General features: G+C 39.4%; 4 protein-coding genes and 1 non-coding gene across 5 annotated transcripts in view; all 5 read right to left on the reverse strand.

Annotated features, from left to right (window-relative positions):
- Positions 1–5999: 5999 nt before the first annotated feature.
- RBMXL2 (RBMX like 2) lies at positions 6000–7193 on the reverse strand. The gene has a single exon (XM_040988999.1). The coding sequence runs from the start codon at positions 7191–7193 to the stop codon at positions 6000–6002; it is 1194 nt and encodes a 397-aa protein (XP_040844933.1).
- An 11224-nt stretch (positions 7194–18417) lies between these two features.
- Positions 18418–48555, reverse strand: NLRP14 (NLR family pyrin domain containing 14). Its single transcript, XM_040989021.1, has 11 exons — positions 48279–48555; positions 47424–47499; positions 43859–45448; positions 43296–43460; positions 34695–34862; positions 29650–29820; positions 28777–28947; positions 27421–27591; positions 23305–23475; positions 19648–19818; positions 18418–18574 (listed from the first exon to the last, which is right to left on the reverse strand). The coding sequence occupies exons 1-11, from the start codon at positions 48553–48555 to the stop codon at positions 18418–18420; spliced, it is 3288 nt and encodes a 1095-aa protein (XP_040844955.1).
- Positions 48556–57606: 9051 nt separating this feature from the next.
- On the reverse strand, positions 57607–57742 carry LOC121162255. The gene has a single exon (XR_005884774.1). It is a non-coding gene; the product is annotated as a U11 spliceosomal RNA (small nuclear RNA).
- A 7391-nt stretch (positions 57743–65133) lies between these two features.
- On the reverse strand, positions 65134–66374 carry LOC121162183 (zinc finger protein 215-like). The gene is made up of 2 exons (XM_040989022.1): positions 65525–66374; positions 65134–65166 (listed from the first exon to the last, which is right to left on the reverse strand). The coding sequence occupies exons 1-2, from the start codon at positions 66372–66374 to the stop codon at positions 65138–65140; spliced, it is 879 nt and encodes a 292-aa protein (XP_040844956.1). The 3' UTR covers positions 65134–65137.
- Positions 66375–69385: 3011 nt separating this feature from the next.
- ZNF215 (zinc finger protein 215) overlaps positions 69386–72089 on the reverse strand; it is a 7395-nt gene continuing 4691 nt past the window's right edge. The window contains exons 4-5 of the mRNA XM_040989023.1: positions 72031–72089; positions 69386–70248 (exon numbers count right to left, since the gene is read on the reverse strand). The exon at positions 72031–72089 is cut by the window's right edge and continues 74 nt beyond it. Coding sequence (XP_040844957.1) covers positions 69386–70248; positions 72031–72089 — 922 coding nt within the window. The remainder of the gene's footprint in view (positions 70249–72030) is intronic.

Below are 72089 nucleotides of genomic sequence, written 5' to 3' on the forward strand. Positions count from 1 at the left end.
ATTCCAAGCCATGGACAGGAGGGTTGGATCTGAGGTTCTGCCATGACACACTGCTATTTTATTCTAACCAATCATTATTCTTGGTAAGGGCTAGACTCTACTGTATTATCACAATGAAAAGCCCCACAGCCCTGATGAAGAAATTCTTCTACTAGAGCTTAGCATTTCCTAAACCTATGCGAAGCTCCACAGAACACATCTGGTCAACTATCAGCTGCTACTCCTGTCTCTGCATCTTCTCTAATACTCATTACTCTAGCAGTCAAGTATATGTGCTGCTTTGCTGTTTGCCTTGCTTGCATTTAAGTAGTGTTTGACATTTGTTAAGTCCCACATAAATATTTGATCAACATTAGAATCCAATAGTTAAACAAATGGCCAATCTCATAAAGTCAGCATTTTGTCCCCATTTTACAGGTAAGAGAAACAAAGTGATTAAGCAATTGGACCAAAGTCAGTAGGTGAATGGAAGATACAGGATTTTAATTTAGGACTACTTATTCCAAGGTGCCACACTTCATTGTAAACAAGGGTTTTCTCTTGGTACACCAAGTTTGGGTCAATTCTAAGTAATAATAATAATAATAACCACATTTTCCAAAATCCAGACACTGTGCTAGGTACTTTATTGGGTGAATTATGTCAGATTTTGACGATTCTCAATAGAAACCAAGACTTTGGTAATAACATTTTGTCTCCTTCACTCCAGGCTGGTTAGGAATGGAGCACGGATCCTGCTACTGTAAGATTTTGGTCCCCCTAAACATCAAGAGATAAGAGAAGTCAGAGGCCGTAGAAATTAGGAACTATAAACAGTCAATAATGCCTCACAACTTGAATAAATACAAAAAAGCAAACATATTTTCAAAACCAAATTTGCAAGAAATTGAACTGATAAATTCCAAAGCTAAGTCTATGCTACTGCTTTGCACTAAATATTGTGGTACTATCATTTAAGGAACCCAACTGCATTCCAGCAACAATGCTGGGTGCCTTATATGTATCATCTTAAAAACCTTCAGAAATTATGGGGTGGGCTAAAAGTTGATGCCCACATCAGAGCACCTGTGTTCCATCTCCAGTTAGCAGACACGAGGCAGAAGTAATAATGATTCAAGTAGCTAGGTTCCTGCCACCCATGTGGGAGACCTGGACTGAGTTCCAGACTCCCAATTTCAGTCCTGTAAGTGCTAAAGAATTTGGGTAGGGAACCAGCAGATGGGAATTCTTCAAAATCCCCACCTCTCAAATAAATTAAAAAAAAATCCACAAGCACTTTCAAAAAATTTTGTAAAATATTGTCACTATTTGCAGATGATAAAAGTTGAAAGCCAAAACTTTTTAAAAAAAATTGCCCAGAACACACAAATAACCAAAAAGTTCCTTGCTATGTAAAGAGCCCTTAAATGTTACAGGGAAACCTTCCAATTTCCTAGTTTCCCTAAAAATTTCACAAAACATTTCTAGATTTTTCACTTTCCTTAAGCATTTTTATGAAAGGCAATAGTGGGATGCTCTCTGGTTGCTGGTTACTACTTTGCACTTGATAACCATGTTCAATGTCATCCACAAAATATTGACCCTGAATCATTTCTAAATGGATCTTGGAAGTGCTACACTGTAAAAGAAATCAGCTTCAGAATCACCTTAATCACAAATAGAAAGTGCATATTCTCTCAAAGAAATTCCCACTACTACTAAATTCTATATATGTTCAATAAAATTAACAGTGTGATTCTGCTTGGTGAGTTCTTAAAAAATGCCCCAAAAAGGGAAATATTCATAAGCATAGTAGCTATCTCCAAAATGAAATTTCTGTGGAGAAACAGGATAGTCACAGCACATTTATTTAAAGTAAGGTTAACAAGGAGGCATCATGGGAGCCACAAAGCCTAAAGGTCGAAAAATGGTCCACTTAGACTGGATACAGGAGGAAAAATCTTCCTCATCTCACCTGGCCTAAGGCAACAGAAAAAGGAGCAACAACCCCCCCAACCCATTTCAGGAAAAAAAAAAAAAAAAAAAAACTCTACCTCCAGTTCTCTTCAAGATATTCGCAGTAGGATCCAAGTTGTGATCAGAAACGAGATGGTCCGCTTTCACCTGGTAGGGAAATATTCAGTAATGCTGCCAGTTGCCCTATGAGGTTTGGAAGGTCCTGGAACCATTTGGACTGAAGAAAAGTGAAGGAGATGGGGTCTCAGGAGTAGGCTGAGAAAACTTCAAGATGGAAAACATGAAGGCTTTGGTTAAGATGCATATTGCTCAAATTTTACTCAGATAAGTCCTGAGAAATATGATAACGCCTTCTCTCTCATTATGAAAACAATTATAAACTGCTGTTAATTGACTAATTTCCTGCACATTTTCCTACAAAGATAGCTGTAATACATTAGTTCTCAGTACATAAATGTTGAGGCTACTGTATTACACAAACATGACAAATATACTTTGTATTCTATAAACTCTCAAAGTTACCTAAGCTGAAGATGTCTTTATTTCTAAATGTTTATAGATAATTGTTCTTGTAAAGTTACTAATAGAATCAAGATTCAGGAAGTTACTATTCAGAGACAGATTTTCTGCTACATTGGTGTTTATCATTATTAGGCTTCAAAATGAATGTAGCTGTGAGCACAGTATAAATTGGAAGGTTCTGGAAATCAAGTCCAACAGAATGAGGCATCATCCATATTGACAAGAGAACAAAGCAGGGAGGATGGCTGTTCAGAGTGTTGCAAATTTCAGATTACTGATAGCTAATATTTTCTCTGTAGTTAATACATGATGGAATCAATAATAAACTATACATTTTATATCAAAATCTATATTATGAAGTATTTGAAGTTATGGGATAGTTAAGAAATGCCAAAATCCAAATTGTAGAAACTTAAGAACTTGGCATTTTTTATTGAAGGTCTGTTGTTTTCTAAGAACTAGAACATTAAATTCACCTGAAGCCCATTCTTTATTCATTCATTTCCTTTGTAGGCCAAATGTTCTATTTCCTTTTTATGTATCCGATCAGGTTTTTTTTTAATTATACCTGTATGTACGTAATTTGCATTTTCCATCGAATAATCTGATATTTACCCATCTGATGTATATGGATCTGGTGGATTCACATTAGTCCCACATTGAATCCCATTATAAAGATAACACTCAGGTGCTCAATGGCAGTAGGCTGTTTCTATTATTTTGTTTTTACATTCAAAGCTCGTTGTTAAGGACCAATCTCATCCTTTGCTGTGCACATCCTTTGCTCTAGGTCCTTTCCTTGAAATACAGTTTCTGGGTCAGAAGATATGCACCCTTCAACTTTACTATGTATTGTCAAAATTACTTTCAAAGTGATTATGTCAATTTAAACATCTACCAGAAAGGTGTAAGTTTTCTGGCCCGTTTTTTCCTGGTTTTTTGTTGTTTTTTACTGATATTTCTTAGCACTCTTTTGGGTGTTACTTCAACATAAATAGATCATTCCAATATATTGCTTGATATTTCACTGTTAACGCCTTTTACCGCAAAAAAAATCTTAAATATGTGAAAAATGTTATCAATATTTTCCTTGTTTGTGTCTTTTATGCCTTGAAAAGAATTTTGTTCCCCATGTGGTAAATGCATTTCTTCAGTATTTTCATGTGTTTAAAAACTTTCCTCTTCACAATTGTCTTCAAACCATTTAAAACACACTTTTGTGTATCTGATTTTACCTTTTGCAGAGACAATCAATTTTAAAAACTCATCCTATCACCAATGACATTTAAAGCTATCTCCACCAAACATTTCACATATAAGTGGAACTACTTCTAGGCTTACACTTTTGGTCTAGAGGCCTATCACTTATCTGTTGGCACCAAATGGTTTAAGCCATTAGTGCTCTGTATCTAAGTCTCAGTATCAGGTAGGGTGAGTCCTACCTAATTTTTGTTTTTTTCTAATTGTTTTGGCTCTTCTTGCTCTTTTTTTCATGTGAACATTAACATTAGCTACATCTTCTATTATTATTTTAAAAAAATACCCCTTCCTTAATCTGTTGAGAGCCGAAGCCACTGAGATCTGTTTTGTGGTTGGTTTGACAAGTTTTTAATTCAGTTTTCCACTGTTGATCACAAAAATAGGTGGTTATTAGGAAAAGAGTGGAGAAGAGTTGTATGAAATTGCTGATTTGTAGTTATCTTGTTTTCCCAAAATTACTTGTTGAGGCTCAGAGTAGTTATGATATAGTCTTCCTAAACAAGGGCATTACGAATTTCCACTCAACCATTTTATGTTAATAAAGATGAATAAATTTTCCAGTAAAGGTCTTATACTTTTCTGCCAATTCATTTTCATTTTTAAAAACTATTCCTTGCATATATTCTTCTGAGCCACTGCTATGGCCTGTCCTTTCATTTTCCTAGGCTGGGCATGGTGTGGTAGCCTAGCGGCTTAAGTCCTCACCATACATGGGCTGGAATCCTATATATGTACTGGTTCTTATCCCTGGCAGCTCCGCTTCCCATTCAGCTCCCTGCATGTGACCTGGGAAAGCAGTCGAGGACAGCCCAAAGCCTTGGGACCCTGCACCCACGTGGGAGACCATGCTTCTGGCTTCTGATCAGCTCAGCTCCGGCCATTGTAGCCGCTTGGCAAGTGAACCACCAGATAAAAGATCTTCCTGTCTCTCCTTCTCCCTGTATATATATGCCTTTCCAATAAAAATAAAGAAATCTTTGTCTAGGTTAAAAAATGTTGTGTATGTGGGTGTGCTGCACTCAGGTTTCTTTTTTTTTTTGTTCTTCAGGTGATAATCTGTTTCCCTAAGTAATTACTACATTGAACGGGGGCTATGCCTTTTTTTGAGATAATCAGGACAAATGGAATGGAAATGGTTATTTTCTTGCTCTTTGTTCGGGTGAATGGGTGAACAGAGATTACTACGCTCTGCAGAAGCATCCTGGAGGCAGGCTCTGAGTCGGAACTTTGCCTGCTCAAGCCTTTCCCATGATTTCAGAGCACACAACAGAGACCATCCCCTGGCATTTGGTGGACAGTTAGACCCAACACTTTCACACCAGATTCATAGATGCTGAATGTTAATTCTTTGACCTCTGCTCAAGATTTGCTTCCTCCACCCCTAGGAGCCAGTAGAGAGATCTACATCCACAGGCAGGTAGCTTGGAGTTAAGCATGAGAGCCACTGTGATCCCCAAGTTCATCAAGAGCACACATTTTTCAACTTGCAGGTGGCAACAATGAACACTATCTACAGGCTTTGCTTCTGGAGCTTTGTGGTTGGTTGGCCAAATCCGTGTCATTCCATCATTGCTCAAAACATCTGAATCATATTTTTGAGAAGTCAGGGTACACAAGATTGTGCACAGTCCCAAACAAAAAGCCAGCATTATCCATTTGCTTTTTTAGGTTTATGGAATGAACTTTCTTTACATAAACACCAGGTCTATGTGTTTTTTGCTGTTGTTGGATTAATACTGGGACTGATGAATTTTTGAAAAGAAACCCTGTTACCTTAAAAATTGTATACAACAATCCCTGCCCATTCTCCCTCCAAAAATCTAGTTGCTTTGAAATTGGCAGCATGATCCATTTTTTTCCGTTTTAGTTGGGTAGAGAGATTTGTAAAACAGCTTAATACTGTCTGTCTTGTTTATCAGGCACACTGAGAAGAATGCTAGCCTTTAAAGACAACTTCTACTTTTAAATATAAAAAGACTAGTACGCAGGTTCAAGTTATACTTTAAACATGAGCTTGTTGAAAGAAACTTTAACAATTCCAAAACGCAAACGAATTTAACTTTTTTTTCCTCCCAAAAAGCATGAAAATTAATGGAGAGGCAGTCAACAGGACATTCTTAAAAGGCAAAAAATAATAATACTCTTAATAATAATCATCATAACTCTTCCTCGTACTAGTCCTTGGGTAGTCTATCACACAACAGGTGGTCCTCCTCTTTGGCTCCTTTGAGAACACAGTTTTGTCCCAAGTCCGTACGCACTCAGTACCTGCTGCGGCCTTCCCCTCTCTCGCTGCCTAGGCGGCCTCCGCCCCTGGGGGCCCTACGGCCAGAGCGGCTGTAGGAGTCGCGTGGAGGAGGGCACCCTCTCTCCATGGACGGCGGCAGCCCGCGATCCGGGCGGCCCACCCGCTCTCGGCCTCGCGAGTAGCGGTCGCTGCGGCTGCTGCCGTAGCTGTCGCGGCCTCCGCCATAGGCGTCGGGGGAGCAGCCCCGGTACTCGTCGTAGCGGCCTCCGCCGCCGTAAGAGGGCGGCGGGCCCCGGGCCGGGGCGGCCCCGCGCGGATCCCCGTAGCTGTCGAAGGGATCTCGGTAGGAGCCTCCGCTCGGATGATCGGCGTAGTCACGGTCGCGTCCCCCGTAGCCGTCTCGGTCGCCATACCCTCTCGATGGACAGTCGTCGCGGGCACTGGAGTGGCCGTAGTCGCGGTAAGTGTACTCTCTGGGCGAGGGAGCGAAATCTCGGGGGTCGCGGGCGCTCGGGTAGTCGCGGCCGGAGTAGCTGTCGCGCGGCGAGTAGCCCTCCTCCCGGGGTCCCAGGTAGGGGTCCCGGCGCGGGGCCGGCGGCTCCCGGCGCGGAGGGCCCCCATAGCCATCTCGCCCACGCGCGGCCGGGGCGCGCCCGCGCATTCCACCGCCACCGCTACGAGCCAGGCCCGACGGCGCGGCCCGCTTGGGCGGCGGCCCGGCCCTGCGCGGCGGCGGCGGCGGCCCGCGCTTCATCGGCATCGGGGCCCTGGAGGGTCGCAGGTCGAAATCCCCCGCGTAGCCGCCGCCGTCGTCGGCGGGCCCACCCCGGGAGGGAGGCCGCCGCGGGCCGCCGCCACCACCGCCGCCGCCCCGGGTCCCGCGCAGGCCCCTCGGGCGACCGCGGCTGCGGGGCAGCGGCGGGCCCCGCCGGCTGCTGTCATAAGCCGGCTTGGTGGCCTGGGCCACCTTGATGGCCTTACCATCCAGGGACTTGCCATTCATATCTCTGGCTGCGGCCTTGGCGTCCGCCGGGCTCTCGAAGGTGACGAACGCGAAGCCCCTGGATTTGTTGGTTTCTCGGTCTTTCATGAGGAGCACTTCGATGATGCGGCCATATTTGCCAAACGCGGCCTCGAGGGCTTTCTCATCGGTTTCGGGGTTGAGACCACCGATGAAAAGCTTCCCCGGGCGGTCGGCCTCGACCATGTTTGCGCGTCGACGGCTGGGCAGCGTCTGGGGGCGCGGAGGAGGCGCCCGTCGCGTCGTGCGAACCCGGCGCAGGCGGCTCCTACCGGTCGGGTGGCGGAACCGCGGCCGGACCCCCCGCGGCGCAGGCGGAACGCTCCGGTTTGAGCCCCTTGGATCTGGTTCCCGCTGCCCGCGTCCTGCTGGCTGTGATTGGTCGGTCGTCTCCGGAAGGCCTTCCCGCCGTCCGTCGGGGACGTGGGCAGTTTCCTGGTTCCTTGGCGGTCTTTCCCTTGGACCATTCCCATTAGCCTGACCCCTGGTTTAACGTGCTTGAATTCTGTCCCGACGCCTCTGCTGCTTAAACGAAAAAGCCGTTAAATGGAAAAAAATAATTTGTTCCATCTTTCATAGGAAGAGCATAAGGTGTTCCGACCTGAGTTACCTAAACCGCTTTCCAAAAATGGAAACTAACTTGAACGTTGAAAATGCAGTTTGTATGTGAAATTTAATAAAAACAAGAATTTTCCCTTTGGGCTGGCTTTGTTAGTGGGATGGTGGCCACGAATGGTGGACTAGGAAGGAGGGGAAGTCACTCTTCTGATACACCGGGTTTTTTTTTTCCCTCCCCTTCATCGTTTTCTTCAGGATTTTCAGCTTTCAAGATTAGCGCTAGGTTAATGTAAGAAACCGAAGCTTTCCTCTAGAAAGATACGACACACAACAGCAAAACAGCTTCATTTTCCGCCCATGGAAAAGAACTTATAATCCACTCCTAAGTTCCTTAATAGTATCGGCGGAAATAAGTGTGGAAAGTACAATCAGTATCTCTGCTTGAAATAGTAACTCAAATGGAATTTTTTTAGTATATTTTGGAGCCGTATAAGAAATGGTATACATTTCCCAAAAGCTGTTGTAAAATGCTAATTTCTTCCTAAGAAATCAGTAAGCATGTTTGTACATAGCTTCATGAGGCCTCCAAAAATTTCATGGAAAATGTGTATTATGAAAATCTTTGCATGGATTTCAAATGGTTTTTTAATCAAATTATTTTTACTCCATCTTCCCACAAGCTTGTTGAAGTAACTCATATGAATATGCATGTGTTTAATTTATTACATAGTTAAGGAAAGCAGGTGTTTTTATGTTTCGAACTTGAATGGGAACATTTATGGTTTTTAAGACATTTATGGGTAAAATTAAATATATCAGTTCCTATAATGAGATAAAGTAACATTTTTAATCAGTAACAATTTTAATATTTTAATATTAAAATATTACCATACTTTGAAGGTAAATCCACCTGCTAGGAAAATATTTCCTAAAAATCTTTAAATACTTCACTTGGAAATGTTGTATTTCTGAGCATAACATGTATTCTATTCATTTGTACATATTTTATCCCATCATGAGCCCTAAGAGACCAGCTAGGGTGGCGTTTTGAGTATATTTTAGCTAAACAGTCATTTTGAGTCCTTGATTTTAAGACATTTTTTGTAAGGTATACTTTGCTAAGAAGTTATCAGATTTTGCTTAATCTTCAAATTTATGTAGAGCTCCCCCCTCCTTTTTTTTAAGGTTTGTCTTAAAAAGAGAAGCGACAAAGTCTTTTCCAGGCCAGGTTACTTGAGGACTTGCTGCCTCCTAGGGAGGTACACTTGCAAGAAGCTGGAATCAGAACTGGAGCCAGGAGGCAAGGCCAGGCACCCTGTGAGAGATGTGAGCACCACAAGTGGTATCTTAACAGCTGTGCCACCTGGCTGCTCTTCTTGTGACCGTTTTGCTAATTTATTCCTTTTCTATTTTTTTTTAAAGATTCTTTTTGTTTTTATTGGAAAGGCGGATATATAAGAGAGGAGAGACAGAGAGGAAGATCTTCCGTCCATTGATTCACTCCCCAAGTGAGTGCAAAGGCCATGCTATACCAATCCAAATCCAGGAGCCTCTTCCGGGTCTCCCACATGGGTGCAGAGTCCCAAAGCTTTGGGCCGTCCTCAACTGCTTTCCCGGGCCACAGGCAGGGAGCTGGATGGGAAGTGGGGCTGCCGGGATTAGAACCTGTGCCCATATGGGATCCCGGGAGTGCAAGGCAAGGACCTTAACCATTGTGCCATTGCGCCAGGCCCTCCTTTTCTATTTCTATAAAAAAACAAAGAACAGCTTTTAGCCTCGCCTATTCTGACTTTTTTGACATTACTGTTTTGATTGTCAAATTAGATGTTGCTTTATTAGTATGGTAAGAATTTTAGGGAAATGATTATTCTAAATATTATGCCTAAGGTTGAAATTTATTCTCTGCCAAGCAATTGTGTCCTGAGCTGTAATACATACTATTTTCATTGTTGTTCAATTGCAAATAGTTTCTAATTTTCATGGTTCCTACTTGTCACATGAAGTTTTCAAACATTTGGGTATTTGGATTATTTAACATGTTAATGATATTCCTTTTTTGTTGTAATTTGCTTTGTGACCAATTATTATGCTGTATCTAATGTTCCTCATGTTGAGAAAAAGGTATTCCTTAAATGTTGGAGAATTCTGTATATTGTGATGTTCAGATTGTCCCTGCCCTTTTTGACAAATTGTCATTGAGAATTATTTAAAATTTCCCCATAACTATATTTGTCAATTTGTTTTTATGTCCATTTTGGCTTTAAGTAACTTATGGTTATATTGTGAGACATGTAAAAATTGGGAATTACTATGTATTTCTGGTGAATGTTTATTATGTAATGATTGTCTATCACCAGAAGTTTATTTTGTTTCTATGTAAGGCTGATGCTAGTATCTTTCAGATTTCTTTTTGCTAATTTATTGTATTTTCTGTTAATCATGCCTTCCCTCCCATTTGTTTTCATTCCTTTTCTTTCTGCTATTGCCTAAGAAAATAGTTGTGATTTCTATTGCTTTTATGTGAATATTTTTAGATTAGTGAGGGCTTACTAATTATAACTTATGTTTATGTGATTAATTTTACATAGATCTACACTACATCCCTGTAACCATGACCCAAATAAAATCTGTAACAATTCCACAGAGGGTTCCTTGGAGCTTCTTTGTAAACAATACCTTCCTACCACAGGCAGGCAACTTGGTCTCACCTACATCCAGTTCCAATCATCATCAGATAGTAATATGGTCAAGCAGAATGTTGACAGAGGTTTTGTAGCTTTCTGAAATACCCAGTCGTCACATCCAAGAGGCTAGTTGAGGTTCTAAGCTACATCTGACTCTCAGCACCATAAAACTGTCAAAGAAAAACAGCACCAGACAATTTTTGTTAAAATGTAAGATATTAAGCAAAACTTAAATACAGCAACTGTGTCAACTCCAGTCAGCAAGCCTCTTTGCTCCTCCTCCCCATTAAACTAACAGAAATTTGAACAGGAGAATTTCCATTTGAGATTATTAGCTCACTTTGGGACATGAACTGAAGTTGTACATGTCTAAAGGACATAAAATAGTTTTATCACTTCATACCAGTTAGGATGGTGTGTGTGTGTGTGTGTGTGTGTGTGTGTGTGTGTGTGTGTGTGTGTGTGTGTTGGCAATGATAGAGAAAATTGGAAAGGGGAGAGGATGTACAATAGTGCAGCTGTTGTGGAAAATAGTTTGGTAGTTCAGAAAATACAATTGCCATATGATCCAACAACTCCATTTTCAAACATAAGACCAAATGTATTGAAAGGAGAGTCTCAGACATTTGGGCATGTATGTTCATGGTAGAAATATAATGGCCAAGAAGCGGAAGCAGCTTAAGTGCCCATCAACAGATGGACAGCTTTTTGAAATATATACGCACGCACCAACAATGAAATGTTATGCAGCCTTAAGAAGGAAGAGCAGTGTGATCAACAAGCTAAAATGCGATTGAACACTGAGGATGTTATGCTAAGTCAGCAAGTCAGTCAGAGAAACACAAAGATTTATAGAATACTCAAATGTTTCTAGATCTCCAGAGATTGAGTTTTCTGATCCAGCTGTCCAGACACATGGCATGATGTTATGGCTCAAGACTCTGGTCAAGTTTGACAGTGGAGCAGGAACTTCCTGTCACAGGAACTTCACAAGTTCACAGCTTGGGAACTTGCTAATGTTCTGTATAATTTATTTTAACCTAACAATCCTTAAAATGTAAAATATACATAAAATTTACCATCTATCTTTCAATGTTTAGTCCAATAGCATATTTATGCTGTTGTGCAGTCAAGCTGCAGAACTCTTCATTTTGCAAAACTCTGCTCTTTAAACAACTTTCATTCTTTCCTACCCTGATACTGCCATCCTATTTTCTGTCTACTTTTTATACATTTTTAAATTAGTGTTCAACATTCAAAGTGATTCATACATAATAACCCTAAGAACACAGTGAAATTTCTTTCCTCTTCCCCCTTCCTTCTTCTCACCCTCTTACCTTCCGGAGTTTGTCTTTTGTTAATTTGAGATAGCATTTTTAATTTACATTGCAGTAAAAAGGCTAAACACTTCACAAAAAGCAAAACACACCTTAGTAGGTAATAGCAATAAACAATAATTGAATGGAAAAACAAAAACGATTTCACTTATATAACTTGTAATCATATAACACTATAGTTGTATAAATTTGACGACCGGGCACCACCTCCTAGGAAAGAGAAGGTAGTCCCTTCCATATTTTCCCTAATTCAGGTGTACTTGTTATTTCAGTCAGTAACATGCATCCACCTTTGGGGAATCCACTTCTGCCTGTCTTTACAAGAGTGGCTGTACAGATTGCAACCGTGGTTTTTCTTGAGTGGTGGAAGTACCCCTGCCTGGCAAGCAACTTAAAACTGAAGGAGTTCCCCACCTCCAAGCCCTGTCCATGGTCCTGCTTTCTCAGGGCGAGAGACCAGGCTCTGTACTTTTATTTCTAGCGGCATCCAGCTCCTCTCGGGCGCTGCAAGCCAGGGGCTCTGTGAGTGCTCAGCGAGGCATGCAAGCCCTGTGTACCCACAAGGGGCTCTGCTGGCAGCCACTGTGCAGAAGAACCAAGGATCAGGGCTGCCAGCCTTCCCACACCGTGAAAACCATGCCCGCAGCTAGTGTAGTACTCTGTGGGCTCCTATGGCTGAGCTTCCTTTCTATCCTTCAGGATCAGATCTGCAAACACCAGCATGCCACTCCCGACCCCAGCCTCCCTTCAGAGAGTTGCCCAAATGTTGGGGGCACTGACCATTTCCTGCCCTGTGATTGGCCCTTTGCCCTGATTGGTGTGCCTTGGTTCTCTTTAAGTTGATTGGTCAAGTTTGACAGTTAAGCGGGGGGCTTGGCGCGGGAGGGGCTGGAGCGTAACGGATATAACGGTCATAACGGTCAACGGACAACGGTCACGACCGGACGGAGAGGAGAATAAAAGCGCCTTGGAGACTCTCTCAAGTGTCGGGTGATTTCTTCCGCGGGACGGGAGGACCCCCGATATTTGGTACCGTGACTCGGATAGAATATACCTGGTGCTGTGACTCGGATAGAAAGAAGATAACTGGCGCTGTGAATCGATAGAAGTCAGCTGGTGAACACCAGGAAGGTAAGCTGAGCAGATCGCTCAGGGAGCCGCTTAGAGCGGGGAATTAGTTTACAACTGAGCTTTTTGCTCAGGAAGCCGCAGCAGCGGGGGGCCCATTTAAGCTGAGGTTTCAGGTTACCTCAGGGAGCCGCTGATAGCAGCGGGGACGTGCACGTCAAGTTCGCGGATTAGCGACGAGCCAAGTTCGCAGGGTAGCGACGAGTCGAGTTAGTCAAGTTCGCAGGGTAGCGACGAGTCGAGTTAGTCAAGTTCGCGGGTAGCGACGAGTGGAGTTAGTCCAGTTTGCGGGTAGCGACCATTAAAGCTGGGTTTGCCGCCATTCAGGATCGCGGTTTGCCGCCATTCACGATCGCGGTTTGCCGCCATTCACGATCGCGGTTTGCCGCCATTCACGATCGCGGTTTGCCGCCATTCACGATCGCGGTTTACTGCCACTCACGATCGTATTTAACACCCATTTACGATTGCGTTTACTGCCCATTCACGATCAATCGCGGTTTACCGCCATTCAGGATCGCAGTTTACCGCCATTCACAATCGCAGTTTACCGCCATTCAGGATTGCGATCTAGCGCCCATTCAAGTTCGCGGTTAATGATCAATTTCGCCATTTGACAATAGGTCAAGTTTGCAGGTTAGTGGCGATCAGAGATGTTAAAAATATGGCCAATTTAACTTTTTCAGCGCACATACAGCCTTTATTACAGAAACTGCTGATGGTACTGTTGTTTTTGCAAACGGTGCAAAGGATGACCGTATGGTTTCTGGAGGAGGGCCTTTTGATCCTGCCACAATGGGAGCACTTAGGCAGAGACTTAGCTAGGGCAGAACGGCAGGAGCCCCTCCTCCAGGAATGGTCAGGTTCTGGACATTGATTAAGTCTTGCCTGACAGATGGCACTGATAAATTCAGAGGACGTATACAGGAAGGTGAGAAAGTCTTATGGAAACGCAAAAAAAAAAAAAAAAATCAGAATGGATGGTTTGAAGACGCTTAATGATTTCCAGCAGGTATTGGGGTATACTAATTGGATCCGACCATATTTTTGTATTATTAGACAATGCCAAAATTGTGTCCCATTTTTATCCCAGCCTTGTTTTGGGGTTAATCCCCGTGGTCTTATGCCTAATCATATATGGCAGATGGATGTTACCCATGTTCCCAGTTTTGGTCGCCTTTCTTTTGTTCATGTCTCTATTGATACCTGCTCTGGGGTTCTTTATGCCTCAGCTCATACAGGGGAAAAGGTTCAAGATGTTATATCTCACTGCCTTCAGGCTTTTGCAGCCTGGGGAGTCCCCCAGTGTTATAAGACTGATAATGGACCTGCCTATGCAGCCAAAGCATTTGATAAGTTTTGTTCTGAATTTGCAATTAAACACTCTACTGGCATCCCATATAATCCCACAGGCCAGGCTGTGGTAGAGCGTGCCCATGCAACTCTCAAAGCATTATTAATAAAACAAAAAGGGGGAGTAGGAGCCACCCTATATCCCAAAAGTCCTAAACATCAATTGGCTTTAGTTACTTATATTTTTAACTTTTTGATTCTGGATTTGGATGGCCATTCTGCTGCCGAACGCCACACTGTTGGCGCAGGCCCCTGCAAAGATTGGGTGATGTGGAAGGATGTTTTAACAAAACAATGGATGGGCCCGCATCCTGTCTTACGACGGACGCGAGGAGCGGTTTGTGTTTTTCCGCAGGATTCTGATGGACCGGTGTGGGTGCCAGAACGTTTGACACGAGTGATAAGAAAGCCGGAGCAAGATGAACCTGTGGACGTGGTGGATGCTGACCAGCCTGATGTTCATTCAGATACCGAGAGGAGACAACCAGAATCTCCAGCTAAAACTGCACCATAAAAGGTGTGCAGCAAATATTGACTCGCTGTCTAGGGCCTTGGAAATGGCCCCCAGAATGGACTGCTGTCAAAGTACTGTGACTCCTAGAAGAGTAGCACCTGATCTTGCTGTGACCAATTTATTTCCTACCTGTTCAAATTGTGCCTTTGTGGGGTATAACTATATATATGGTAACCCTGTTCAATCTGTTTCTGCTCAGTCTTGGAATGTCTGGGTACTTTGCACTAATAGGGGTGGGTGTTCAGATATATCAGCTTTTGCATTTATTGATAAGGTAGTGATAAGAAATTGTAATTATAGTAGTAGTAGTTCTAGAATATGGGAAGAAAATGTTAAAGTTAATTGCAGTTGTTATGTTATCTATAATGCTATTTATGTATGTGTACAAGCTCCATTTGTGTTTATTGTTAATTGCTCTGTAGTTAAGTGAGCCCTTAACCAGTGTTGGAATGGCTCTGGCACTGTGGTGCTGGTACGCATTCCACAACTTATTTCCATCATATGGGGACCTCCTGTGTGCTTAGTCTACCTGGAATGTGTGTCACTCCCTCTATTGTCACCAATGGTTCCCGAGCACTGAATTTGTCCAGAGAATTATCCGCTACGCTATCCCCTAGTGGAAGCTGGTCCATACGACAAAAGTAGAGATTGCCATAGTAAAGCAATGGACAAATTGCATACTAAAGGATCTTTCCTTTGCACACCAATGGGCTGGTATAGTAGCCATGGGCCTTATATCATTCTTTGGGGTCTGTGGATGCTTCATCCTTGAGCACAGCGTCAGCAGCAGTAACAGCAGCTGCTAGTGCAAGCTGTGCTTGCCCTTCACAACAGATAATCCCTAAAAGTCTGGCTAGGCATGCTGGACCGGTAGCCAGAGACGGGTAAGTATCCGATATGGCTTCACCAACCTAAGACAGGTGCCACGTTCCTAGCCACGTGGTTAGCCCATGATGGGTAAGGGGAGCCTGAACTCGGAACACCTAAGACAGGCACGGTCCCTTGCTTAATAAAACAAGAAGGGGGAGCTGTTGGGGGCACTGACCATTTCCTGCCCTGTGATTGGCCCTTTGCCCTGATTGGTGTGCCTTGGTTCTCTTTAAGTTGATTGGTCAAGTTTGACAGTTAAGCGGGGGGCTTGGCGGGGGAGGGGCTGGAGCGTAACGGATATAACGGTCATAACGGTCAACGGACAACGGTCACGACGGGACGGAGGAGCAGAATAAAAGCGCCTTGGAGACTCTCTCAAGTGTCGGGTGATTTCTTCCGCGGGACGGGAGGACCCCCGATACCCAAAGACCACAGCTGTGCCCAATTAAGACAATGTATCTAAAGAGTCAGCTAGAAACTATGGTCACCCCACAATATATTCCTGGGACTCTTGGTGTGGAGACTGCAATTCGGAAGTCTCCAGAGTGGGTTCACAGGCAGCTTGTAACGGGATCACCCACTTCAAAATTGCTAGGCAGCTGGTTAGCTATTCCAGAGTACTGTATTTGTGCTTCCATTTATTTGTTCCTTATTTAATGGGAGCCCCAAATCTACAAGACACTACTTTGTAGCCTGAAAATGCAAATAATGTAAACACCCCTGTGAACTTATACTGTGATAAATGATAACAGGAAATAATTAGATCTCTGTGACAGTAGGAGGAAAGAGTAAAAGAAAATGGGATACCATGGTGCTTGTTAGGAACAGGAGGTGATGCTGGAGTATAAAACCTACTGCTTTAACCTCTGTGGGGAGGAATATGGTATTTAAGCTGCATTTTTTAAAATTTATTTTTATTACAAAGTCAGATATACAGAGAAGAGGAGAGACAGAAAGGAAGATCTTCCAGCCAATGATTCACTCCCCAAGCGACCATAACGGCCAGCGCTGCGACAATCTGAAGCCAGGAGCCAGGAATTTCTGCCAGTTCTCCCATGCAGGTGCATGGTCCCAAGGCTTTGGGTTGTCCTCAACTATATTCCTAGGCCACAACCAGGAAGCTGGATAGGAAGCGGGGCCGCCAGGATTAGAACTGGCACCCTTATGGGATCCTGGCACATTCAAGGCGAGGACTTTAGCTTCTAGGCTACCACACCTCGGGCCAAGCAGCATTATTTTTAAAAGGGAAAGTGCAAAGGCTGCTTTTGGAGTGGGGACAGTGTGTGCAGAGGAGCCTTACAAAGGTCAAAGTCCTGGATTTAAGAAGTGAGAGGGGACAGTGACATTGGAAAGAGCTACCTTACTTAGCTTTTTGAGTAAGAAGAACTTGGTTCAACTCTAATGTCACCCACGTAAGTTTCATTATTCAGCATTTCCCTGACTGGCATGGGCCATCCTAGCCAAAACTTAACCCTAGGAGGTGGTCGTAGTAATCCTGATTTGTGGTGGGTTGGACAGTAGCACAAGTCACACAGGACAGGTACCTGGAGTCAGGGCAGTCCTATGGGACCACATGTCCTCCAGTAGACAGCATCACATGTCAACTGGATTACAGGACACCAGGACACCTATCTAATGCTCAAAACTGCATGCAGGAAAATTTTCAGCTTAGCAGTGGGTTCCCATTTCTGATGGCCAGAAGCATTCAGTGTTGACTACACGAGACATTAAATGTGTATGTTTCCCTTTAGAACCAGTTAAAAGGCTTTTTTGTTTCCTGTAGACTGGGAGAGAAAAATTGATTGTGTGTAGTGGACTAAAGAAAGTCACACGTTTTTAATATTGCTGCCATCAGGAACTGGCCTTGAACTTGGGCTGACCTACAATATTTTTGCTCATGGACAATGACAGAATTGACTTCGGGCCAATTCAGGTGTAGCTTTCTAGACAACCAGCAATTTCCACTTGACCCTTTCAATCCTTGAGCTTCCCACCCCAGAAGTCCATGTTCCCTGCTGAAGAGGCCAAATGGAGAGGCCTTAAGGTTGAGGGAGAAGGGAACGGCTGCACAGAGCCTTTCAGCCGTCCTTGCCAGGTGGCACCTCCTCAGCAAGCTGGCTGCCAGCTGAGCATCAAGGAGCCCCCAAGGGATACTGTGTGATGTTTAAGGAACATTTAGCCAAATTCTTTCAATTCTAAAAACACCAAACCACTAAATGTGGGATAGTTATACAACAATGAATAAGCAAAAGCAGTGTTTCACAAGATTTATTGTGCTATGATTTTATCAAACGGAAGAATCTGTGTTTAGCTCTAACCCCCAATAGTCCTTAATTTTAATCCTTTTTTTTCCCACAAGAGAGACAACAAAAATTTTTCAACTTAAATTAGGTTCCCATTTCTAATAACACTATTAATTCTCAAATATTAATGCACCTGAACAATTATCAAGGACACTAAAATGCTAGATCCTAAAGACCCTCACCTATATGTTTGGCTTCACTGTACCTTGTATACTAAGTAATCTACATTTTAATACAGACAGCCAGGCTATTTTGACACTGACCATCACAGGATCACACATGGAGAAGCATTCTAATAAAATGAGCCAGAGTTAGCAAGGCTGGGATCTAAGCTAAGGCATGGGAATGGAGCAGAAAACAAGGCACTCCCAACCTGAAGCCTCATTTCTAGGCTCTTAGCTAAGTCCTGAAGCTCTGTATTAAATTAAAAAATGTTACACTTTTCAGAGAGCTTCATGTTTTTCAATTTATTCTAACCTCTCCACCTGTGAAGTAGAGCAGACTTACAGTGGAGTCATTAACATGTATTTAACACAGAGCCACTGCAGGCCCACTTTGGGCCTGGGGTATCTAAGGCTAAGACCCCAAGGATCCTTTTACTCTGAAGCTTTTCTCATTCTTTTGTAAATGAATGCCAGGTTGTTCTCATGAGAAACATTGCTTCTAGGACCCATCTTCTCCACTGGGATCACTGCACTGCCACCAGGACACATCTGCATTGTGATCCTTACAGTTTGGCTGAATGACTAAGCGTGGATTTCTAAGTGTCACAGCTTCCAGCAGCTTCTGAGTTTCCTCATCAAAGACCTCTTTGCACAACCTGGGAAGACAAAGGGACGTCTATTTTCTTGCATTCAGTTTTTCCAAAGCACTCCACCTCCTTTTAAAATGTTGTCAGGAGGCAAACAAAAAATCATTCTGTGAAAGAAGAGTATTACCATGCGTAGGGAGTTGCAAACAGATACAGTGACCACATAGGACAGCTGAAAGAAAATAAATTAGGACAGCTGAGGGAAATTTAAACAGGAGAGAAAGATACATGTGAAAAAATTCTACAAGAGTATTTTTGCACCTGTGTGTACAAACACCAGCAAAACACTAACGTTGTAACAGCTAACACATTCCATGTTTCCACTACTATTGCTAGCTTCTAAGTACTTGTCCTATGTTGACTGAATGATTGTCACAAAAGTCCTGTATATAGATTTTTTTCATTTTTTATATCAGATAAAAAAAATCAAATCACAGAGATTAGGAAACTAGCCTAAATTCAACATTTAGGGAGCAGGTATGGTGGTACAATGGGTTAAGCTACTGCTTGGGATGCCTGCATCCTAAAGTGTAGTGCCTGGGATTGTGTCCTGCCTCATCTGTGATCCAGCTTCCTGCTAAAGCATCCAAGAGGCACCAGGTGATGGTTCAAGCAGTTGGGTTCCTGTCACTCATGGGGGATACCTGGATGGAGATCCTGGTTTCTGCCTGACTCAGGCTTCACTGTTGCATGCATCTGAGGGGTGACCTGGTAAATGATGGATTTCTAACTTTCAAATAAATAAAAATAAGTAAACTCTAAAAACATACAATTTGTTAAAACCACACATGATTCTGAATGTGTATAATAACTTATAAAATATATATATACTAAAATACATTTACTAAGTTGTAGTGCCAGAATTCAAAAACTCAGATAATGTGGCACCAGAATGTTTAACTCATGAAACTATGCTATATCATGTCTGTCAAAATTCAGTGTATTATGAGAGAAAAACAAGTGCCAGGAAATAACTAAACAATCCATAATTCAGTTGGTTCTGTGGCCTGTAATAAATGAGTGGCTGTTCATACCTCCTCCTAACAGGAAATTTTCCCTCTCAGAAGCTAATGAAAACTTACCCAAGAACTTGTAGTTTACATATTGCAGACCTCAAGACTTCACTTAACTTCTTAATCCCTTCATACCCTAAAACATTCTGAGTCAGATTCATTATTTTCAGATTCTGGTTGCCAATAAGAGTAGAGACAAGAGCTTCACAAGACAGAGCGGTCAAACCACAGCACTCCAGCCTATGGGGAACAGAGACAAGCGAGAGCTCTGATTCTGCTGCATTACAGAGAACAAGCACACTGTTTGGAATGGAGACAAATTTCAGAGACATTCAGAAAATGAGCATCGTTAGGATAAATTTGAGGACTACAGGTATGCATAATATTCAGTGTCACTAGGTATTTACAGGCAGAACATCTCCTTCCCCAAATAATAAATGAATTACAAGTTGATACTGGTTCAATATAAATATACAAGCACACTACAATATGCTATAAAGCAGTTGAATTCTGTAACATCAAAATGTAACTAGATTAAAAATTTTTACAATAAAATTTGGGTGTGGATAAACAGTATTGTAGACAAAGACTGAGTCATTCTAAATAAATTCTTATAGAAACAAACAGACAACGCACACATACATACACACACACGCACGTGTAGCCTCTGGAACAATCCCAGTGTCTAATTGAAAACTTAGCTGAATGGAGTTATGGTCTTTTTTGGAATGAATATAAGCAAGGCAATAAGGAATTTCTCATTTCAGCTAGCATTCTAGTAGCTGTATATGGTACTTAGGAAAGGAAAGCATAAGGGACCATTTTTTCTGAGTTTTCTCTTAAAAGCTTAAGTAAAAATGGGCATATATGATAAAGTAACTGACCATTTCTCTTTCATTATGTCCTGAATTAGAATATTTCTTCTTTTTTAAGTAGCTTTTTGCTACAAGCCAAAACAAAAACAGACACAAAATACTCACAGGAACAAAGTAATTAATTTATTTTCACAAATCACCAAACCTGCCCTAAATCTACTAAGGATCTTCATCTAACTGTACTTTTCCCTCTTGTAAGTAGTGGTGTTGAGTATTTGAAAAAATGAATGTAATGAAGTTATCTAGCACAATGGTGTGTATGCCAATAAAAATGCATATACCAAAAACATCACATACTTTTGAAAGGTAGTCAATTTTCTGTACTCAAGAAGGAAATGGACAAAGCAAATAAGCAAAATCAACCAGCCAATCAAGGGCCCTTGACAAAGCCAACAACAGAATACAGGAATAAGCCTGCTAAACTCGGTCTTCTGCTTCTGATATTTCTCAAATGTGTACTTCTTGCCTTGTATTTCTCAAGTCACTGAATGGTTATGTAACTATACAGGTAACTAAGCATACAAAACAATGTTCAATTTGCTCCTATACAGATGAAAAAAAAAAAAACTCACCAGTTAAGACACAAGGTATATAAATATTGTCCAAAATTAGGATTCACATAAGATAGTGATGAGGAATGTATCAAAATATTTAAAAATTTCAGTCATTAATAGTCTCAAATATAAAAAACAAAAACTAAATTACCAGACAGAAATCTAGAATTATAACATTTTACACTTTTTCACAGTAATTATTTTGCAAATTTACCACTAACATAATTTGACTAAAAAACTTAACAGCCAACTGAAATAGAATATTGCCACCAACAACTTTTCATGTTCAAGTACACTGTGGAACATACACAAATATGGGACCATTAAGCAAATGTCATCAAATTTCAAAGACTAAAATTATACACAGCATGTTCTCAGGCATAAGGCTAGAAATTAAATATTCCAAAAAACAAGAATGCCCTCTTAGTTTTAGAATTAAGGGGTAATTTTTTTAAAAAAAGATTTACTTATATTTATTGTAAAGTCAGATATACAGAGATGAGGGAGGACAGATAGGAAGATCTTCTGTCTGATGATTCACTCCCCAAGTAGCCACAACGGCTGGAGCTGAGCTGATCCAAAGCCAGGGGACCAGGAGCTCCCTCCAGGTCTCCCATGCATGGGCACAGGGTCCCAATGCTCTGGGCCATCCTCAACTGCTTTTCCAGGCCACAAGCAGGGAACTGGATGGGAAGCAGGGCTACCAGGGTTGGAACCTGCACTCATATGGGATCCTGGCACATACAAGGCTAGGACTTTATCTGCTAGGCTACTGTGCCAAGCCCAAAGGGTAAGTCATAAAACGACCCAGGGAAGTGGAAAATAAGAAAATTAAGGAAATTAGTAGGAATTAAGGAAAGAAATTCTTAAAGTATTTAGACTGAAAATAAAATGCATAAATAGTAAAACTTGTAGGATGTGAATTGGAGGGAAACGAGAGTAACTATGTTGGGAAAGAATGGTGATAGGCATGATCTAAGCATTGAAAAAGATTTCATAAAAACAATGTCAAAACAAACCTAAGGAGCCCAGAGCGGTACCTAGTGGCAAAAGTCCTTGCCTTGCATGCACTGGGATCCCATACAGGCACTGGTTCTAATCCCGGTGGCTTCACTTCCCATCCAGCTCCCTGCTTGTGGCCTGGGAAAGCAGTCGAGGACGGCCCAAAGCTGCACCCGTGTGGGAGACCTGGAGGAGGCTCCTAGCTCCTGGCTTCAGATCAGCTCAGCTCCGGCCATTGTGGTCACTTGGGCAGTGAAACATCAGATGGAAGATCTTCCTCTCTGTCTCTCCTCCCTGTGTATCTGACTTTCCAATAAAAATAAAATCTTAAAAAAAAATCCCTAAGTACAAGAAATAAAATCAGAAAAATTTTATAAACTACATAGATGATTAATGTCATGTTCCTTGAGGAAAAAAAATGAGAAAAGATCCACATTGCCAACATCAAGAGAAATGAAACATCACTACAAATGATTCAACAGCTAAGCAGATAATAAAATATTAGGTCCTTGCCAGTATGTTCTAATTATATGAACAGATACAATATTACTTACCAAAACTACCCAATAAGAGAAAACCTAAAATTTTTAAGAAACTTAACAGATTTTGGGCCCGGCTGCGTGGCCTAGCAGCTAAGGTCCTGACCTTGAACATGCCCCGGGATCCCATATGGGCGCCGGTTCTAATCCTGGCAGCTCCACTTCCCTTCCAGCTCCCTGCTTGCAGCCTGGGAAAGCAGTCGAGGATGGCCCAAAGCCTTGGGTCCCTGCACCCGTGTGGGATACCTGGAAGAAGTTCCTGGATCCTGGCTTCAGATCGGCACAGCATCGGCCGTTGCGCTCACTTGGGGAGTGAATCATCGGACGGAAGTTCTTCCTCTCTGTCTCTCCTCCTCTCTGTATATCTGACTTTCCAATAAATAAATAAATAAATCTTTAAAAAAAAAGAAACTTAACAGATTTTACAAATCTTAATGAAGAAACAGTTTTAGGAAACCAAAAAAAAAAACCCACCCCTCATTTTGTGAACATAATTTTGATACAAAAATTTGTATATGTACAAGGAAATGAAAAGTCTTTAGTGTGAGCAAGGATGACTATGTATTCATATAATGTATTGAAAAATAGATCAATTAATGTATATGAAATATGACAAAGTTAGGTTCAGCCCCTAAACAAGGCTGATATAATAAGTCAATATTATTTACTATTTAATTTTATTCTGTCTCTATATAATACTTTAGTTATACTATCCATCAATAGGTATCATTTTTCTGATGGAAAACATGAACTCACCCAAGCTTCTGAATGTTACACTTTTGCTGTCTCAAAGCGACACACAGAATTTTCACTCCGCTATCCTGTAAGTCGTTGTAACCAAGTTCCAGGCTCCCAATGTTTGGGTTGTTCGAAATGGCAGAAGCCAGATCCAGACAACAAGCACTGGTGAGACCACAGGCCGCCAACCTACAGGACACACAGAGAAACGTTAAGTCCATCAAGTCATGGGCATCAGCTTCCTCTCGCAAGAGATGCCCAGGTGGTTCAACTCTTCTGACTCAGCAAATCCACCATTCAGTGCACACCTGAGCAGATACGACATTACCACTAGAAACAAATGAGTTTTTTTTTTTTTTTAACAAAGCAGAGGGACAGGGACACAGACTACCCTCTCTTAGCTGGTTCATGGCCAGATGCCTACGGAGATTGGAGCTGGGTTAGGCTAGAGCTGGCATCTGGGAATTTAATCCATGTCTTGTACAATTTGAGCCATTACTGCTGCTCCTTTAGGTCCACTTTAGCAGGAAGCTGGCTGTGGGTTGAAGCCTGGAGTCAGACTTAAGCACTTTGATAGGAGTTTCAGACCTTGTAACCATTAACCCAAATACCTATCCTAGATGGAATTTTTATTTCCAATTTCAGAAATGTACTATTGTTTATATGGTTAAGGAATAGGTCATACACTTTTATATTAGAAGCTAATATATCTAATAAAAAAGATTTTAATTCAATGGATATCATTACTGCCTAGGAAACCTTAGCCCCTGTCTTAAAACAATTATGGTCATGTTAGTCACTGCTTTCTATTAATTCCTCAAATAACTTAGATGGTCACGTTTCCCAGTTAATACTCTCCAAACTTTTATTTTTGTTTATTTATCTGAAAGGTAGCATTCAGGGGGCCAGTAGACAGAGATCCACCATCCATCTGCTTGTTCATGCCCCAAATAACGTGGTATAGTCACGGCTATACCAGGTAGAAGCCAGAGCTTCATCCATGTCTGCCATGTAGGTGCAGAACCAAAGGACTTGGGCCATCTTCCACTGCTTTCCCAGGTGCATGGGAAAGCTGGATAGGACATGGATCAACAGGGACTAGAAATGGTACCCATGTGGGATGCCAGTATCATAGGTAGCAGCTTTACCTACTATGCCACATTTCCAGCCCCTTGAGAGAAATTTAAGGTCCCTATTTATTATGTGAGATGAGAAACTTCACAAGGATGCCAGTTTAAGTCCTGGCTGCTCCAGTTCTGATCCTGATCCCTGATAATGAACTGATAATAAATAAGAAAGCAGTAGAGGATGGACAAAATATTCGGGCACCTGCATCTTCATTGGAGACAAAGATGAAGCTCCTGGCTTTGGCCTAGCCCTGCCTTGGCTGGTAGCAGCTATTTGGGGAGTGAACCAGCAGATGAAAGATCTCCCTGTAGTTCTGACTTTTGAATAAATATGTATTTTTTAAAATGAATATGAACTTTATGTAGGACTCCATAGATACCTACTCTTTCCATTTTTACAATAGTTCTGAAATAAAAAAAAAATAAATAAACCATCCTAGGCATCTGGCTCAGTCTTGTCTCTCAAAAGATTTTCTTTCAGGTTGTTCCCTTGGCATTCAAGGCATATTGACAATGCTGCCTCAATCTTTCTCTTTCCATACATTGTCTCCACCATATTCTTTTGACATACACATGATTTCTCTCCAGGTATGACTCATCTGCCGCTATTCTCCTTCTATTGTTTGTTCACCCTCATCATCCTTCAAACGTGAACTCCTTTAGTCTCTATTATGCAGCCCCACTCTTTGGAATTTTTCCCACATCCTTATAATATAGGGATTATACTGTAATTGGCTGCATATTTATTTTCTCTCAATCGACAGCATGTGTTTTAGAAATCTGTAGACTTACATTTGTGCCATATAGTGTCTTCAGTATTTACCTTGTATTATGCTTGAAAGAATGGTAAAATTACACAGAAGCTATGAAGATAGGTAAGAAAGCACAAATTTTTCTTAATGTTTACAGCAATGCTAAGGAAATAAGGTGAGCTGAGCAAACACCTTGAATAGTTAGGTCACTTAGAAATTTTACTTTTTATCATGTAGCTAAAGAATTCCCATGAGAGAAATAAAAGGGAAATGAAAACATTCTGAACGTGACGAGGATAACAGCAGAGCATATCAAAACATATATGTATCCCCTTGATCTTCTGTAACTCATACAGAGTACAAAAATGTTATGTGTTAGTGAAAACAACATTTTGGATTTGATTTTTGCTTATAGCCTTTGTCTATATACTCTTGAAGAACAATGGTTTCTTCTACTTGCTATTAGTCAAATTCTTCAAATGGAGGGTTTAGTCTATGATAATGAATTTAACTGAAAGTGTGTCATTGTAGAAATTTTAAAAAGACAAATGAGAAAGGAGGGTAGGAACGCAGGATGGATAATGGGGTGGGAAGAATCTTTGCCCCTAGATCTGTATCATAAAATATATAGCATTTTTCATTTATATAGATAAAATAACAAAGAAATTTTATCTCTGAGTTGAAATGGAGGCTCTGGATTTAGTAATGTCCTTTAAGTAGAACTTAGTCTTCCAGATGGGGAACAATCAAGGAAATTTCATAGAATCAGAACTTCACATCATAGACATTTCCATAGGGAAACATAGCTGCTTATTGTCCTTGAGGAATAGGTCACCTTCGTGTTTGCACATTGTCACAATCAACTACAAAACTTGTTTGGTCTTGTGATTAGTAGCAGTCAGTTCAAAGAAAATACTTCTGGGTATACTAAGTAATTTAACTATTGTTTAAAAATTCAGAGGTCAGAAGCTTACTAACTCATTCAAGGCCTTTGTCTTATAGGGGCCCTGATGGCAAGTAAGCTGAGACTACTGCAACACGTTTGTGTAACTTAATTCTAGCAACAATACGTACAAGATGAAATATTAAATATACTATCATTAAAATGCCCAATAAGATAGCTCAAAATAAGTTCAAATGTGTGTCTGAATAACCACTGAAAAGGAAACCCTAAAGTCACAACTATACAATTACATATACACAATGAGGGGACATAATAGGAATAAGAGGTTGCTATTTAGGCGGGGCAGTGGCACATAAAGCTGCTGCACTTCAACCCAGCTCCCTGCTAATGGTCAGGAAAAAGCAGAAGATAGCCCAAGTGCTGGGACCCTGTCATTCATAATGGAAAACCAGATGAACCACCTGTTTTGATCTGTTCAGGCCTAGCTGTTTTAGCCATTGGGGAGTGAAACAGCAGATGGAGGATCTGGCTTTCAAATAAATCTTTTTTTAAAAAATGGATTTCAGGATATTTGTAAAGCCTACTTGCTTTCTGAGATTTGGCTTAATTATAATACATATAAATGTGAAAGATAAGTAGAGTGTAATCCTAGCTTCGTGGATATAAAAGCACAGGGTAGAGTCACCATGGATAATAAAATAACCACAATTCAGTTTGATACCTCTGTCCTCCTTCCCCAAGGGAAGCTGACTATAATGGATATAATAATGCTTTTAATTGCTGATTGAAAAAAATATGGGAGGGGACAGAATCAATGAAAGATATATATATAGATTCAGGGAAGGAGGGAGGAAGGGAGACAGGGAAAGAGGTAGAGGGAATAAATGAATAAAATAAAATGAAATCTACTGTCTTCTGTTTCACTTTCAAAATGCCCACAATAACTAGGGCTGGGCCAGGACTAAGCATGAGCGAAGAATTCTTTCTGAGTTTCCCACACAGATGACAAGGATTCAAGTATTTAAGTTATCAACTGCTGCTTCCCAAGGTACACATTAGTATGACATTGGTATGCAAGGTGGAGCTGGGATTCAAACCCAGGCACTGAAGCACAGGATGCAGGTGCCAGAAGCAGTGGTTTAGCAACTGTGCTTTCCCCATACAGTATTTCTTCAAACCTGAGTAAAAAACTTCACCAGTTTGTCTTGGGCAGAATGAGAAAAAATATATGGAAGATAAATATTCCTTTCTCGGACAGATACTTAGTTCTCAGTCTCTCTTTTCATATCTCCCCTATCCCCACAAACACTATAGCTGGAGTCCCAGAAAAGTCAAGGCTAAGGAAACCTACCCCACGGCCTCAAGATTGCAGCTTGGACGTCGAAAGACATCACACAGAAGCTTTGCTCCTTCATCTTGCAGTTTGTTCAATCCCAGGTCCAGATGTCTCAGGCTTTTGTTGTGCATAAGAGAAGCAGAGAGATATCTGCTGCTAGTTGAAGTGAAATGGCACAGGTTGAGCCTATAAGGGAGACAATGTCAGGAGATGGAGTCATTGCTCTACCGCCCAGAGATCTCTACCTGTAAAAAGGTTTCAGGTTCTCACTTCCTGTCTACCTAACATCCCACCTCAGATCATGCACCATCACTGCTAGTCTCTTTGGAAGCAGGCTTACCCCACTTCAGGCTACAAACTGAATTCCAGTCCTTCATAAAATGTTACTTTTTTACATTGCGCAAAAACAGCAGAATCTTTTGGATGTAGCTGCATGGAATAGCTAAGGAGCTAGATGGGGCACAACAGCAATGATCCTAATAAAGCATGCAGTCTCTTCATGAAAACGGCATTTTCAATCAGTAAGGAAAATAAATATCAGTAATTTTTTATATAGCAGATCTTAAATAAGAGAAGGAAGAAGTTTAAGGCTTACAACTAATTTGGAAAATTTAACATGTAAATATTAAAATTAAACCAAATGGAGTATAAAATGACATACTTTTTATAAAATAAAATTTTAATTATCTTAAAACATATTTAATCAATTTAATGAGGTTTCTAAAATGCAGGACCTTTAACTGCGGGGAATATAAATAACTTATTATGGAAGGTAATTTAACCACATCTGACAAAAATTTTGGTTTGTATTTAAAAAATCTGAGGGCCCGGCTGAGTGGCCTAGAAACTAAAGTCCTGGCCTTGAACATGCCCCGGGATACCATATGGGTGCCGGTTCTAATCCTGGCAGCTTCACTTCCCATCCAGCTTCTTGCTTGTGGCCTGGGAAAGCAGTGGAGGACGGCCCAAAGCCTTGGGTCCCTGCACCCATGTGGGAGACCTGGAGGAGGGTTCCTGGTTCCTGGCTTTGGATTGGTGCAGTACCGGCCGTTGTGCTCACTTGGGGAGTGAATCACCGGATAGAAGATCTTCCTCTCTCTCCTTCTCTCTGTATATCTGACTTTGTAATAAAAATAAATAAATCTTTAAAAAAAAGAAATTATCTGATAAAAATGAACATTGATTCCACTGAGATCCAGCCATTTAATGGAAGCCATATTTGTGTTTGAATGGTTGTTACTAGTATCATTTTCTTCATTATCATTGATGGTGATAGGGAAGAAGCAAGTGACAGAGTATGTTCCTAACATGTTCTCACTTTAAATACACTTCTACAACATACCAGAAAAATGAAAACTAGTCATCACTTACACAAGGCTTTGTAGAGTACACTGTGGGTGTGCCAAGACATCACTTATAAACTTTACTCCACCATCTCCTATTATATTATCTGCCAAACATAGATGCGTCAGGTTTTGATTGCTGACAATAGCCAAAGAAAGATCCTCACAACCAACTTCTGTGAGGCCACAGCTTTCTAAGCTGAAAGAGAAACACATGTGAGGGATCTGTCAATTCCCTTAACTTCATATTCTCTTTTTCCTGGAGACATTAGCTGGTACCCCAAACTTTATATAATATACTTATAGATAATATAATAAAATAATATACCTATAAATAAACCAATACTAAGGAGCCAACCTCAGCAGATTTACTTGAACTATAAATTTCATGGCCACTGTAGACAAGGTCTAAAACACAGAAGAGGAGAGATGCCTAGGCAAGAAATATGTCTTTCAGTTGAGTCCATTTAGCTGCAAATTGTAGAATTTCATTCTTATTTTAGCAGAATCAAATTTTATTGTATAGATATACACAATAATACATTTTCTTAGCCCATTCATCTTCTGAGAGGTACATTGGTTGGTTACAAACTTTGGTTACTGTGATCAGTGCTGCTATAAGCAGGTGGTGCAGGTTATTTTTAATCCATTCAATTGTTTATAGCCATTGACTGTATTCCCATTAAGTTAGTTTTAATTTAAAAGCAAACAACAGCAACAAAGTTTAAGCCTCTTACTATTATGCAAATTACAAAAGCCAAGTAAAAGAGGAAGGGAAATGAAGGGAGACCAGAGGCATACATTTGGGAGTCACACAGAATTAGAGCACATGCGGGTCAAGACCCAGGCAGTCTTCCCCAGTTCCTAAGTAAGCTATACAGAACTGAACAAAACAACTTACGACAGTCTCTCTAGATGACACTTTGGATGTCTTAAGGCCTCACACAAAAGCTTCACTCCATCATCTAACAAATTATTGGTTGACAGATTCAGCATTATCAGTTTCTGGTTACTGATGAGAGCCTTGGATAGATTCAGGCAACAAACTGTAGTTAGGTCGCAACATTCTAACCTGGGAAAAACAATGTACAGAAAAGATCATTCCTCAGAAAAGAACCACCACCACCCAGTCACTGGACCTTCCTGAAAAACCAGCTGATCTACTGTAGGGAAGGGAGGGAAGAAAGGAGGGAAGTGGGGAGAGAAGGGAGGGTTGGTGGGGGGGGGGAGAGAGAGAGAGAAAGAGAAAGACATATTCATTCATCTGCTGACTCAATCCCCAAATAGCCAGAGTGGGCTGGTCCAGAGCCAGGAATTTCTTCTGGGTCTCCCACTTGGGTTTAGGAGCCCAAGCAACTGAGCCACTTTTAGCTACGTTCCCAGGTGCATTAGAAGGATGCTGAATTAGATGTGGACCAGCCAGGACTTGAACCAGTGCCAGGAGGGAATACTGGTGCCACAGAAGATGACTATATCTGCCATGCTACAGCACCAGTCCTATCCCGATTTCTTAGTATTATAGATATAGTGAAAAGACATTTGTCAATTCTGAAAAAAGACTAAAGGCACTGTTACATTAAAAAAAAAGAGAGATGTAAGTCCTATTTTCCATTCTTTTGGAGTTTGGAAGTTTTGTCTCATAATAGAACATTAGTCACTGGCTTTTAAGCCAATAAGGCAGCTGAGAGTTGAGGATTATGGCTCCAAAATATGAGCCAGCAAAATAGAGACAGATTAGCTTATATGTTACATTTAGGTCCTTCTGGGAAACTTATGTAATTCTCAAAAATGTCATTAAAATTAGGCCCTCGGCTAGAAATCCCTGTACATAAACTGTTATTCCTATTGTTGCCCATACAGATTCCTGGCTGTGACTCTAACCAGCCATCGTTGTGTATAAGTCCTTATGATGGTCCTACACATGCAGCCAACTTGGAGGAAGCAACTTGCACTGGATCTACCTAGAATAAGTTCTTGGTTTGAGAACAGGTCTAGAGTAGAACCTTATCTAATGTAAGATGCTAGAGCTTTGTTTATGAGCCGAGTTCCAAGGGGTAAGTTCTCCTGTGCTGCCAGCAGACTAAGTTCAAGAAACTGCCATCACCTGAGCAAACTGACATTCCTCCATGAGGAGGAACTGCTGCTCCCAGGGGTGAGCTTGCCAGTGGCTCAGAACAGCAAAGCAAATGGGATTTTCTCTTCTGAAAATGCCTGCTGTGAAATTTCCAGGTGGTCCAATAATTTCACAATTTATCTTGAGCATTGGATTATTTTTTCTAACATGAGCTAGAAATTGAGAGAAATTGCTGAAGCACCATGGTTGCAGAAGCTGTCTTGTTCCCTAACATTCAGGGTGAATACACCACAGGTGATAAAGCAATAGTTTGCTAAAGAGCTTCTGCATTAGGACAGTCTTCCTGGGCCGGCTGGGTTGTAAATCAAACAGGCTCATTAGAGAAATTGGCCCTATAATAATGTGAGATTGAAAAGATAGCTGCATGACTTCTCGATTTTATCACAGAGTAAAGCAAAAAGACAGATTTTAGGATCACATAAGGCCCTGTTTTCTCTAACAAGAGTGAATGAATGAATTTCTGAATCTTTTGAATTTCTCTAGATAGGTTATATGATTATTGCTTATATTAACATTTCAAAGCATGTAAATGTAGATATGGATATATACTTACAATGAGCCAACTAAATTTAGACCAGCATCTTTATTTTTTGGAATTTTTTTTTAATGTATTTATTTGTACTGGAAAGGAAGACATACAGAGAGATGGACAGAGAGAAAGATCTTCCATCCACTGGTTCCCTCCCCAAATGGTCACAATGTCTGGAGCTGAGCCTATCTGAAGCCAGGAGCTTTTTCCAGTGGTCTCATGTGGGTGCAGGAACCCAAGACTTTAGGCCATCCTCTACTACTTTCCCATGCCACTAGCAGGGAGTTGCATGGGAAGTGAAACAGCGAGGATTCACAGCATGCAAGGAGAGGTTTTAGTCACTAGGCTATTGTGCTGGGCCCTGGAAACTTCACATCTTACAAGCGAATACTACAAATTTTCATACAATCTGAATCCAATTTTGAGACATTATTGTTTTGTTGCAGACAGTGGTTATGCTATACTTGATAAATATAGTTATAGTTATTTATTGATTTTAACCTTGGAATAATGTAATTTTTAAAAATTAGCTGGAAATCTGTTTATCTTAAATGTTTCCAGAGAAGTTAGTTACCAAACAAAACAAATTACATTATTACTGATAAATTTGTTAGTGATTTGCTTTATTCTAATTGATAATAGGGGGCTTGCATGGTGGCTCACAGGCCAATACTTCTGACTTCATTGCCAGCATCCCAACACGGTTGCCAGTTCTAGTTCTGACTACTTCACTTCAGATCCAGCTCCATGCTTATGAGCTGGGAAAGCAGCAGAGGATGGCCCAAGTGCTTGGGCTTCTGCATCCATGTGAGAGTTCCAGAATAAACTCCTGATTCAGAATAGCTCAGTTCTTCCTGTTGTGGCCATTTGGGGAGTAAACTAGTAGATGGAAGGTCTTTCCTTTTCTCTGCAAGTCTGTCTTTCAAATAAACATAAACATATCTAATTAAGATAGTAAAATCAATGCAGGTGAATATTCCTTATCCAAAATGCTTCTGAATGGATGTGTTTCTCATTTTGGACTTTCTTGGTTTCTAGAATATTTGCATATGAGATAATGGAATATCTTGGCAAAGGAACCAGTTCTAAGCAAGACATTCATTTACTTTTCATATATACTTTATATACTTGGCCTAAAAGTGACTTTAAATATTTAGTTGTGAAGCTCTGACTGACTTATCACATGAAGTAGATGCAAAATTTTTCTTGTGATATCACATCAGCACGTCAAAAGTTTCACATTTTAGAACATTTGGAATTTTCAGATTAGGGCTTTTCATATTATGTCCTATACTATTTTTGTCTATGAAGCTATGCAGATACATATTTTAAGGTTTATCAGTAAACACAAAAACTGTTTTCAATTGAAAATGACTGGTGGTTAGCTTTCGATTCAAACGGCCTCTGCTGAATGCTGCCTAGGGAGCAGAACTTGTATTTTTAAAGTAGTTACTTACCCAAAAGGTCTGTTCATATTTATCTTGGCTAATTATATACTTCATGATTATAAACAACTGTAATAAATGACAAGAGTTCTTTACCCTGGGAGAATCAAACTTTTTTTCAGTCTCCCTACTGTATAATATTACACTCTTGGGTATAACAAGTTAGGGCTCTGCCTGTGGCTCTGGCATTATATGGCACTGGTTCAAGTCTTAGGTGCTCCACTTCCATTGTAGCTCCCTGCTTGTGTCAGAGAGCAGTGAAGGATGACTCACCCATTTGGGAGACCCAGAGGAAGGTCCTAGATCCTGTCTCCTGGCTTCAGATTAGCTCAGCTCCAGCTGCTGTGGCCATCCGAGGAGTGGACCAGCGGATGGAAAATCTCTGTCTCTAACTCTTTCAAAAGAAAATCTAATATACATATATCTAATATACAAAAGAAAACCTAGTACAGTAAAAAAAAACCCTAATATTTACTGTAATTAATAATGTTACAAAAGCTATGATGGAAATAGCTCTACTAATTGATTTTTAAAGTCTGTAACCATATGGGTGGCTATGTAATTACCCATTGCTCCACTCCTGATCCAGCTCCCTGTTAATGCACCCAGGTAATGCAGCAGCAGATGACCCAAGTGCTTGAGCCCCTACCACACATGGGAGATGAGAAGATTCTCATTTGGTCTGGCCCAGTCTTGTCTGTTTGTGGAGTGAACTAATGGCTGGAAGCTCTCGCCTGTCTCCTTGTAACTGCTTTTCAAAGAATTTTTCTTTTAAACATTGCTTTCCTTACTCCCTACTTAACAGCTGTTTTTCACTAAAATATTTCAGTTATAGGAACCAGTGATGTACTTCTACCTTAGGATTCAGATTATAGATGGTTATAGTGTCCCAAAACATCTGATCCCACCTGGTCTGCTGATTCCTGAACTCAATCCATGTTCAAGAATTATCTAACTTTCTAGACCTAGTATAAACAAGGGAAATCAAACTTATAAAAGCTGGTTAGACTTAAACAATTGTCAATAGTAACAGAATTCATGTTTTCAAAAAAGAACTTCTTTCGGATTTCACTTGTTTTTCCTAAAACTAGCCATAATCTGATTCTCTAAAATGCTTCCCTAAAATTGGCCCTTCATATCAATGTCAAGTCATGGCTTCCCTGAATAGAATCTGGGAATTAGAAAAAAAATTTAAGCTTAAAACCTACAATCATTGTTTTTGTTTTCAGGCACACCTGCATTTCATTTGCAAATAAGGTATGTCATAAAAGCTGTCTAAAATGTGAAAATGAAATAATATTGCTAATCTCAGAAAATCAGCTGGAAGCACAACACTAAGATCAGTAGTATGTGATGTTAGCCATGATGCCAACAATTGACAGAAGTCATGTTACTCTCAACCTCCTTGCCTGGTTATATTTGTTATCAAAATTCAAACAAAACTGAATTTGCTCCAGTACTACACCTTAGTTACCATTAGTGCATTCTTTTCTGTGACAGCCCAAAGATATAATGAAGTATTTCTACCGTGAAGTATAACAAATGATACACTGTCTGTAAATTCCAGGTCTGCTTTCATCCCCTCGTTCCTCTTCTCCACTGCTTCAAAAGCTGGAGACTCAGTTCTCCACAGTGAAGTCTTCAGTGAGGGTATGGAAGGAACGAGAAGGCCTCTCAGAAGCATATTATCTTTATTCTGCTCATTTGGGATATGTCCCAAAAGCGGGTGTAAGCTAGCTCATTGCACACCAAGTTCAGGATGTTAGAATATGGATAAAAACAAACAAATAAACAAACAAACACCAAAAAACCCAAAACCAAAAAACCTGAAGACTTACCTCAGATTCTTTATTTTACAATTTGGGTGTTTCAGAGCTTCACATAGGGACTTCATTCCATTATCCCCTATTTCACTGCCTGTCAAATCCAGGTGTGTCAAATTCTGACTTTGAGTCAGAAATTTTGAGATACCCTGACAACCATCAGGGAAGGAGACAGATTTCAACCTTCAACAGAAAAATATGCAGGAGAGATTACAAGATCATTTCTGTCTCTGGTTAAAATAATTCCTTTATTCTGTATCTAATGCTTTATATTATATTTCATTATTCTACTTATCTTACTCTGGGTTTCTCATATTGGAAGTCAGGTCTTAAGTCTGAGTTTCAGGATGCTGCTTACATAAACAATTGGGTTTCGTCTTCGGCTTTCCATTTATAGACTGACAATGGATCGTCCAATTTATTTTGAGCTAAACGGGGAAACAAGTTGCTAACAAAGGAGCCTTAGGCTCTTAATCCCAGCAGAGGCTAGTCATAGTTACTAGGCCTGTTCCAGGTACTGAGACTGTATCATTAAATCACAATATTTAGACAATTTAGATAACCTGAAGAAAAATTTACAGCATCAACTAGCAAAACATTATTTCATAATATGCCACATCATTTTCTAGAATTTGTTAGGTTATAGAAGCAGTCCAAAGCAGATTCTGAAGTTAACTCAATATTCCATCCTATCCTTTATTTCCTAACTCAGTCGATATTTGATAGTATCTGATAGCTCTCTATTCCCAGTTCATACTGTTCACTGTTCAAACTTCTCTTAAGCACATGCTCTCTCCTTATTCCAGCCTGCCACTGTCAAGCACACCGAACAAAATCAATCTATTGAGAGCACCAACTATCCTCTTCTAGTAAGTGTACCAGTAACATTCAGTAAAATGAGCAATCTCATTTGCTAAGGAAAAGGGACTTGAGCAAATAAGGCCACAGTGCAAAATGGTGGCACACACTAACAACCTAGTATTTTTAAAAAAAGAGGAAGTTGCCTAATTCAAAAGGAGACGCTGGTATTGTTAGGATTCAGTTTAATGACACTAAGTGAAGGAATAATAGGCACGACGTCTAAGGAACTCTTAAACATTACATATAATCCCAACTACCTCACTTTTCTGGGAAACTAGAGCTGTTCTAGTTACTTGAAATATAAGGTAAGTAATCACTAAAAATGCTTTCTTTGGAACATTCTGTCCCTTCAAAAGCCCATCTATTTTCTGTGCCTTGGAAACAAGGATATCATTTGTTCAGTTCTGTTCATAATATTAAGCATCAACTGAACATTGGGAATATTGATGGGCACTCATTGCAATGGAAATTAGTCAGTTCCAGCTCTGCAAAGAGCCTGTGTACAAGAAAAAGATACAGAAACAAGTAATTTAAAAAAGTAATAGAGAGTATCTGGAATCAAAGTAAAAGTAAAGACTGAACAGCAAGTGTTAGCAAAGATGAGGAGTTAGGACTTAAACATGTTGCTGAGAGAACTATGAAAGTAAACAATCACTTTAAAAAGTTGCAAAATATTTCTCCAAAGAGTACACATCTATTAACCACCAATTATATGCCCAAGAGACAAAGACATGTTATAAAATGTAAAGACTTCTCTGTTAGTTAGTACTACCATGAACGTAAATGGATTAACTTTTCAAGTCAAAATGTTTAGATTGATTGGATGGATTAAAAAAAGAACCAAGATCCTCATGTGTGTGATCTCCCTTATCTGTGAGTTCCATTTTCCATGAAGTTCTGAAGTAACCTCCATGGCCAGTGCTTCATTAACATGAGTCTTTCAGGTTTATCAGTCACGAGGAGCATGTATTCAAGAAGAAGACTGAGCAAATAAAGTGTTGAATATGAAAAAAATAAATAAATAAAATAAAATAAATTTGGATATGGTTTCAATCTGTATTACTGTGATTTTCCTTTCTGTGCTTTTGGCTGATCTTTTGTTAACTTGTCATATTGATCATGCTTTATTGTTTAAGTACTTCTGTGAGTTCTTTTTTTTTTTCATAAAATAGTACAACTTCTTAGTTAAAAATTCTTCATATTTCTGAAATATCAAACATTGTTCTCTGTAATTGGCATGTATTTTATGATAGCTTTGAACATTACAATTCAGTGACATATTTTCTGTCAGATACATTTGCATTTTCAAAGTTAGTTACTTTCAGAAAAGAAGTGTGTTGAGCTTAAACATTGCCATGACTTGTACAGCCAAGACTTCCCAAGAATGTGTGAATCATAAAGAATGCTATAGTCACAACAAAAAATCATTTTCTCAAAGAAATTTGACATTATATTTAGCTAACCTAAGACACTAAATTTACAATTGTTGAATTACTGTGATTTCTCATTTTAAATTTATAAATTTAAACAAAATTTATTTTCAACAAAGCAATAAAATTAAATGAAAATAACTGGCTCACTTAAAAAAAAAAAAAGAAACTCACTGCACAAATAAAGACACATAAATACTGAAGATGAAGAGCTAGAGATAGATACACCAGGAAAATGGAAACCAAAACTGAGCAGGAGTACCTAGATAGTCAGATGAAACAGATGTTAGCTAATACACTGTAAAAGATAAAAAAAAAGACAAGGATATTCATGTGTTGATGAAAGAACAGATTCATCAAGAAGACATAATAATCATAAACATACATGCATCCAATTCAAGAACACCACATACATGCACACATCCAGCAAATATTAGATCAAAGAGAAACATTCCAATACAGTTCATTCATCCAGACAGAATGTCAAAATATATGTCACAGTTGAACAACATTAACAAGCAAATGGACTCAAAACACATTTACAAAACATTTCACCCAACTGCTACAGAATTGTCTCTGGAACAATCTAGGATTAATCATTTACTGGGAGGCAAATCAAAATTAGCCACTTAAAAAAAAGTGAATTATAATATATATTCTCACACAAGAATAATAGGACTTTTGTAAATCCATGGAAATTAAAACATACCACTGAATAAGCAATGTGTCACTGAAGAAATTAAGAAGTAAATAGAAAAATTTCTTGAAATAAACGCAGACGTAGCACAACTTGTGCGATAGAGCAAAAGCAGCAGTTGGAGGAACACCGAAAGTATTAAGTGCTTATATTTTTCTTAAAAGTATCAAATAAATTACCTTGGGATGCATCTTTAGGCCTTAAGAAAACAAGAACAAACCAAAGAAAACCAATCCAGATTCAGCAGCAAATAAGAAATAAAAAGGATCAAAGCAGAAACAAATGAAATTAAATGAAAAATACAGAACAAAATGAAAAACTATTTTTTGACAAGATAGACAAAATAGACAAACTTTTAGCAAGTCTAACAAAGCAATACAGAAAAAAAACCCTCAAAAAATAGTTGATATGAAAAATGAGACATTACAACCAACACCAGTTATAAGACAACTATGAACAACAGGCTAACAAAATCAAAAAACTTCAAAGAAATAGATAAGTCCCTAAAGGAATTTTGAGATTAAATCAAGAAGATAGAGGTATGCTTACATTTTCTCTAACAAAGACTGAAATAGTAATTAAAAATCTTCCATTGAGGAGAAGTTTAGGATTTAGTGGTTTTATTACTGAAAATTCTACAAAATGTTTAAAGAGAAACTAACTCTAGTATAACACAAAAACAAAAGGTCTCTGTGTATATGCATTGCTACAAAGATAGCTTTGTCAAATACTTTTTATATCTTTGTCAAACCAATGGTTAAAGAGTATTACACTACTATAGTGTTAACTACGTATGATTATTTAAAAGTTATAGGGATGCCCTGATATGGTAGCCTAGTGGCTAAAGTCCTTGCCCTGCATGCACTGGTATCCCATACCTGTGCCAGTTCTAATCCTAGTGGCCAGGCTTCCCATCCAGCTCCCTGCTTGTGACCTGAGAAAGCAGTAGAGGATGGCCCAAAGCCTTAGGACCATGCACCCACGAGGGAGACCCAGAAAAGCTCCTGACTTTGGCTCTGGCCATTGCAGGTCAGCAATGAATCAGCAGACAGATCTTCTCTGTTTCTCCTCCTCTCTGTATATCTGACTTTCCAATAAAAAATAAATTAAAAATTATGGGGATGAAAGAATCTGAATTATTTCTAAGATCTGTGGTAACATGGATAAGAAAGTGATTCCACTACACTGGATGGAGTGACAGGACTGAACAGAGAGGAATATGAGGGGAACTTATTGGAGGGAATGGAAACATTATTTGTCTTATTTAGGAGGGTGACATAGCGTTTACCTTTGTTCAGATGTGAGAAAGTGAATATTTAACGTCTGTATTTTACTGAATGTAATTATTTCACAAAATTAAGTTACTGAATATTTCACTGAAATCTGTTAATTTGCCTGCAATGTCAGCTCTGGGCTCTGTGTTCTTGCTCATGTTAAAAAAATCTCTAAGTGGGTGTGCCACGGTAGCCTAGCAGCTAAAGTCCTTGCCCTGCATCCACTAGGATCCGATATGGGCATGGGTTCGTGTCCCCCCAGTGGCCCTGCTTCCCATCCAGCTCCCTTCTTGTGGCCTGGGAAAGCACTCATGCATGACCCAAAGCCTTGGGACCTTGCACCTGCGTGGGAGACCTGGAACCTCCTGGCTTCTGGCTTCAGATCAGCTCAGCTCCAGCTGTTGTGACCACTTGGGGAGTGAATCAGTGGACTGAAGATCTTCCTCTGTGTATCTGGCTTTCCAATAAAAATAAGTAAAATCCTAAAAAAAAATCTCAATAGAGCATCAAAATTCATGTCATCAGCTACAATGCAATCTTACCCCAAACAAGTCAGTTATGATCCCATTTCTTTTCTATTGTTCATGTCTTTACAGTGTTTCATACAACATAACTGATTCCAAATAGTCATATGCTGTTTAAGGACGACATACACTCTTGGAACTGTATTGTTCAATGATTTAATTGTTGAACAAACATCTGGGTTACTTACACAAACTAAAGCAGCTGCAAAGTCATTACATGATGCAATCTTATGGACCATCATTATAAATGTAATCCGGGCAGAGGACAAGATGGCCAATCAGGGAAGGCAGGTGTAGCTGAGAGTAGAGATCTCTGAGACAAAAACAGGTGAAGCAAAAGAGTTGGAAAAGGAGAATCACCGGAAAAGATGACTGAAGCTTCCTGGGGTCCACTGGAGGGAAGCAGGAGCCACACAGACAAGGAAAAACTACTAAACAAGGTTGTAACTGGCAGTTCAAGAAGGTGAGTGCAAGAGAGCTATGGGGAGGCACTGCAAACCACAGACAAAAGCCTAGTGAATTTTGAACCAGTATAAAAGGAGCAGGCAGAGGGAGACTCCTAGGAAGTTTCCCCAAAGAGACAGTGGGAAGCAAAAAAGCCATGGGAGAAAATACGAGTAAAGGAAGGTGAAGCCGAGAAGAAATCCACAGAAGGTGATTGAACACCATATTCCACCCCATTACCGAAGCAGGTATGCCATTGGGAAACAAGGTATTGGGGTGAGAGAGTTTGGGTAGTGAACTACCTGAGGAAGAGCTACATGGAACAAGAACTGAATCTACCCATACCAGAAGGGTCTGTGCCCTACTCCTCCTCCTCTCCCCCCCAGCACCCCTCAGAACAGATACCAGGACCACCTAAGAGGGAAACAGGATAACTAGGGTGCAGAGAGAGTCTGGATTGGGAGCAACTGCACAAATCCCTATGTGAACTGCAGGGAAACCCCAGATGCAGTTATGTTGGCCAGTGCTAGGACCCAGACACCAAATAATATAGGAAGAGGATGACCCGCATATGTGCAGCTGCAAGTGCCTGGGGGCATGTACAGCTGATCTGCCAAGGTGGCTGAGAGGCTGCAGACAAGGCAAATCAGAGAGGAACTCTTTCCCAAGTGCTAGGCACACATTCACAGCTGCAAAGCCTGGGGCCACACACACCTGATGTGCTGATGTGACCAAGAAGCTGCAGACAAGAGTCAGAGAGGATCTCTTCCTAAGCAGGCACACAATGTGCGTCCTTACACCTCAACAGCCTCACTGATCGCAGACATCTCAGAAGATACCAGCAAATCACCAGAAACTGAAGGCCCACGGGGTCAAGCATAATATCACCAGGTACAAGAAAGCCCACAGATCCAAAGGCCATGGGGAAGGGCAACAGAAAAACAGGAGGCAATTTAAATGAGGAAACTAATGCTTCCCTCAAAAATGAATAAAAATCATATCAACCTTAAAGCAGGATAAAGATTGAGGATCTCCCAGACAGGGAATGAAAAGAAAAAAATCATTATAAAACTTTTCAGAGACAGTGAGAAATGATGGCAAGAATTTGAGAAACTTAGGAATATATCACCACAGAGATAGAATCTGTAACAGGTCCAAACTGAAATACTTGAGTCAAAGAATACAATAGAAAGCCTCAACAATAGAAAGAATGATATAGAAGAAAATGTCAGAATTGAAAGATAATCAATTCGAGAACACACAATTAGACATATGGGAGAGAACCTGAATAAAGTCAAGAAATGTATCCAAGAACTGAATGACACTATCAAAAAATTGAGTATTAGATTTATAGGAATTACTGAAGGCATGGTAAGAGGAAGATTTGCAGAAGTAGTCAATGAAATTAAGAAATTTCCCAAACATTGGAAACAGAAGGGGAAGCCAAATACAGCAAGGGCAGAGAACCCCAAACAGACTTGATCCAAAAATTCCCTCACCCAGACACATCATTTTCAAACTCACCTCAACAAAACAAAGAATATTGAACTAACCATGAAAAAGGGATAACATACAGGGAAAAGTCAGATTCATTGCTAATTTCACAGCAGGCACCCTTTAAGCAAGAAGAGAATGGATTAACATTTTCCAGATCCTAAAACAGAAAATCTGTCAAACCCAGAATAATATATCCAGCAAAGTTTTCAATTGTGTTTCAAAATAAAATATTTCCATAGTAAAAAGAAGTTAGAAGAATAATCCAATACTACGTCAGCCTAGAAATGCTACTGAAAAACACGCTGAAGACAGGAAAAAAGGAATTGAACCACAATCAACAATGGAAAAATAGGAAATTCAACCCATTAAAGTAGTAAGCAGAGTTCCCAAAACATGAATGACAGGACCAAATTGCAATCTGTCAGTATTAACTTTGAACACAAATGGCCTACATTCATCAAAAGACAGATTAACAGAAAAATAAAAAAGCAGGACTCATCTATTGCCTACAAGAGACACATCTAATCAATAAAAATACACAGAAGCTGAAAAGTAAAAGAATGGAAAACATTCCATGCCAATGTAAAGAAAAAAAAAAACCCGTGTAGCTATTCTATCAGACAAGATAGATTCACCATGAAAAAACACTAAAAGAGCTAAAGAGAGACACTATATAATGATAAAGGGAGCCAGTCACCAAGAGGAAATAATAATAAATGAATATATGAAACAATTGACAGACCTAAGGGGAGAGATCGATGCCATTATAATAATGGTGAACCCCCCCTTCAATGTCAATAGACAAATCGATGAGACAGAAACTCAGTAAAGAAGCAACAGATCTCACACAGACAATAGAACAAATGGAATTAATAGACATACACACAGCCTTGCATCCCACGGACACTGAATATGCATTTTTTCCAGCTGTACATGGAACCTTCTCTAAGATGGACAATATTATAAATCATAAAACAAGCCTCAGCAATTTGAGAACATTGACCAACATGGAGTGACACTAGAGATCAACAAATCAAAAATACTCCCAGGAAACATGAAAATTCTGGTAAGCTAAATGACATGCTACTGAACAAATGCACAATGGGTTACAAAAGAGATTAGAATTTTTAAAATTCTTTGAAACCAATAAAAAACACACCATTACAAAACATGTCAGATGTTGCCAAGGTAGTGTTAAGAGGTAAATTGGTTGCAATAGGCACATACATTAGAAAACAAGAAAGACACCAGGTAAATGAGCTAAGTATACACCTGAAGGAGCTAGAAAAACAGCAAAAATAATCCCAACAGAAAAAAAAGTAATGATCAAAATAAGAAATAAACCAGAGACCAACAGAACAATACACAAAAATCAATTAAAGAGTTGTTTCTTCAAGAAAATGAAACAATAGATAGCCCACTGGCCCTACTGACCAAAAAAAAAAAAAAAAAAGCATAAGACAAGAATAGTATCAGAGATGAAAAGGGGACCATAACAGACACCTCGGCCATACAGAGAACAATCAGAAATTACCACAAGCAAGTATATGCCAACAAATCAGAAGACTTCCAAGAAATAGGTAGATTCCTGCACTCATACCATCTATCAAAACTAAGACAAAAGGCAACAGAAAATCAAAATAAACCTAAAAACAAGACAGATTGAATCAATAATTAAATCCCTTCCAACAAAGAAAAGCCCGGGTCCAGAAGGCTTCACTGCTGAATTCTACAAAGTATTCCAATTTATATGCAGTCTGTTAATGATGGAAACATGATATGACATGCAACTGTATTTGTATACTACTGATTTCCCCTAGCAAGTCTGAGTTGCACATATAACAAAGAATCTGGATTAACTGCATAATATTTTATCATGCCAGACTTACAGCAGCCTTTGCAGTTTACAGTTTGGGTGGCTAAGTCCTTGATAAAAAGTCTTCATAGCTAGTTTATCAAGGTTGCTTCTGCACAGGCTCAATTCTTTCAAGTGTTCATTTGTATGAAGAACAGAACAGAGATCTTCCCAGCAATGAGTAATGATTTCATCATCACTTTGCCTAAATATAGAAAGAAAAGATCAATGAGTGTATTTCAGCTTAGATAACTCTGAGAAGATTAAATTGGATAAAACTGAGTGTACTTTGGAAATGGCAAGAGCATCCAGTGTACCCATAATGAATCTAAGTTTGCCTTATAGCTACATTTCTCCTCACTTGTGGGCAGGTTTGACAACTCAAAACTCTGGGTCCGCACCTTTGCTTTGTGTTGCCCTCAGGCCAAAAAAGCTATCTCAGACAAGTTTCTGGCCACCTCATTCAGGGGTTTAAATGCCCAGCCTTATTGCCTCCAAGTGGAACAACTTGGAAGTTTTATCCCACTCTGACAGCTCAGCTAACTATTTTTCACTCCCCTACATGGCACTTCTGAGGAAATGACCAAACACACTCACCTTATTTCAGGTGACCAACTTGAGCTTGAAATCTTCTCAAATATCACAGATACAGAGAATTTAATGGCTTGCAAATCTCGGCAGTGCTTGAGGCAAAATGAGGTCACAAACAAATGGATTTTTGCACAAATATTAACATCAACCTTTGGAAAATAGCTCATTGCCTGACATACGAATGCTTCATCTTGAGTCTCATATAGGTAGTGAAACAAGTCCAGAAATCCGAGCTCTGATGGAGAATAATCACTGTTTCCTAATACTTGCATTGTCTGCAATAACTGTTGTCTTACATCTAATGACATATTACAATTTAAAGCTTTTTCCAGTTGTTTTATTCGTTCTTCATTCAAAAGGCCAAACAAAAAGCATTTCATCTGCATCAAATGAGAGTCCTTATCATTTTTGCTTTCAAACACCGACTTCAAATTTTCAAAAGAATCAGCAGGATTATCCCTAGTTTCCCAATTGTCCTTCAACATATAGAACATAGCTGCAAAAAACTCTTGAACATGCAGATGGGTGAACACATAACAGTTTTCAAGCTCTCTGTCCCTTTGAAGAATATTCATGTCCAGAAATATTGAGACATCATATTTAGTTAACCCATACTTTCTGAGGTTTTCCCTGTAAAACACGTATGTCATAGTCCATATACCTTTAGCAGCCAAGCAGCACAGCCTCCCCAGTTGGTCCTGGTTGGGTAGATTAAGTGAGCATCCATCTACTGATGTGAACAAGTCAGAGATGTAGCAGGTAAAAAGATCTGTGGGTGTTCGGCAGGTCACTGTGACATCGCCATCCTTTTCCATGATCTGTTTCAGACAGGTACAAGCAATCCAGCACACAAGGGGGACTTGACACATGCTAAAAAGCATCTCATTGCTTCTTAGCAAACGGAATGCTTTCATACCCGAATTCTTATCTTCAAAAAATCGGCAAATATACTCCTTTCTTGCAAACTCAGGCATTCCTGGCACCTCTACATAATGCTCATTCTTTAACAAATGCTTTAGCTTTTTGGCATTTGTAAGTCTCAGTGTCAGCAATAAAGATGACTCAGGGAGCATCACTTTCCTTAGCAAACTACTCAGGAGGAATGACACTGGGTGCACCTGGCGCCAGTCATTACACAGGGCAAACTCAGGTTCCTCGAAGGCAAAGTTCAGTTCATCAAAACTATCAATAATAAAAAGGAGACTATTTGGCTGGGACAGGATCTTTTCAATGGGGTATTCTGTGCTGGGCCAGTCCTTTGATATCAGCTGAGCAAAGCTGCTTTCTTTCAGCTGGTTTATCTCTCTCCCATTGAGGTAAAATACATAGGCAAACCTCTGCTGATAGAGATTGCCCTCAGCCCAATCCAGCATTGCCTGCCTTGCCAACTGTGTTTTGCCAACTCCAGCAGCTCCCAGAAGCACCACCGTCTTTGGCTGTTCACCAGTTTTGACATCCACATCAAACAAATGCTCCAACAATTTTTTATCTTCCTGAGCAATTCTATAATGGAGAGTTCCAAGATCTCCAAGAAAGGAATGGTTATCCCACAGGAGGCTAAATTTTTCCTGTATTTGACTTCTGTATTCTGTTCTACTATCTAGGTTAGAAAACAGCAGGGAACAAAAATAGGCAATAAAACACATGATCAAAACAAATTCTGTGAGTTCTAATGTTAAAAATATTAGATGTGGGGTTAGGAAGAAGTAACAATTAAGGTCAAATTCAAAGCTGGTTTAGATTTTAAAAGTTACACCAAGATTCCTACATGTTTAAAACTTGTATTAGAATCTAGAAAAAACTCAGAATTGATAATGCATAAAATGAATTTGTGAGAGAAAATAGGTTAGCCTTTATTTACCAGAAATACTTTCTCTAAGCACTTTCCTTCTAAAACTAAACATATGTGGAGATTAGTTATTATCGAGATTAAAAAATAGATGCAAGAATTAATCACATTAACCAGGGAGGATCCCAAAGATATGCCTAAACTTACAGATTAAGATAATCCATGCAAGTAAAAATGTAATAAAGGAGGACAAAATCCCAGTGTCCATGTACAATGAAAATATAATTTCATCTTTATATGGCTAAACATGATTCCACATTAAGATTTCTATTTAAATGACATTTAACCAGCCTTTCGTGTTGCTGTTAGCCCGTATCAGAGTACCTGCCTTTGAGCCTAGTTCTGTTCCTTTTCCAGCTTCCTGCCCTTGGAGTCAGTAGGTGATGGTTCAAGCACTTGGGTCCCTGATACTCATGTAGGAGACCTGGACTGAGTTCCCATGTGCTGGCTTACTGGTTTTTTCCTGGTTCACATTGGAATGTGATAGACATTTGACGAGTCAACAAGCAATCTTCCATTTACTGTCTTTTAGCTTTTGAAGCAAATAATATTACAAATAGTAAGCATATATATGGCACTATCTCAGGGAAATCTCCTCAGAACTCCAATGTGACAAGAGTTCTCCCTCTTAAGTACAAATAATACACAGTATATTTTTCATTCACAGGATATATCCCAACCTGTAATCACTTTACATATTTACTATTGAAAGAAATGTATTTGGGAGGGTATGTCAGTACTTCCTCATATGACAGGAGACAGAAATGGAGCACTGTTTCATAAAACGGAAGTCTTTAAACAGCAGCAGTCAACACACTGTGGTGTTGGTTCACACAGGAAGAGGAGAATCAATCATTTCTTAACTTAGTTTTTTATTATTTTATCCTTATAATATTTTACAAAGTATTCTAAATTATGTTTTTCACAAACTACCCAGAATAAAGAAATAATTAGCTACATTAATGTAAATATCTACACCTGGGGAAACAGCTATTAGATCTGAGAAAATAAAAGTAACTTAATTACACCTCACTCTACAAAAATTCTTACATTCAGTCATAAGGTCACAATGAAGATATTATTCTCAAGGTCATTCAAGACAGTAAATAATTTTAATTTATTGCTGGTTGGAATTTAATGCAATCATAGTCATTTGTTGAGTGAGATCGTGTGAATGCAGTATGGCTAAGTTAAAAGCTATATCTAGAACCAGTTTTTTTTTTTTCTACTAACTAGAACTCAACAATGTAGACTTGAAAACAAAGTAGAGAAAATGGCAATGTATTGAACTAAAAATGAAATGGCCTGGTTTTAGAAATTGGATTTTATTTGGACTGACTGGTCTGAACTTCTGAACTTTTATTACGGCACTGTCTCTAAAAGAATAGACCAGATTAAAGGAATCCAGCGGTCCCTGCCAATCCAGAAACTCTTTAGTCCACACAATACAAATGTGGACAGTGCTTTGTGTCCATCAGACTAACAGCTTTTGACTAGGTATTTCCAAATACTACTCTCGTGAGGCCCCGAGTTATAAGGGGTTCGATTCTGCTTCTGGCCAGACATTCTTGTTGGCTCTTTCTGAATGAAACTGAAAGTAAAAAGTGGGGTATTAAAAGAATTCTTCAGTCACTTCTCAGCCTTTTGACTAAAATCAAGTGTAGAAGAATTCTTCAGAAATCCAACTTCCTCCCAAATCTGGACGAAAAAAAACCTATCTACTCACCCAGCACCAGGTCCTGACCACTGTGTATCTCTTTATCCTCAACATCTCCTGGTTCCATAGTCTTGGCTGAACCTGCAGGAGAAACACAAGCCTTACTAACTTTGGATGGTCCTAACAGGGTCCAGCATTCTCCTCAGTGGTCCAATTCCATAACCAACTTGGTTTAGGAAAGCTCGCACCAGCAGCACCTCAGACTCCATCAGCTAAGCTGAAGGAAGTGATGTGCTATTAGTAGTGCTTACACAGGAGATTGCTTATTGTGCCCCTACCCATGTTTAATGTAAGCCTGTTTCCTTGTCTATCCCACCTTCTCAGTTATATGGTGAAGATCAAAGGATAAAAGCGATATACACTGTTTATAGTTATAAGGCCTTGGATAGCAGTAAGGAATTTCAGATGTCTGCAGTATTTCATACTTCAGAATGCAATATTAGATTGATCTATGGCCTTTTCTGAAGTTTAGCCCATAAATCTAAAACAGCCATAATATATAAAAATATTTAACATATTTTAAGATATGTTGAGTAATATTTGTGAGTTTTCAAATTAGCTCTAACTTGCTTAGGCAAAGGTATACTGAAAAAGGCAATTCCTATTGATCAGTCTTCATCATCATTTTGGTTGGTACAAGATAGATAAATTTCCTCCAGTTAAGGAACCAGAATAGGTAACAGTGCAAATTATCCTTTCAACAATCCTCAAATGACTCAAAAAGCCCCACTACGTACATAACCACAGAGCTAGTGTCTTTCACAATAGTTGAAGCCCCTAATCTCTGATAACCTCTTTCCACGGGTTCCAGGAAACATTCCCCTCTCCCTAGACACAGATCTGTACCCAGAATCACTTACAGTTGATCTCTGCTTTTGCCCTCTCACACAAACCCTTTAGGTTCATCTTGCCAAAGATTTGGAGAGTCACATTCCAAGCCTGTTCTCTTGGATAATATTTATTCATCAGGTTAGCCAGATCTTCACGCTTGGCGTTCTTCACTGCAGACCAGGGTATTAGGGCATCTGTTCTTTGCTTAAGGAGTAACTTGAAATTATTGAATTCCTCTTTGTTTAGCTCCTCAAAATACAACAGCAGTCCAAAATCAGAAAAGAAAGACGATGAAGAATCTGCCATCGTGTCCACGAATTAACAATCAGCTTCCAGTGGAGAAAAGTGATCAAAATCAATGAAATACATAGGACCTATGGAAAACCAAGAGTAGAAACAGAAATAATAAATGTTTATAAATGCTTAATGTTTATTGAATCTAGCTATATATTTTTTAAAGATTTATTTATTTTTATTACAAAGTCAGATATACAGAGAGGAGAGAGACAGAGAGGAAGATCTTCCGTCTGATGTTTCACTCCCCAAGTGGCCGCAATGGCCGGTGCTGCGCCAGTCTGATCCAAAGCCGGGAACCAGGAACTTCTTCTGGGTCTCCCACACGGGTGCAGGGTTCCAAGGCTTTGGGCCGTCCTGACTGCTTTCCCAGGCCACAAGCAGGGAGCTGGATGGGAAGTGGGGCCGCCGGGATTAGAACCGGCGCCCATATGGGATCCCGGGGCGTTCATGGCAAGGACCTTAACAACTGCTAGGCCACGCCGCTGGGCCCAAATCTAGCTATATTTTAAAGACAACTACATGAGGTTTAGCATTGGCCCAGGATCCTCTAATACATTTTCTATAATAAAACTTCCTTCTAATATAGATGTCGTATATTTCTTCCACCTTACCTTCCTAGCTGCACCACTTGTGAACTATTAGAAAAAAAGACAAGTTATCTGATTTAGTTTTGTCTCCTGCAAAGAGGGTATATCAAAACCAACTCGGAGGACTGTAGCATGGACCAATTGAGGTAGTGGTCCATTTATTACCCAGCACATTATACATTCCTACTGAGTGGTGGTAATTTTCTTCATCCCACTTTCTCCTAACAACATGTCAGTCTATAAAACCATGCCAACACAATTCACGAAGCACATGCAATTGGAATGTGCTGCTATCTGTCTCTCATTAAACTGTCCCTTGTGATGAATACCCAGGTATCACTGGGGGGGGGTGTCTGTTCCTAACTTGCAAACTTCACATCCATTCCGCAGCACTACAGTTATTGTTGATGAATTCAGTGTTAAAACTTATTTTAACTTATCCAAAACAGCCTCCTATCATATCCTTGACATCAACTTTGGCATTTTACTATAATGCTCTCACCTAGAACCGATCACAAATTACTCAAATCATAAATTGTAAACTCCAATAATTCATTTCTACTGGTATCTATCATGTATCAGGGCAGTTTCATTCCCTCATTCCCAGTTTGACACTTCAAAATCATTAAATCCAAATTTTCTTTAATAATTTTTTTTTGGAAAGTCTTATTTTTACAGAGAGGAGAAACAAAGATCTTCCCATCTCCTGGGTCACTCCCTCAGTGGCCACAATAGCTGGACTCAGCCAATCTGGAGCCAAGAGCTTCTTCTGCATCTCTCTCTCCTCTCTCCTGGTGCAGTGTCCCCAAGCTTTGGGCTGTCCTCTACTGCTTTCCCAGGCCACAAGCAGGGAACTGGATGGGAAGTGGAGCAGCCAGATTACAAACTGGAGCCCATATGGTATCATGGTGCATGCAAGGCAATGATTTTTGCTACTAGGCTATCAGGCCAGGCCCAAATCCTAATTTTCTAAGTCCTAGATTTCCCCTTTAAAATCAACCATTTTAAAAGTCGTATCTTGCTCCTGGGAAGACCAATTAATCACTTAAGCACCCTCCACCCTCTCCCCAGTGCCCGCAAGTTTCTCATCTACTCTTCAGCAATTTGCCTGGAAGGACAGTAAGTAGTACAGCTCTTTCCCTAACAGCCTACGTTTCCAGTTTTCTATAATTACCCCACTTATTCTTGTTAATGGGATTGGAAAAGATATGGGAAAATTTACAGAGAGTTTACTAAAGAGCAGCTGAATTATTTGAAGAGTTACATAGGAACTCTATACTGTTATACCTGTGAGTACAGTGATTGCCGGACTAACAGTTGCTTTAAGATTGTTTTTAAAAAGCACTGAAATAATATGCTAGGTTACAAATAGACTGTATAAAATAGTTCTATGGTATTTTTTCCCCAAAAGAAACAAAACAGAATAGATTTGAGAAGATTAAGGGAATACTGATTTTTTTCCAGAACATACAGCATATGGTAGTAAGAGCAAGTACATCATAGAACACAATACTCTCAACCTCCTTTCTAGAAAAGGACAGATATTCCTGCATGTGGACGTTTTTCTTTCCCTCTTTATCTAAAATAAAGGAAGAGAGCTTCCTCTATTTCTCTACTGCTAGTCCCTCCAACCAAGATCTGAATCTCATCTGCAGCCATTTCCAAATATGTAACCCACTAGTAATCTCTTTTCTACACCTTTTCCCTATACTCCAAGTTATCCCCACAAGCACAGAAACATACATAAATCTAGTCTTTCACAATTCTCTCTTTCTGCCACATTCCCCCCATCATCATGATCAAACTCTTGATTGTTCTATACTTTATTTCACTTCTTTAATCCACTAGAATCTATCAGTTGCCACAATTTCACTGAGATGATACAGATTAGACTCTGGTCCAAAACTTGCCATTTGAGGATAAATTTTCATATCTATAAGTAGGAATCTTCAAGGATTAAGGAAACTAATACTCACCTAATTTACAAGGTTCCATTTTAACCATGGCTTTGATATTCTGTCCTTCCCTGGTTCTCAAAGTCCCCAATTTGCTTCATTTTCTTCCCACTTTTTGAGGGGATCTACAACTGAAGACCAGTCTGAAAACTATTTCATTTCTATGAGAAGAGATCTACTGCTCTAATAAATTACAACATACTTTAGTCTCCTGCCTAAAGGTTTTATGCTGTTCTCCGAGCATATAAAGGAATATATAGAGGAAAACCCAAAAATTTGGTGCTGTTTCTCTTGCATGACTGCATCAGTTCATTTTAAAATTTTCTGAACTAAAATGAGAATCCAGTCTTAAGATAATTTCAATTCACAAATTTATTTTTGTGACTTTTTAATTACTATAATACAGCCTAATGGTGAGGACTAACTGTGTAAGATCTCTATGAAAAACTTCCCAATTTTTAAAAATAGTCTCTACCTGCCCCCAATTTGATTTTCTCCATCATTTAGAGATACAGAAAATTGGAATTCAAGTTGACCAGGTTACACAGTTCATGAATGACTCAAACAACAAAGATCATTCTCTGTCACGTGGTGCTGCCTCTTTATTTTAACTTCATTCTCCTTGGCAGCAGGAATTCAGTGTTACAGAAATCTCTATACCAGAATTTATGTGGTACCTAATGAAGACCTCAACCTAGGATATAGGAGGATGCATATCTATATAGATAATGACAATTTTCTAACATACAATAGTTATGTGAGCATACAAGGTAAGGAAGGAATGTTTATTTTGGAAGCTAGACAAGGAAAAGTTTTAGTGAAGTAACTTTTAACCTAGCAAGCAAGGTATTCCGCTCTTTCATTTAGTCCTATCTGATTTCCCTTCTTAATCTAATGGAATCTCCTATTGCAGTTTCTCAACCCAACATGACTAACACTTTTTGCTGAATACTTTTTGTTTAGAGACATTGTGTTACATAATTCTTAGCAGCATTCCTGACTTCTACTCACTCCATTTCCTTAGAGCCCTGGATCTTCAGCTGTAGCAAAATGTTTTCAAACATTGGCAAATATCCCAAGGGCTGCAAACTACTACTGATTGAAGCCACTCCCAAAAACCTTACCCTCAATAGATCTCATCAATAGAGTACATAGCCTGGAAGATGACATTCTAGTAAGATTTTAACATATTAACAGAAGAGATACCATAATCTGGAATGGAAATAGTCAATGCAGTCTATTAGGACATCTTGTAAATCATTTAAATAAACCTTAATAATACCCTCCTATAATCGATCCCAGATATAGTGAATTCATAAATGGTTAAACTTTAAACCAGAGCGGGGTGGAGGGATAGCATATAAATGCATCAGGCCTTAAGAAAGGAACTGATTAGTTTGAGAACAATAAGAGACACGACCACGAATCAGAATACCTATCAAGAGAGATTTTTTTTAACCCCAGTGAAATTAAAGCCTCTTATTCATAAAAAGTAAAACCCAAAAGAAACTTAAAACATCAGAAATATCTATAGGTAATATGTAAAAAAAAAAAAGTGGAAATAACACCATTTAAAAACTGTCATAATTAACCATTAACCTTGGAGATAAGCACCCAGATCCAAATCTTGGTCTCCAATTCTGCAATAAAAGGAACAGGACTCTTCAGACAAAACTGCCAAATCTAAAGCTGTTTTGGAGAATATGGGAAAGACAATTGTATCTTGTGTTACAAAACAAGGGAAAAGAAGATGGGCTATGCCAGAAAGACACAGAATCCGATGGGATAGCACTCTCCTTGGTTTAAACAGATAATATAGAATTGGGTAACATACCGAAGTGTATATATATATATATACATATATATACATATATATATATACACACTATATATATATACACTATATATATAGGTTCATACATATATATACACACACACTATATATATACACTATATATATATTATATATATATATATATAGGTTCATACTCAATGTAAATGAGTGAATAGGGGAAGAGAGACAGATCTCCCTTACCAAAAAAAAAAAAAAAAAATCTTTCTGCAGATACTCTTCTTCCAAACCCCGCAAAACGTATCCTGTGCTCAGAAATTTGCTTCCAGAGCACTTAGGTGAAGGTATAGAAGTGGGGGAATAGAGTATTTTACAATAAGACAAATGACAACAACTGCCTCTGTCCAATAATCAAACTTACTATACTGTCAATCATAAGGTATTGTTGGCAGTTCGTATCATCAATATCATGAGATGAGAACAGCATGCTGCTGCTCCTTTCCAAAAGCTATGAACCCAGTGTTAGTATGAAGAATACCCTGGACAAACCCAAATTAGAGGAAGAACTACAAAATACCCGATTAGAACGTCTTAAAACCATCCACCTCATCAAAAATAAGCTGTCAAAGACCTTGACATACTAAAGAAATAAGTAAATTTAATATGGTGTCCTTGATAGGGTCCAAGCAATAGAACCCCCCCAAATAGTGAAATCCAAATTAAATGCAATTTAATTATTCTAGGTAACCAATAATCTTAATTGTGACAAACATCACAATAACTTTAGAATAGGCTAAATCAAATGATGGAGATCCAAGATTCCTTTCTGAAATGCTATGAAAGGGAACTATTCAAAAATAAAATATATTTTTAAAAAATTTGTTAATGCCCCCCCCAAAAAAACCCTAGCATCAATGTACATGCAGGTGTACCAGGAGATATCAGGCATAACTACAGTGGCTATTGTTGTAATTCCTAATCACCAGACCAAAAAAAATAAATAGAAAAACAGAAGTCCATCAATAAATAAAATATAGAGGGACTGGCATGTAGTATACCAAGTTAAGCTACTGCCTGCATGTAATGCTATCATCCCAAATAAGCACCAATTCAAGATCCAGCTGTTCCACTTTCCATCCAGGTCCCTGCTAATGTTCCATTAGTGGCAGTTGAGAGTAGCCCAAGTTCATGAGCTCCTGTCATGCATATGGGAATTCCAAATGGAGTTCCAGGCTCATGACTTCAACAAGCCCAGCTCTGGATGCTGTGGCCATTTGGGGAGTGAAGCAGAAGACTGATGATCTCTTGGTCCATCCCTCTCCTATATCACTGCTATCCAAACGAAAATTTTATAGAAATAAAATATGGAATCAGTGAATAATGTGTAATTGTTATATACAATGAAGTCCTATAGGTAATGAATACATCTGTAACTAGTTACTAAAATGAATTTTACAAGTAATCAGTGAAAGAAGTCAAAATCAGTTTAATGTGCCATAATTTCTTCTCAGAAAGATAAAAAAAAAAAAGAGTGGGCAATTGGCACAGTGGTTAAAATCCTGTATCCTGAATTGAAGGAGTGCCTGGGTTCCAGTCCTTGCTCAACCCGATTCATTTCCAGCTAATAGGCACCTGGTAGGCAGCAGGTAATGGCTCAAAAAGTTAGGTTCCTGCCATGCAGACGGCAATCAGGCATTCAGTTCCTCACTCCACTCAGCTCTGGCTGTTGTGGACGTTCAGGGTAGGAATCAGTAGACTAGACTTATGTTCCTGCCTCTCAAATCAAGATCAATGCATCAAAAATTAAATCACATTTATGGATGTATACATTTTTAAAATGAGCTAAGGATAAGGAAGTTACTATACAGGGCGGTTTAGTGTTACTTCTGTAGGAAGTTGGCGTGGACAAGCAATTATCAGAGCAGGTGTCAGCCCCTGCAGTTCATAGGTGACAGGAATGTTCTATTCTTTGGCCCAGTGATGGTTTACACGAGTGTTTATATGGTGTTCATTCACTAAGGTGCACATTCAGGACTTATGCTATAACCCTTTTTTATAAGTTATATTTAACACTCCTTTGGTTTTAAGAAGGTTCACTCACTAGAAAGACATGAAATATATCAGAACACTAATGCAGATTTACTTACAACTATTCTTGTAATGGAGAACAAAAGCAAGAGGCTAACAGGTATTGCAGAAAGGATTCAAACTTAAGCATACCAGGAAATACCACTTAAGACTGATCAGAGAAGCACACACACAAAAAAAAACCTCTAAAAAGCAGTATCTGTTGATAAGTAAAGCAGATATGACCGCTATACACATTGCTACTTAATTTACTTCTTGAAAACTACATGTCCACAAATATGAAGAACCTTGAATCCATACATGACTTCAATCAGTACCTTCTTCCCTGGGAAATTACCGAAAGGAGAGAATCCTAATTATGGAAAGAAAGCTTTGTGAATTCTTTGGACAACAAAATGTTCAATGTCATTAAAATGGCTCAATCATGCCCTCCTATCCGCTTTCCGGTAAATTAAAAGCACATGGTGGAAACAGAATTATAATTGAGGAAGTAAAATCCCACAAGGAACAAAACCCACCTATCAAGATAGGGTGTTTTCGGGTTTAGGACAAATTGCCACAGCTTCCTTTAAGAACATGTTCCTTAAATACAAACAAGACCGTAAAAAGAGAATATCCATCTCCAAATTCCAAAGAAATAAAGCAATTCCTGCCATTCGCCCTTGAATTTGACAGATGGGCCATCATTAATAATCACAGGGCAGTTTTAGGTCCCTGTTGGGGCATAAGGGAGTGGCAATGATAAAGCTTTGCCACTGCCACTATGGGGGTAAAGGGTGACCCCATGAAGGCAGCAAGCTTGGGCTGTTATTTCTACCAGTGTGCCAGCAAAGGGAGAAAGACACACCAGTGGTGTAGAGTACAGGAGCTAGGCAGTCTCGTTTTCAGTAGGGAACAGGGCTACGAAGAGGCATGGAGGAGGAAAACCAGCAGAGCACAGGTGTGGGAATTAAATGACAAACACCTGCTCCTGCGGGAGGCTGAGAGGGGCGTGTGTGTGAGGGGGAGGCTGCTGAATTCATCACAGCTGCTCAAAGTGCAGTTTCTCACACTTTTCATCGCAAATATTTAAAATTCAGCATTAGAGAGGAAGACAGAGGGATTTGGACATAGGGGTCAGGGTTAGGCCAGGAGCCTCATCTGAGTCTCCCTTGCTGCTGGCAGGTAGCATTTGGGTCGTCTTCCACTGCTCTTCTCAAGTACAGATCTGAAGTGGAGCAGCCAGGAGCCTGGCTGCACATTTTGGGATGTGGCATGGCAGGCGGTGGCCTCATGCTCTAGACCACTACGCCTGCTCCTCTCTCACTACTTTTACCTCAGCAAAGCTAAGCAGCATTGCACCAGAACTGTAGGCCATATTGAGTTTTTAATCAAGGGCTACTCATTACCCTTGTGTGAGCCTCGGCTTTTGCCCCCCGCCGGCCTGCCTCAACGTGCTGGCAGACAATCCTCTCCCTCCTCCCTTCCTTCTCACAGCCCTCCAAAGGACTCACATGGATCCCAGAGCAGGCAAAACACACAGGGCAAGCGGAGGGTTACGCCATACCTTGGGTTTCAGTGGCCTTTGGCGTCGAGGGTTAAATCCCAGCGCTGAAAGTCTCACTTCGAATGAGGCAGGGAAAGGAGAGCGGCCACAGTTCCTCGCTGTTTGAGAAGCAGCAGCGCTAACCCTGGGCTTATAACCCCTCCCCTCCGCACTCTCCCGTGACGCAGGGCTGCGCGGGCACCCCGCAGCGGGCAGCCAGTCTCCTTCCCATTGGCTGGCCGGGCGGGGAAGCCGCGCCCACTCATTTCCTGAGGGAGAAGCTACGCGGTTTGCGGTGGAATAACCTGTGCTCAACATACCTTGTAGGCCCTTCCGTTCCTGAGGAGCAATCATGGGTGGAGAATTAAGACTGTCTGCAAGTTGAACTTTGATTTGGGATGATCTTTTCTTAGATTGGCTGACTCCCAACAAACAGAATCTTCTTATTCGTCCATCCATGCACCAATCCATGTAATTAATTGAAATTATGGAGCACCAACTCGACGCCTGGCAGATGTGTGAGTCCTTTCCGGCCATAAACAAAATATCCAGTCTCCTTCAGCTGTACTTCCACCCCCAGGAAGCTTACCTTCTGCTGCTGGAGCGAGATAATGAATTGTGAGCGTCAGGTGGTAATTATCACTAAGATGAAAAACAGGCCTGAGCCATTTAGGGCTGGGGTGGAGGGGCAAGGGATAATGGCAGAGGCCCTCAGGCTAGGCTCTGCTTGTTGTATTTAAGGGAAACTCAAGTGAATTCAACCAGGATGGTCCTAACACTGTGTGTGGATTAATGGATAATGCAATTTCATCCAAATGCCACATAGCTGGCAATGCTGTTGTGTGAATTTAAGGCCTAGGCCCCCTGAAGCCAGGTCTAACAACCCTGTGAATTTGAGTTCTCTAACTTTAGAAGTAATCCGTGTGTGTGTGTGTGTGTGTTAAGAATTTAATAATTTGGGGGCCTACATTGCAGCAAAGTGGGTAGAGCTGCCTCCCTGCAATCCTGGCATCTCATATGGGTACTGGTTTGTGTCTCTATTGCTCTAACTCTTCTTTTTTTAAGGAAATAGCAAATGGAACTTTATCAGCTCTGATTTAGAACTAGAACAGTAAAGGCGCTAGGACCAATGACCACCAGCTGACCAAAATTCAAAAAAATTATGCTTCCTAACTCTGTTGATTTTGATTCCGCACGCAGAGCAAACAGAGCCGCTCTACGTGTGTCACTCACGACAGAAGCCCTTTTTAACTGCTCTACTTCTAATCCAGCAGCCTGCTAATAGTTTAGGAAAAGCAGAAAAAAGGATGCAAGTGCTTGGGCCCCGCTATCCACATGGGATACTTAAAAGAGGCTCCTGGCTCCTGCCCCCTCTCTGCTTTTTGGCTTAGCCTAGCCCTGGATGTTGAGGCCATCTGTGGAGTGAGCCAGCAGATGGAAAATTGTGTGTGTGAACGCTAAGCGTGTCTCACCCCTTCCCCCTTTTCTCTCTGTAACTCTGACTTCAAAACTAAGTAAATCTTAAAGAATTTAGTAATTTTGAGTGTGCAAAGATGCCAGTCAGTGCAGAAGATAAATGTTACTTCAAAAAGTAAGTGCGAAGGAAAAAGAATCTTTAAAGTCTGTCATTTATCATATCAAAACACATTTCTGATAAACACTAAAAATTTTAGTATACTTGAAGCTATAAAGATAATTGAGGGAAATTAGGGTAATTAAGTATTAGATTTGGGGATAAAGAAGCAATTTCAGAGCTACTTCAGGCAAGAACAATCAAATACACACAAAACAGACTATTTCTACACATACTGAGAACATAAATGAAAGTGTAAGATTTTGCCTTTTTGCATTTGTAAACCTTAAAATGCAGATGAATACAGGAGAAATATACTCAGCATATAATAGTAGCTAGGATCAAATGCAAAAAAAAAATTTAGCAGGACACAAGGTAATATAAGTCAAAGGACTTAATTAAAGAAGGAATGCAGTCAAAATAATGTTTAATAAAGTCAATTTACTGAAGGGGTACATAACAAGGAGAACAAATTTTAAATAATACTAAATGTTGGCAAAGGTTCATTTCAGCAAGATAGGATCTTTCATCAAATGGTTTTAGAGTTTACGTTCATGTAATATTTCTATAAAAGAATTTAGGTTTTTTAGAAGCCTAAAACAAGTTTATATCATTTAACTCTTCTATTTCTCAGACTATGTTTAAAGACAAAAAGATATATACTCAATAAATTATACATATATTAGGAGATGGGTAGCTAATACTTAAAACTAGTCAGTGAAGAAAAAAATTTAAGTATAGCATTTAGTAATTAGGATGTAAATACAAAATAGCCGACTCAAAAGGGTTGAAACTAAATTCTTGAACTGAATCAGTGATACTTGTATAAAGGTATATATGTCTATATACACAATACGCACATATATATGCAATGCATATATATGTATATGATGAGTCAGGTTTCATAGGTAGTCACATGGAGAAGGAAATAAATTAATTGTAAAAACTGAAAAAACTGTGTTCACTTTCTTTCAGTTCCTTGGTAAGGCATAAGAATTCTCTGAGTAGGGTATAATTCTGTGCTCCAGGATTGTCTACCACTCTGTCATCAAAATTTAAGGTATCTGAGTACCCTAATAATACAGGTTACATATTTATACTTTAAAATTAATTGTAAAACAAAAGCAAAACAGTGTATTTGGGGTTGAGGCACTGCCATAGCCTCAGCCTCTGCCTGTGACACAAGGATCTCATATGAGTGCCCATATGAGAGCAGTACTGGCTGCTCTACTTCTGACCCAGCTCCCTACTAATGTGCCTCAGAAAGCAGTGGAAGAAGGCCCTGGACTCATATGGGAGACCCAGAGGAAACTCCAGGCTCCTGGCTTCTACCTGGCTTAGCCCTGGCCATTACAACCATTTAGGGAGTGAATTAGAAAAGGGAAGATTCTGCCTTTCCTTCCTCTCTGGAACCCTGGCTTTCAAATAAGAAACCTTTTTAAAAAATTGTATACTTTTAAGAACATATTCATGTCAATTTCTTTTTTGGATGGATTTAAGTATATTCAAAGTCTATAAACAGCATGTATATAAGTATAAAAAATTTTTCTAGCTCCTTCAGCAAAAATCCTTTTCTTAAAACAGGCACAAATATTAATATAATCAGCATTTTTCTGGAAAGGTTAAATGAGACCAGTATAGGTTGAGTATAATATGCGGAGTTAAACCATTGCTTCCTTAAGGAGGATGCAAAAATCATGCCATTTGTTTCCTTTATAAGTAATTTGCGAAATTGTATTATTTACTTGATGGTCAGAGAAACATGTAAGCACAGGTCTTCCATCTACTTGATCAATCCCAAACGCCTGCAAAAGCTGGTGCTGAGTCAGGCTGAAGTCAGGATGTAGGAACCCAATTCATATGTCCCACACCAGGGCAGAGCTCCATGTACTTGACTATACTGCTGTCTCATAGGGTGGATTTTAACAGAAAACTGGATCTGGATGCAGAGCCAGGACCTGAAGCCAAACAGTCTGATATGGAATGTAAGGATCCCAAATTGTGTCATAACTACCGTGCCAAATGCCTGCCTTTTAGATTAGCTTCCAGTGGCACACAGCTGTTTGGTACTTCTTAGAGTCTTTGAACTTTATTTCCATTTAATGTACAGATGATTAGAGAGGAATTTAGAAAACCACAAGGAATCTGATTCATATTCGTTTATGAACATATTTTTCCCAAAGAAAAAAAACATGAATATAATGAATTTTATAAGTATTTTAATTATGGCATGGTGGGTAGCTGCCACTTCTAACACCAGCCTCCCCTATGCATGCAGTTTGTGTCCCAGCTGTTCCATTTCTGGATTACCTCCCTGTTGTCTGGAAAATAGCAACAGAAGTTAGCACCAGTGTGTGGGCTGCTGCCACCCAGATGAGGCTGATGGCTCCAGCCTAGCTCAGCACTGGCCTTTGTAGCCATCCAGGGAGTGAACCAGGAGATGGAAGAGCAATGTGTGTGTGTGTGTGTTCCTTTTTATTGCTTTTTCAGAATAGAGGCTAAATCTTTTAACTTGTATTGTAAATTTGATTTCAAAACTTCCTTGATACATGGAGTTTCTTTTTAAGAGGACTCTATACATGTGAGCCATTCAGAGAGAACTTACAATATATTTCAGAATTAGTAGTTGAATTGTACAATTCAAAATTCAAAATAATCCCAGAAAACCCAGAAAATAAGAGGAAAGGTTTTAGTTTTATCTTAGGACATTTTAAGTATAGACGGACATGCATGGGAAATGTACTTTAAATCTAAAGATTTATGGGAATGTATAAGATAAATATTATTTAAAATTACATAATTCAGAGAAGAGAATGCAAAGAATATGGGACGTCTTCCAGTGCTGGCACAAACCTACTTAGAGAATTCATACTGAGAAGAAGCCTTATATCTGTAATATGTGTGAAAATCCACTCAACTTTAACTGCTACCCAATTACACATGAAAGAACCTATCCTGAGAAACATTGTAAATGCAATAATTGTAGGAAAACATGCAGTTTTATATCTTATCCTACTCAGTTGATTCTATTCATATTTTGAAGAAATCTTATCACTATAAGGAATATGGAAAGATCTTAAAAAATAACTTGATTTGAATCACATCAAGAAATTTGTATTGGAGATCAAATGAGTGTAAAGAAGGTGGAAAATCCAATTCAAGGCAAAACTCAATAAACATCAGACAACTTACAGAGGAAAGAAACTCTTTGAATGATACAAACATTGAAAATTTTCTCAGATTCCAAATCTTATTATTTGATAAAGAGTCATAATATGGGAACACCGTGAAGGTAAGAAATGTGGGGAAGCCTTGGTTATATATACAGCATATACTGTATGTGAGAGAATTCATACAGGAAAAAAATTTCTCAGAATATGAGAAAGTATCCCAAGAAATCATGCATGTAATTATCTGTAAGAACATTTGAGATTTTGCATGTCAGTATGCAAAGGATATGGAGCAAACTTAAAAAATACATCTCATTAGATATCAGAGAATTCATACTGAAGGGCATATTATGAATATAAGGAAGGTGGAAAAGCCTTTTTTCAGAGTTTTATTTTCACACAGCATTAGAGAATTCCTATTACCAACAGGAGAAATAGAGCTCATCAATGAGGGAAAGCCTACAATACAAGTGCAAACCTAATTAAGCATATGAGTATAAAAATATGGGAATAAAGAATGTGGGGAAAATTCTAACTCCATTATAAATCAAATAAAACCATGTAGAATAAAAAAAGGCAAGGAAACCTGTAAGCATAGGAATGACCTGAAGTGCAGATTTAAACACTAGAGAACTCACATAGAAATAAAGTTTTAAAATGTACTCAGTGTGGAAAAATTTTCAATAATAAATACTTTATTAACTACCAGAGTTCATACTGGGGAATCAATGCAAAGAGGGGATATATGAAGCATTGGTTGAAAATTAAGAATTAATGTATCGAATCAATACTCTACATATATTTTTCATAAAAAAAGAATGAGAACCAAATCAAGCAGAAAAATGTAATGGAAAGCAAATATCAATGCCCTTAAAAAGAATAGAAATAACCAATGAAAAAAAAAATAAACCACTAGACAGAATTACTAACATGAAACTGAAAGCAGAGACTAAGAATCCTAAAGGTATTAAATGAAAATAAAATAACACTGAGAAGTATTTTGTCCATAGAAAATACTATGGCTATAGATTGTATAACCTGGATTAACAAAATTCTTAGAAACAAACTCTCCAGGCTTAAGAAGAAAGAACCTATATAGTGTTGCATCTTTTTTTTAATTAAAAGATTTATTTATTTTTATTGGAAATGCAGATCAAATTTATGGAGAGGAGTGACAGAGAGAAAGATCTTCCATCAGCTGTTTCACTCCCCAAATGTCTCCCATGGCCATGACTGAGCCAATCAAAAGCCAGGAACCAGGAGCTTCTTCCAAGTATCCCACACAAATGCAGGATTCCAAGGTTTTGGGCCACCCTCTACTGCTTTACCAGGCCACAAGAATGGAGCTGGATATGAAATGGAGCAGCTGGGACATGAACTTGCAACCACATGGGATTCCAGCGTTGCAAGGTGAGGATTTGACCCTTGAGCCACTGCGCTGTGCCCAGTGTATGTTTTTTAAAAATACATTTCACAGGTAACAACTTGAGCATGGAAACTGAATGCACAGATAACTTTACTAGAGAATTATATCAAATATTATACAAGAAATACTAGATTTATAGAAACTTCTCCAGAAAATGTAAAAGGAAGAATAACTTCAAATGTGTCAGTGCAGAATGGAGAGTACAAAGTGGATCTGGATAGGGCAATACAATTGGTACAGGATCCAAAATGATCCAATAGGGAATTTGAACTGCACCTCAGTCCTTCTGCTTATATGTCTGTCCTATATCCTTGGGTGTCCTACTTGCCTCTTTGTATCCTATTAGGTTATCTACAGAGTAAATATAAATGATTTTTTTTAAAGAATTATTTTTATTATTTTTTTTTTATCGGAAAGGCAGATATACAGAGAGGAGAGACAAAGAGGAAGATCTTCCGTCCGATGATTCACTCCTCAAGTGAGTACAACGGGCCGATACTATGCCGATCCAAAGCCAGGAGCCTCTTCCGGGTCTCCCACGCGGGTGCAGGGTCCCAAGGCTTTGGGCTGTCCTCGACTGCTTTCCCAGGCCACAGGCAGGGAGCTGGAAGGGAAGCGGGGCTGCCGGGATTAGAACCGTCGCCCATATGGGATCCCAGGTGTACAAGGCGAGGACCTTTAACCACTTGCGCCACCGCGCCGGGCCCTATAAATGATTTTTAAAGTTAGTGAGTTGATTTCACTTGGTGATACTTGGTTTCTTTGCTTTGTAGTGTTAGTGATTCCCAAAATGTGATATTTCATAGGAGCAGCATTAGCATATCTTAGCATTTGTTAGAAATAAAATTTCTTGGGCTCTCTTCCAGGCCCAATAAGGCAAAACATTTGGGAGAGGCACAGCATTTTTTTACTTCTAATAAGCACTTTAATTTTGATGCATATTTTTGATCCCTTGATCTTGTCTGACACCTCGGCTTCCCAGCTTTCATTATCTATAACATTGGCCTTACTGCACAGGGGTTGTGGCACAGTATCCTGTGGCTAGTCCTTGTTGGAGTCCCAGCTATTCTGCTTCCAGTCCAGCTTCCTGCTAATGCATCCTGGAAAGCAGCTGATGATGGCTCAGCTGAGACTCTCACTGACATAGGAGACCTGGACGGACTTCTAGGTCGAGCCCACATGTTATGGGAATTTAGAAGACTCCTTGCTCCTAGGAAAAAATGTATGTTTAACTGAGTTAGACACCTCAGTAGTTTTATTAGTAAGAGCTTGGAGAATCAGGAGTGGGAATATATTTCAATGATAGACCAAATATAAATTACTATTATTGAATTCACAGTCACAAGCGCAAACATTTGAGAACTGGGATTTAAGTATTGTCATGGAACTTCACAAAAATAGCTTTTTCTGTAAAGTTAGCTCATTAAATCCTCAATACCAAGTTCTTCATTTAAGCCAGGAGTATCCTCTTGCTCTTCTATGTGGGTGGAAGGGATCCAAATATTTGGACCACCTTCTTTTGCTTTTCCTAGGTCATTATTAGAAAGTTGGATCATAAGATTATCAGTAGGGATTTGAACTGCTTCCCATTTGGAATGCTGGCATCAGAGGCAGTAGATGCACCTGCTATGCCACAATGATAGCCACAAAAGATCATTTAAAAGATGGAAACAGGACTTTTATTTTGTGACTTGATAATATTTGAAAAACCACAGCTTATAAAAAGAATTAGGTTTAAAATATCTAAAAAATCAGAATCCATTTTACTTACTGTATCAATAAGCATTTTGATAAATTAAGAATTTTTATCAGAGTTTTTCTCATTAGGATCCTCAAAAAGTTACCTTATATTTGTATGAATTTCAATATAAAATTACGTGTGGGGTTTTGTCCTAATACAGTATGACATAAAGAACAAACAAATAAGACTTATTTTGCGTGCTTATCAAATATTAATGGAGGTCTAACCCAGTATGAATTTTCTATTTTTGAATAGGCTATAATATTTGAATAAAAGTTACCATTAGCACTTGTTGGGAATTTGTCTAGCATGAATTTTCCTGGGTGGATTAGCACATGTTATTTGGCTCAAGGAAACCCATGAGATTCAGGAGTCACTTTATTTAGTAGGCAATTTTGGTCCATAGTGCATAAGGACGTTTTATTGAATCCATAATGTCTCAGATATTCACTACCCTTAAGGTTATGGATATCTATCCAGTTGGATACCCTAAACACTTTAAATAAACCAGATTATAAAAATACATATCCATTAACAACATCTCCACCTACAATGGCAGTTGACAACTCCATCCATATTGTACCCACATTCAGCACCAGAAAAGTCAGAGATGTCAGGGATGGATGAAACTGGCCATCAGTGTAGTCTCTGCCATTAACTCAGACATGTCAGTCCATTAGAATTCTTCTCTCATTCTCATAAACTCATGGTTTCTTGAGAACTTTTAATGTTCACTAAGTTTTATTAAACATCAAACCCATAGCTATAATGTTGATTTTCAAAAAATTAGGTAAATACAGTATGCTAAACATCCCTACAATAAACTAGAAAAATGTGAAAGTAATGGATATCAAAAAAGATAAACAAAGACTTGTGAAATTATGGGTAAGTGAAAAATTCTTTGCTTCATTTGAAAGACCAAAAACAGCTCCCTCAAAAAATACATAAAAACAAACGTTTCTCCAATATTAATTGACATACCATAACAAAATAAAATCTAACAATTATTTTCTTGTTAATACTATATTCATGTGCTACCGTACAACAAAAATTCACAAATGCTAATGAATTCGGCACTCTGATAGAAGGTGATCCCATATTTCTTCTGTGTCAGGGTTTACCTTGAGTGTGAAGTTTCTGATGCTTACGAAGATTCGAATGGCTGTAGAAAGTTTTCTTACATTCCTGACAGGTGAATGGCTTTTCTCCTGTATGAATCAACTGGTGTCGAATAAGGAAGGAGCTGTACTTGAAGCATTTTCCACAGTCCACACATTCATACCGATTACCTCCAGAACACAGTCTTGCATTTCTGTTATGATCTACACTCTTCTCAAAGGCTTTCCCACATTTCTTGCTTTGGCAAACCTTTGCTGCAGAGTGAATTTTTTGATGCTTAGAAAGGTTTGCACGTTGGTTGAAGAACTTCCCACACTCACTACATTCATAGGGTTTCTCTCCTGTGTGAATGATCTGATGTCGATTACGGGATGAACTCTGGCTAAAGGCTTTTCCACATTGGTAACAATAGTAAGAATTCACTGCATTATGACTCTTATTACGCCAATGAGGAGTAGTTGTACATGGGCTCAAGACATTTCCACAGTTATCAGGCTCTGAATACTGCCTATCTCCTGAACCTAAGTTAACCTTCAAGTTAGTTTTAACCTTTACTTCCTTTGGGCATCTATTTCTTACAGGAATTCCCTCTTGTATTTCACAGATAGAGTTAACTGACTTAACACTAAAGCTTCCCTTTTTTTCATCACAATCAGATTCACAGATGAAAGGTTCTTGTGGCAAAATTATATCCTGTTTGTTCTGGTTCCAATGTAATGAGTCCTCATTGCTCCAAATAACCAAGGAAGGCTGTGCAGGCTTGGTAAGCTTTGTCACATTTAGTCCAGGTGACTCTTCTCCAGAAACTCTCTGATTTGGAACTAAATGTTCATCTTCTGGAACAGCCTCCATGTCTAAAAAGAAATGAAAATCTACATGAACTATGAGAAATAGCTTAACTGGGAATTGGAGACTAAGTAATGTAAGGTTATATACACTTATCACAGGTCTTAAAGTACAACATGGAAATGTGAGGCAAGGTTTGAAAAGGAGACATAGGTAAAAGGCACAGAAGTGTTAAGGGAGGTTAGGAAATCATAAAACTCAATTAGACCCATTTAGAAACATTAAGGAGATCGAGAAGGGCTCTGAGTAAAACATCAACGTATGTTCAGGAATGGAGAGTGTAGTTCAAGACATCACCAGTTTGTGGCCAGTGTTGTGGTGTAGTGGGTAGAGCGGCATCCCAAACTGGTGCTGGTTGGAATCTTAATTGTTGTACTTCTTATCAAGCTGCTTGCTAATGTAATTTGGGGAGGGCAATTGGGGGGTGTCCCTGCATGCATGTGACAGACCCAGAGGAAGCTTCTGGTTCCTGGCTTTGGATGGCTCAGTTCTGGCCACTACAGCCCAGCCAACTGAGTAGTGAACCAGAAGGTGGGAGACCTCTGTATTTCCCTGTCTCTCAAAACTCTTTCCCTTCGAATAAATAAATATTGAAACATAATTTTCATTTGTTTATCACTGGTCTGTCAAAGTTATATTTATCATCCATTTATGGCATCTTGATCTTTTCTCCCGTAGTCTATCAATAAGAAACTTCCCTTTCTGAAATAGTCAATGTAATCCTAAATTTAAGAAACTTCTATTTTTCCTTACATCATAAGTTAATCTGCTAAAAGCAAACTTTATATCTTGGTGACCCTAATTTTACAACAGCAATTACTTCCTCTAAACTTGAATACTATCTCTGAGCTCAAAATATCTCCTAATTATAACATAATTACTTTTTATGCTTTTTTTTTCAACTTACTTCTTAGAACTATAAAACATTTTATATTTTGATAAGGCTGAATTCGCTTCTATTCTAATGTCTTCGATGTCCCTGTTATACTTAGTAATGTTATTTCCCTTCTCAAAATTCCATTGTCTTATATATGCTAACAATTTTTTAAAATTTAAATTTTATTGACCTCTGTATTCTTTTGCATTCAACTTTAAGCATTCCTAATGATTTTATCCCCTCTACTTCACTAGTAGGCAAATGACATCTTCAGGTTGGCACTCGTGTATTACTGCCCTTTATTTTGGCTAGTTTCTATAACATCTCCACTTGGTTATCTTACTTTATTCCAACTTAGTAGGAAATAAATTATCATCTATTTTGTCTTCATTTTGTTCAATAAAACATTGCTCCTCTGATTTATAATAAAGTCCATGAAGAAATCTTGAATAACTTGTGTAGTTATATCTCCTTAACTAGTGCTTAGGTAACATTATTTCATAAAGTTTCTTTTATCTCAAACCAGCTGCAATGTTAACTCAAGCTTTGTTGAATATAGATCAGTTCCTCCTGGGTTTGTCTAATTTCTTGCAGAGATTATCATTTGGTACTATAGCACTCTAACTGGGAGCTCAAATACTAAATCAGAATTTCTTGGGCAAAGTCTATGAATATGTCAGTTTAACAGAGGTATACAGTTTCCCTGACTCAGGATATGTATAACAGGTGTTTGGGTGGATAACCTTGTTGCTTTAATTCACTGTCAAGAAGGAGAAGTGAGAGAAAAGGGAAACTATTCTAAGCCTGGTACCTACTTCAGATAGGAAGATCCTGGAATTCAACCTTGCTTGTACCATGAGATGAGACTTTTGCACTGTTAGAGAACAGTAAATTCTCAGATGTTATACAAGGCCAAGAGCACAGATAATCTGTGTTTAGTGGATATACTATGCCTGTAGATTCTTTGTGACTATTTCCAGACCGAACTAAAGTTTATTTTTCTACCTAGTCAACAGGACAGGGGAGAGAGACACAATACCACTTTCAAGGCTGTATAATGACAATTTCAGTTTCCTCTCAGGATGTTTCTTTTTAGGATCTGACCACCTTGCTATGGGAAGCCTAAGCCTTAAGGGAGTGCCACATATAAATGCTCTGACCAACAGGACCAGGTTAAGTTCCCAGGGGAAGCTAGCATCATCTTCCAGTTAAGCAATTTACCATTTTGGGCCTTGTGTCTCATTCAAGCCCCTGACACACTGCATTCTGGTCAACATCATATGGAGCATAAAATGCCTAAAGAATTCACAAAATTTAAACACTGATGAATAATCATGCTTTTCAGTAACTCTGTTTCAGAGTAATTTGTCAGAAGCAATAACTTAAACAGTAATTGCTTGAGGACTGTTTATTCAACAGCAAACTTCCTAACTGCTTTTTCCTACCTAGATTTTGTTGTTCTTATATTTGTACAGTTTTATGTCATTTTCTCGTACCTGGTTTTAAGATCACTTTCAGTTTGTTTGTTTTTTTTAATGTATTTATCTATTTTTCTTGAAAGAGTTGCATAGAGAGACAGAGAAATCTTCTATCTGCTGCTTTCCTCCATAAATGTTTGCAACAGGCAAAGATGGACTGTTCCAAAACCGGGAACCAAGAGCTTCTTCTGGGTCTCCCAACTTTTGCAACCACCCAAGGTCTTGGGCCATCTACCCCTGATCTTATCACTTCCCCCATTCCCATCGGCCCTTCTTTGTAATCAGAGGCCTACGTGAGTCTGCAAATTCCTAATCTTTGTAATAAATATTTTAAAACCTCAAAAAATTTTAAAAATGAGTGAATAATTCAAGAAAAATATGCAGTGTTTGCTGGAGTGATATTAAAATTCTTAAGAGCATTAATTGCCTACATAATCTTATATTTCAAGATGGGTAAATATATTTACATGCTTTGATATGAAAATGTATCTGAAGAAAGTGATCAGACACATGTCAATTACTAGCACATTCTGGACACCCATCAGTGGTAAGATATATTTATATGCTATGTCTATGAGGGAATGCTACATGTGATGTAGAAACTATAATTTCCATGAACATTAACTGAAACAGATAATAACATATCCCATATTTCTTCTGTGTCAGGGTTTACCTTGAGTGTGAAGTTTCTGATGCTTATGAAGATTCGAATGGCTGTAGAAAGTTTTCTTACATTCCTGACAGGTGAATGGCTTTTCTCCTGTATAAATTAACTGGTGTCGAATAAGGAAGGAGCTGTACTTGAAGCATTTTCCACAGTCCACACATTCATACCGATTACCTCCAGAACACAGTCTTGCATTTCTGTTGTGATCTACACTCTTCTCAAAGGCTTTCCCACATTTCTTGCTTTGGCAAACCTTTGCTGCAGAGTGAATTTTTTGATGCTTAGAAAGGTTTGCACGTTGGTTGAAGAACTTCCCACACTCACTACATTCATAGGGTTTCTCTCCTGTGTGAATGATCTGATGTCGATTACGGGATGAACTCTGGCTAAAGGCTTTTCCACATTGGTAACAATAGTAAGAATTCACTGCATTATGACTCTTATTACGCCAATGAGGAGTAGTTGTACATGGGCTCAAGACATTTCCACAGTTATTAGGCTCTGAATACTGCCTATCTCCTGAACCTAAGTTAACCTTCAAGTTAGTTTTAACCTTTACTTCCTTTGGGCATCTATTTCTTACAGGAATTCCCTCTTGTATTTCACAGATAGAGTTAACTGACTTAACACTAAAGCTTCCCTTTTTTTCATCACAATCAGATTCACAGATGAAAGGTTCTTGTGGCAAAATTATATCCTGTTTGTTCTGGTTCCAATGTAATGAGTCCTCATTGCTCCAAATAACCAAGGAAGGCTGTGCAGGCTTGGTAAGCTTTGTCACATTTAGTCCAGGTGACTCTTCTCCAGAAACTCTCTGATTTGGAACTAAATGTTCATCTTCTGGAACGGCCTCCATGTCTAAAAAGAAATGAAAATCTACATGAACTATGAGAAATAGCTTAACTGGGAATTGGAGACTAAGTAATGTAAGGTTATATACACTTATCACAGGTCTTAAAGTACAACATGGAAATGTGAGGCAAGGTTTGAAAAGGAGACATAGGTAAAAGGCACAGAAGTGTTAAGGGAGGTTAGGAAATCATAAAACTCAATTAGACCCATTTAGAAACATTAAGGAGATCGAGAAGGGCTCTGAATAAAACATCAACGTATGTTCAGGAATGGAGAGTGTAGTTCAAGACATCACCAGTTTGTGGCCAGTGTTGTGGTGTAGTGGGTAGAGCGGCATCCCAAACTGGTGCTGGTTGGAATCTTAATTGTTGTACTTCTTATCAAGCTGCTTGCTAATGTAATTTGGGGAGGGCAATTGGGGGGTGTCCCTGCATGCATGTGACAGACCCGGAGGAAGCTTCTGGCTCCTGCCTTTGGATGGCTCAGTTCTGGCCACTACAGCCCAGCCAACTGAGTAGTGAACCAGAAGGTGGGAGACCTCTGTATTTCCCTGTCTCTCAAAACTCTTTCCCTTCGAATAAATAAATATTGAAACATTAGTGATAAGTTATATACCGTGAGTTATATAGTGGGAGTTATATATTTGTTATATATATATATGCATATATATGTTACATATATGCACTCTGTTTCAGAATATATTTCAGAAGCAATAACTAAAGCAATAATTGCTTGAGTACTGATTTTCTTTTTTTTTAAGTTTTTTTTTTTTAATTACAAAGTCAGATATACAGAGAGGAGGAGAGATAGAGAGGAAGAACATCTGTTGATGATTCACTCCCCAAGTGAGCACAGGGGCCGGTGCTATGCCGAACTGAAGCCAAGAGCCGGGAGCCAGGAGTCTCCTGAGTCTCCCACATGGGTGCAGGGTCCCAAGGCTTTGGGCCATCCTAGACTGCTTTCTCATGCCACAAGCAGGGAGCTGGATGGGAAGTGGAGCTGGCACCCATATGGGATCCTGGCACATTTAAGGCAAGGACTTTAGCCACTAAGCCACGCCTTTGGGCCCTGAGTACTGATTTTCAACAGCAAAATTTGCTAACTGCTTTTTTCCCATGTAAATTTTGTTGTTCTCATATTTGTAAAACTCAGTTTTGCTTGATTTTCACATCCATTATTTTATAATTTCTGTCTCTGCTTTTCTCAATGAATGAGATCTATATTTCCAATATAAGTGTATAAGCATTGTCTCTTATTATCTGAAGATTTTTTTTTATTTTTAGTGAAAGGCGGATTTTACAAATAGAAGGCAATACAGAGGGACAGAACTGTCTGCTGGTTCACTACTGAAGGGCCTGCCATGGCCAGAGCTGAGCTGATCTGAAGCCAAAGGCAGGGGCTTCTTCTTGGTCTCCCATGCAGTTGTGGGTCACAAGGCTTTGGAACATCCTCTGTTGCTTTTCCAGGCCATAAGCAGCGAACTGGATGGGAAGTGGTGCAGCCAGAACATGATCCAGTGCCCTTGTGGGATCCTGGGTGTACAAGGCATGGGTTCAGCCAGTAAGCCATCAAGCTGAGCCCTAAATCATCATCATCTTCTTTAAAAAAAAAATAAAATGATTTTAACACTTCAGGTACAGACACTAGGAAAATCTTTGCTACAATGGTCACAGGATATGTAAAAACCGAACCACCCCCCCGACAAATGAACACTAGTACTATAGATCCGAACGAACAGTAGAGGAAGAAGCTAACAAAATACAGTTTCTGTGAATCTACAGATACTACCTTTATGCAGTGAATTTAGGTTCCTGTAATTTTCCAGCATCACGTCCCTGTACAAGTTC

The sequence above is a fragment of the Ochotona curzoniae genome, unplaced genomic scaffold (genome assembly GCF_017591425.1).
Source record: "Ochotona curzoniae isolate NIBS_2020 unplaced genomic scaffold, NIBS_Ocur_1.0 contig_517, whole genome shotgun sequence".
NCBI classification, from domain to species: Eukaryota; Metazoa; Chordata; class Mammalia; order Lagomorpha; family Ochotonidae; genus Ochotona; species Ochotona curzoniae.

Coding starts and splice junctions, on each gene's coding strand:
- RBMXL2 (XM_040988999.1), bottom strand. CDS start 7,193: ATGGTCGAGGCCGACCGCCCGGGGAAGCTTTTCATCGGTGGTCTCAAC.
- LOC121162183 (XM_040989022.1), bottom strand. CDS start 66,374: ATGGAGGCTGTTCCAGAAGATGAACATTTAGTTCCAAATCAGAGAGTT. Junction 65,167..65,524: donor TCAGAAACTTCACACTCAAG/GTAAACCCTGAC, acceptor TCAACATTATAG/CTATGGGTTTGATGTTTAAT.
- NLRP14 (XM_040989021.1), bottom strand. CDS start 48,555: ATGGCAGATTCTTCATCGTCTTTCTTTTCTGATTTTGGACTGCTGTTG. Junction 28,948..29,649: donor TGTCATCTAGAGAGACTGTC/GTAAGTTGTTTT, acceptor TTTCTCTTTCAG/CTTAGAAAGCTGTGGCCTCA. Junction 19,819..23,304: donor TGTAACATTCAGAAGCTTGG/GTGAGTTCATGT, acceptor TGTTCCCCATAG/GCTGGAGTGCTGTGGTTTGA.